This window comes from Sceloporus occidentalis, unplaced genomic scaffold, assembly GCF_023333645.1.
Source record: "Sceloporus occidentalis isolate IW3139 unplaced genomic scaffold, rSceOcc1.0.p SCAF_37, whole genome shotgun sequence".
Classification (NCBI taxonomy): Eukaryota; Metazoa; Chordata; class Lepidosauria; order Squamata; family Phrynosomatidae; genus Sceloporus; species Sceloporus occidentalis.
This window is the reverse complement of record NW_028317017.1, coordinates 2,179,915-2,252,003: the sequence shown is the minus strand read 5'-3', so window position 1 is coordinate 2,252,003 and position 72,089 is coordinate 2,179,915. Positions and strand designations below refer to the sequence as shown.

Genomic DNA, 72,089 nt, shown 5'->3' with positions numbered 1-72,089 from the left:
CCCTGCTTACCGCTCTTCAACTGGGCATTTGCTAATGTGTCTGTGTTTGTTGAACATGCCCACATCCGTAAAGCATATTTCTAAAATCATTTTGTTTTTATTTGAAAAATCCCCCATTTTGTAGATTTGAAAGCAGACCCCACATTCCCTCATTAATATAATTTACTTTTGTACACGGGTGATACCGGATAGTTCAAGTGCCTGGTTTCTGCAGATCCGCCAAACTTTTAAAAATAATTATATCTTATTTTACCTGATATTGTTTAAAAGGAAAAGGGGATGCAGAGGAAGAAAACAAGAATAAGTGCAATGTAAAATGAAGGGAGAATTTCAGCAGAAAGATACTGCTTACCGCAGTTTAGTATAGAGAGGTTCATTCAGTAATCTGTAGTTTATAGGGTTATGAGAGTGAGCTTGTATTGAAACATACTAGTTACACTTTGCATTGTAAATGGTTACTTTTAGTGGCTCTGTAGTTAATTCTATTCACTCTTTTTGCTGATTTTGCTAGATCAGGTTTGACAAAAAGTATACACCGGTATATGCTTACATACAGAAATGGCCACTTGGTGGAGGCAGAGAGAGAGGGATATATTTAAACTGTTGTAAGTATAAAATAGCTCAAACAGTACAAACTGTATTCAGGACCTACACTATATAATTACTAAGAAGCCACCACTAAACCTGCAAAGCTGTCAGAAATGCTGATCATATATATATATATATAGATAGATATACTGAAACCGACCCGCAGGACCCGCCTCCCAATGCAGTCCTCTAATGCGAATCGCCCGTTCCACCACATCCCAAAGGTGCTCTACTGGATTGAGATCTGGTGACTGTGGAGGCCACTGGAGTACGGTGAACTCATTGTCATGTTCAAGAAACCAGTTTAACCCCTTCGTGACAATTGCCGGTCCGGGCACGTCACTGAAAATCGTGACGATTATGACAATTGACGTGCCAGGACCGGCACGTCTTTAAACGGGTGAAAAAATCGATCCGTGATCGATTTTTTCACTCAAACGGTGTTGCTCTAATGCCTCGACATCGAGGCATTGAGCAACACCAAAAAAACCATTCCCGCCCCCCCCCCGATCGCTCCTAGGAGCAAAAAAAAAAACATGTTTGAAAGACTGCACGTCTTTCAAACATGGCGGCGCCCGCCGCCGAAAAACGGGTTTAGGAAGCGATCGCGAGTCGCTTCCTTTGCTTAGCTGGTGTTGCTAAGATGCCTCAGTATCGAGGCATCTTTGCAACACCTGTTTAGCAAAGGAAGCGACTCGCGATCGCTTCCTAAATGCTCAACTTACCTTCCCGGTGCCGGTGTCTTCGAAACACACGCGGTGTTTCAAGATGGCGGCGCCCATCAAGCCGGGGGGGCGGAGCCTGCTGACATCATCGGGGGGGTGTTGCTGGATGTCATGGACATCCAGTGAATAACACCCCTAGTGGTCAGATCACTCATAAGAGTGATCATGATTTGATAAATCAAAGGCAATGTTTTCTAAACATTGCCTTTGATCAGTATTGGATCTGCCCCCCTCCTTCACTTGCTTCTAGTGAGGGAGAGAGACAGATCGGTGTGTTCCCTAATAAAAATATATATATATTGATCCAAAGGCTCTTATAAGAGCCACCCATATAATATTAACCCCTTCATTGCCATTGATCACTGCATAAACAGTGATCTTGCATAGTGGCAATTGTTTTTGGGTTTTTTGTTTTTTTTACATGTTTTTTTACTTTTTTTAGTTTTTTTTACTTTTTTTTAGGTTTATTTTTTTTTTTATTATAGCCATTAACCCTTTCCTTCCCCACTATTTTTGCTGCAATTCTTACCATGCAGCGGTATACGGCTGAGGAGGCGTATGCCTTTTTGGCCACAGATTCTGAGGCCACTGATACAGCGTCAGATTTTGACGTTGGTCAGTTCACAGATACATCTAGTGATGTATCTGTGGCTGTTAGGACGCCTACCACACGTAGTCGTGGCAGTGCACCAGAGGCATGGGTAGCGCCTAATAGGTACAAGCCAGCTATCCCTCCTTTTTCTGGAATTCCTGGCATCAATATTGATGTTACAGGATTCACTCCACTGCAATTTGTGCAGGTTTTTTTGGGAGACGATGTCTTGGGAGACATTGTCACACAAACAAACATTTATGCCCAGCAGCACCGTGCTGCTAGCCCTAATTCTTTTTGGGCAAAACAGCCATGGACTCCCATTGACGTGCCAGAATTTCTTAAATTCTGGGCACTCACAATGTTAATGGGCATTATAAAAAAGCCCTCCATCCGCTCCTACTGGAGCACCAGCCCCATCTTTAGTACCCCCATTTTTGCCCAAACTATAACTAGGCAAAGGTATGAAATGATTCTTCGTTTCATGCATTTTAGCGACAACAGCCTGTGCCCCCCTAAGGAGGACCCCCAGTTTGATAGGCTGTACAAAATCCACCCCCTGATTACCCATCTCGCTGCCAGGTTTCCAGAGGTTTATACACCTGGAAAGAATATCTGCGTGGATGAATCCCTGATGAAATATAAAGGAAGGTTGGGATTCAAGCAGTATATTCCTTCCAAGCGCTCTAGGTATGGAGTGAAGGTGTATAAGCTCTGCGAGAGCGAGACAGGATATACTCATGCCTTCCGGGTATACGAGGGTAAGGATAGCTACCTTGACCCTCCAGGTTGCCCAGATCATCTGGGCACCAGTGCCAAGATTGTTTGGGACCTAATATTCCCCCTTATGAACAAAGGCTACCACTTGTATGTAGATAACTTCTATACAAGCGTCCCTTTGTTCAAGCTGCTGTATTGTTTCGATACGGTAGCTTGCGGTTCTATAAAAAAGAACCGCTTGGGTTTCCCACAACGCCTGGTACGAACCCGGCTAGGAAAGGGGGAGACCTCAGCTCTACGCCAAGAGGAGCTTTTGGCATTGAAGTTCAAGGACAGAAAAGAGGTGTGCATGCTGAGCACCATCCACGATGAGAGAACCGTGGAGGTTTCTGTCCGTGGCAGAGCTGGGGTCACTACAAAGCCAGTGTGCATCAGGGCCTATAACAAGCACATGGGTGGAGTTGATCTGTCAGATCAACTCCTACAGCCCTACCTCATTATGAGGAAGACAAAGGCCTGGTACAAGAAGGTTGCAATTTATCTAATGCAAATTGCAACCTATAACGCTTTTTTGCTGCACAAAAAAGCAGACACTGGGCTGAAGCTGTCTTTTTTGCAGTTTCAGCTCGAAGTAATTTCAGGTATCTTGTACCGTGATGCACCTGGTCCCCAAGTAGTGATGGGAACCAACAGAATTGGGGCTACCCATTTTATTTTTAAAATCCCCCCTACAGCAAAGAAGCAGAATCCCCAAAAGAGATGCAGGGTATGCTACAGCAGGGGGCAAAGAAAGGACACCACATTTTACTGTCCAGATTGCCCTGGAAAACCTGCACTCTGTGTCGGTGACTGCTTCAAGCTGTATCACACAGTTTCCCATTTTTAATTTTTTTTTTGTTCCTGCTCCATTTTTGTATTTTTTTTTTATTTTTTGTTACATTTACTGTTTTTTAGCTTTTATTTGCTCCACCATTTTTAAGCGTTTTTATTTGCACTGTCAAGTGACCCCTGTGTCCATTCCGTGGCATGAGGGACCACTTAAGGTGCTAGATCAAATCCCTTCTTGGAGATAGGCCAGGCTTTCTTGTAACCTGTCCCTACTGATAGTTGGGTACAAGCATTTTTCTTTACCCAGATGTAAAATTCCTACTGAATTTGAATTGCTCATGTTCCAAATGTGGCCCTTTTGCCCCCAAACAATCTGACAAACCCATGCATGTGGGGTATCAATGTACTCAGGAGATGTTGCTGAACACATATCGGGGTGTTGTGGGACAGTGACATATACCAGGAGCTGTAATTTCACACCTGAAGTACAAAGTATGTGAAAAAAACACCAAAAACAATTACTATCCCAAACTTTGACAAGGGTTGGTGGTAGGATTAGTGCATGGAAAGGGTTAAACTATCAGCATCTAAAATACCCTGGGGTGTCTAGTTTTCAAAAATATATGGTTTGGTGGGGTAAATTTAATTTGCTGGCTTCAAAGATGCCCCAAATACCACATAGAGACAGAATTACCAGATTCAGAGAAAAATGGTTTTGAATTAGCAAAACTCTACTTGTACTTATTGCCCCATAACGTGTAGAAGAAAGCAAAAAAACATAAAAACATTGGGTATTTCCAAACTCGGGACAAATAGTAGAATCTATTTAGCAGGTTTTTTCAGTAGTTTTTTATGATGAATAAAAGATTTTTCAAATAAAAGTGAGAAAATGTGTTTTTTTTTCAATTTTTCGTCATATTTTATTATTTTTATTATAGGAAATTACATCATATGAAAAAAATTTTGGTGTCTGAAGAAAGCCCTTCTTGTCCTGAAAAAAACAATATATAACTTGTGTGGGTTTAGTAAATGGGTTAAGAGAAAATTACAGCTAAACACAAACACCGCAGAAACGATAAAACAGCCATTGTCACGAAGGGTACAAAAAGTAAAATCAGCCTTTGTCACGAAGGGGTTAAGATGATGTGAGCTTTGTGACATGGTGCATTCTCCTGCTTGAAGTAGCCATCTGAAGATGGGTATACTGTGGTAATGAAGGGATGGACATGGTCAGCAATAATCCTCAGGTAGGCATTGAAACAATTCTCAATTGGTACTAAGGGGCCCAAAGTGTGCCAAGAAAATATCCCCCACAACAATACAGCACCACCACCAGCCTGAACCGTTGATACAAGGCAGGATGGATCCATGTTTTCATGTTGTTTATGCCAAAGTCTGACCCTGCCATCTGAATGTCGCAGCTGGAATCGATACTCATCAGACCAGGCAACATTCTTCCAGTCTTCCATTGTCCAATTTTGGTGAGCCTGTGTGAATTGTAGCCTCAGTTTCCTGTTCTTAGCTGACCCGAGTGGCACCCGGTGTGGTCTTCTGCTGCTGTAGAATATCTGCTTCAAGGTTCGACGTGTTGTGCATTCAGAGATGGTATTCTGCTTTTTTTCTTTTCAAATTTGGTCATCCAGACCCATGCCCTAGTTGGGAGATCTTTGAAGCTGATCAGTTTAATTTACCATATATTTTTGAAATCTAGACACCCCAGGGTATTTCAAATACTAGTATTTTAACTCTTTCCATGCATTAGTTCTACTAACAGTCTATCAAACTTTTTTTCACACAAATTGTAATTCAGTTTTGAAATTACAGCTCCTGTCACTGTCATGTACCCCAATATGTGTTCAGCGACATCTCCTGAGTACAGTGATACCCCCATGCATGGGTTTGTTGGGTTGTTTGTGGCTCAAAGAGCACATTTGGGAAGTGTGCATTTTTCAAATTGGAGTTTTGACATGCGGTCATCCATCCGCCGTGTATTATTTGGGACATCTTTGAAGCTGGCCAATTTGATTTACCCCGATCAAATGATAAATGATCAAATGAAATGCTGGTATTTCCATGTACTAATTCTACTGCCACCCTTTGCAGTTTTCTGTGTGTCTGGTTTCTTCACACACATAATACTTTACGTATGTATGTTGGGCCGCATAGACGTCTGCACGGCCCCCCGGTGATGCTCGGCCTTCCCCTGGACCAGTGAAATCTGTAAGAGAGGTAAAGGGTGTGCGGGAGAGAGAATGGATGAGTGCTTCAGGGGCAGCGGTGGCACAGTTAGGCTGCTAACTGGGCAGTGGTGGCACAGTTGCCCTTCATTGGTTGCTGCCAGAGGAGGCCCCTGTCAGCGACCAATAGAGTCACTCGTACGGCCTCCCCAGGCCAAGTTTCAGCATCAGGAGTTAAAGGTCTGTATGTGCAACTCTATTGGTCGCCAGCAATGAGCTCTTCTGGCATCAACCAATGAAGGGTAGCTGGCGCCAAAGCCATTGGTCTCCCCAGACAAAGCTGCTCTGATGTTTCCCTTGCCCTGCCCTTTGCCCAGGCCAAGTTGCTCAGAGCGGTTGTCTCAGACTCTATTGGTTGCCGGCAAGGGGCTCCTCTGGCATCAATCAATAAAGGACAGGTTTAATTTTTATATGTAGACAATTAAGCCAAGTAATTGATGCTGTACTACAGCAAGTTTTTAGACAGCATAACCAGAAGATGGTTACAAAAGTATATCTTTTACATGCCAACAGTGTGGAATACCTCCAGAAGGTAGCAGGGTGTCTAACAGTTGCTGTGGAGCTGAGAATGGTCTAATGAGCTAATTACTAGAAATTATTACAGAAACCAGGTATGCGATTTGCCCAAAATATTAGCCCCTTATTCAGTGTTCAAGACAGACTTTCTAGTTCGTTAGTTATAGTTGTGTATATGATCAAAGTAACCCAATCAAGCTGGTGTAACTGACTATTGTAGCTGGAAACGGCAGATTGTTAATGAGATATCTTCGTAGGCATACAGAGGCCCTTTATCACTCCCATCACTCCTGAGTTCCAATTGCACATTGTGTTTGTAGATTTAAGTTTACATTTAAAAGGCTAACTGATCATTAGAAACACTGTGTAATTATGTTATAGCCATAAATGTCCCTGTTTTCCATGAAAACAGCTGAGTGACCCCAAACTTTTGAATGGTAATCAAAATCCTTGCTAAAGCCCTTCCCCTTAATATGCCTGTTTTATATACTACATATGAGTAGAGATTAAGGCTAACCGCTAACGATGAGCCATGTTAATTTGGCTTGGCAATCGCAAGCTATTGGTCTTATGTGCAATGGCAAGAGGTTATGATGTAATAATGTTAATAGTACATTGTTACTGGTTGGCACGTCTGTGAGGTTAATAGCATAACACATCCATAGTCAAATGTATACATATAGGAGGGGTGTGGAGTCCATTGGAAGGCCCAATGATACTGATCTCAGCCCTGGAAATAAAAGATGCTAATGGATTAGTACTTGAAAATGATAAAAGACATACTAAGGAATCAAAGACCTACAGTGATAACAGTTGAACATCGAGTAGTGGATGTTATTTCAAAATCCATAATTTGCTAATTATGGAAAAATAGAAACCTTTAGAAATGATGAATTATAGGGTATGATATCACATTAATTAAGTTACATTGGGGCCATATAAAGTGGATCGCTTAAAATTCTGTTTTATTTGGGACATTTATGTCTCCATAAATTGCAATACACAATCTCTGTATAATGTCATAAATGTAGGAGCTCTATTGTGAGGTCATAGCCATGTAGAGTGATCTGTAAACAATGGTACCTGTAGTTATACAACACGAAGGAAACAATAACAAAAAATTTAGGCATTTCTCAAATTTATTATGATTTTATGATGTTACTTGGAAACAACCAATCTTAATACACGTGGCCAGGGCTCCGTCCATCTTTCAGGCCATCCAGTCTGGGGTGACAAAGGAAAAGCCAGACCCTGGCTGCCTGATGAAGAGTACGTGCAAGATGCAGCGGACATGTCACATGAAGAGTACATGTAAGATGAAGAGTCCTCTGTGGTGTCCAAAACTAATGGAATCTCCTGGAGTGTCTGCAAGTAGAGATTTGGTGTTGATGACTGGTACGGGGGAATTGAACGGTGGCTCTCTATATCCTCCCACTCAATTTTCTGAAAGAATGGATGCCGCCTAATACATCCTGTGATCCAGAGGCGATTCTGAGGATCTTTCCTCAAAAGATGCTTTAAGATATCATGAGCTTCTTCACCTGCTAACTCAGTGTAGTTGGGCACTTGTAAGCAGCTATTCATAGCGGACTTGAAGTGTTGTTACCCACAACATTAAATATTCTAATCCCATTCATCTGTCCAGATTGCCATGGAAACAAGAAATAAACATGTAGAGGTTGAAGTTATATGACAACTGTAGTGGGGAAAATACATGTTTCTTTAAATCCTTGAAACATCCAAGCTGCTGTAAAACTTATCCGCTCAGCTATTCACATGTAACAAAGTAACTGATCACATCACCATAAAGCAGCAGCCGGGAAATATGTATGTTTGTATAACGTGTTTAACAGAGAAATATTAATATTTCATTAATGAAACAAGTCCTTTAGGTGCAATTTATGGAGGTGCAATGTTGGCACTATATAAATAAAATATAATAATAATAAATAATAATAATAAGTCATTTTTTTTCATTATGGGTGCAGTGGAAATTTATGTGGGCCCATAAAACCCTGGTGGGTTTTACCCTGGCTGCACTTTAGCTTGTTTTTTTGGCAAAATGTGCATAATAGGAGGTTAAATGCTAACACAACAAATCACACCGTTTAGGACCCCACTGAGAGTCATCTGAAGACTGGATATTTATGGCACAAAACATCTTTCTCTTTTTTAGTTAAATCACTATAATATTTAATATTTTTTTCTTTAAAATAGCACCAAGCTTTAAGGGTGCAGCCTATAATCGGGCCAACACGTTGCATGTGTGTATATACAGCAAATAACATTGATGCACTCAGCGGGTCTTCTTTTTATAAAGTTTATTGACTTGGTGACGGTCCAATGTTTCGGCTCTCTATGAGCCCTTCTCAAGAACAATGAGTGATGCAATCTGTGGCAGATTTATAGCTAAATGAATTAAGTTAAGTGTACTAACCTGTGTAGGACGTGGTCGTGTAGCCAGGTTATGGTGTAATGTGTTCAGGTAACCAGCTGTATTGAGGGCGTGCTCTAATCAAAACTAACGTGGAGTGACCAAACGTGCTAAAAAAACAGCAGAAACAAATGTGCTCCAAAGTAAAAAGAGGGTGTAGTGGATAACTGGATATGAGTGCCAGAGTCAGTGGTATGAACTAAATAATAAAAGGACTGACAAAACGGATAGTTTGTGCGTAAAATGGGTCCAACACGGTCAGAGGCGTATCTACTGAAAATAGCGCCTATGGCAAGCACTGAAATTGCGCCCCTGTCCAAATATCTAAAACCTATTTACTAGCCCCTGCTGCCCATATATATAAATATTAGTCCCTGCTGTCGATAGCAGGTATAGATCAACACACAAAGCCAGATGAAATTCACTTGTGATCTCAGCACTGAAGATATATATCAAATAAACAGAATCAGACATACAAATCCTGTATTTGCAGGTATACAATAATAATATATGAAACCTAGCATCGCAGGTATAGATCAAATAAATACATGGAAATAGCGTTGCAGGTATTAATCAACTGAATAAGACATATTAACCCTGTATTTGCAGGTATACATAAACAATGTATGGAAACATAGCATAGCACATATGGATCTACAGAATAACACAAAAACCCAGCTTTGCAGGTAAAGATCAATTGAAATTCACATAAAAACAAGGCATTGAAGGTATATTTAAAACCCCCTAAATTACAGGCATAGATCACAGGTTGCACACCCCAAAGCAAGCCCTGGCGTCCACACTGCCCACATAGAACCTGACCAGCACCCAGATAACACACATACGATTTGCAATCTTTGTCCCCAAATTGCCCAGCACAAGTCAACTTTGTCCCCAAACAGTCCGACCTGTGCCATCTTTGTCCCATATACAACCTGCCTGTGCCATCTTGGTCCCCAACGCTCAAACCTCCTGCTAGTGCCATCTTTGCCCTTCCACAATTATACATCTATGATACACACAAACACTTTTAGAGTCACTCACTAATTCACACTTTAATTCAGACAACTCATCCACAGATTAACTCATGCTCTCCCTCATTCAGACAACTCATCCACACATTAACTCATGCTCTCCCTCATTCAAACAACTCATGCTCTCCCTCATTCAGACAACTCATGCTCTCCCTCATTCAGACAATACATTCACATATTAACTCATGCTCTCCCTCATTCACTCAATACATCCACACATTAAGTCACACTCTTTACTTATATCTACCCCCTCTACTTCCCTTATCACTTTCTAACCCCTCTCCTTCCCTTATCACATTCTAACCCCTCTCCTTCCCTTATCACTTTCTAATCCCTCTCCCTCCCTTATCACTTTCTAACCCCTCTCCCTCCCTTATCACTTTCTAACCCCTCTCCCTCCCTTATCACTTTCTAACCCCTCTCCCCCTTTGTAGTTCTCTCACCTTGAGGTCCAGCGACGGGAGCACGAGGCTTCTGTCTTCCTGCACTGCCCGCTGCTTCACTGTTGAGCGCCGTAATATGACGTCATATTTCGAGCGAGCAGCTTTTAAACACTGTCTTTTTTTTTTTTTTTGATGCAGGGGAGAACGAGGGGCGCCGAGCGGTTGCTAGGCGCCCCTCTCTCTCCTCCGCATCAAAAAAAAAAAAAAAGACGGCGTTTGAAAGCCGCTCACTGGCGCCCCCTTCAAATGGCGCCTATGGCAAGAGCGATAGGTGCCATACCCTAGATACGCCTCTGAACACGGTACATGTGTGTGTATATATATATATATATATATACACACACACATATACGTTTATTACATTTGGCATATTACATAGAACATCATGCTTTAATGGATCTGAACCTCTAGGTCTTTTCCACAGACATATTCACAGGCTTTGCATTATAATTGCCATTTCTGACCCCAGATGATGCTGATTTCTGTGCGGGCGAAAGGTGCATCAGGCATTTCCAAACGTTTCAAGATCTTCTGATACGCATTCTAAATGAAGACAAAACACAGTCGATTATCAAGAACACTAACTTCTACTTAAGGCTGCTACAAGACTGGGATCTAATGAACAGGCCAGTAAAAAGTATAGTTCATAGCCCAAAAATATAACTCTATGGAGGCATTGCTTTGGCTAGAACCCTTTTATCCAGAAAAAAGTGGCCTTTCAGCAGCATTGGAGATTTTTTTTTGGTATGGGATAGCTGAAGACCAAACTTGTTTCAATAATTATGAGGGTCTTTATGAAATCCTTGAGATGGGGTGATAGTGGTCATCTTCGATTGTTTTATATTCTTCTGTATAACCCTATGCCACAGTATCTGCCAAAGTTCACATGTAGGTAAGGAGAGGCTCTAAATTGCCATTCCGTTGAGGTCAGAGCTGATTGACGCTGTAGTTGGAGATGCGTTTGGGACCACATTGGTGCTTGACTCGCTTATGAATATTTTGAAGGCTGGTATTCCTAAAGCTTTACTGGCCACCTACAATGGCAAACCATTAGAGCTACCGTCACTGCTACAGACTGAAAATGCATTAAGAATAAGTATATAAACATAAAAAATATAGGCATTGGTCCCATTGTTTGGATCTTCAGTAAATGACCACACACATACACACATATACACACATGTATATCACCTGAGCCAGCAAAGGTAAGCAATAGGGAGGAGGTATTGGGGTGGGAGAGGAGAAAGGTGGGGAGCAGGGCCGGCCCTGCTATGGAGCAGAGTGATGCAATTGCCCCAGGCTGCACTTTTGAAGAGGCGGCACTTTGCTGCCCCAGGTGCCACTCATCAGGGGGTGATTGGGGGCAGAGGTGGCACAGGCAGGCTGATTAGGGGGGGCAGAGGTGGCACAGGCAGGCTGATTAGGTGGGAGAGGTGGCACAGGATTCTGATTAGGGGGGCAAAAGTGGCACAGACAGGCTGCTAAAGGGGCAGAGTTAGCACAGACAGGCTGTTTCAGGGGCAAAGTTGGCCTAGGCAGGCTGTTTCAGGGGAAGACTTGGCCCAGGCAGGCAGTTTCAGGGTCAGACTTGGCACAGACAGGCTGTTTTGGGGCAGAGGCCTACCACGTCAATGTCTGCCTTAGTGTATAATAATAGGGGTTATGCTGCACTACCGTCAATGTCTAGCTCGGTGTATAGTGGTGGGAATTACGCTGTACCATATCTGTCCATATATATTTAAATTAATAATTTAATTCATTATTTATTTTTCCAGATTTCTATTTTTTCCAGTTGACTTTTTTGAATTAAATTTTGCTGCCAACAGTAATTTCTTTGCGTGGGTGTGTGTAAGGGGGGTGCCACATACAGGATCCGCCGCAGGTGCCAAATACTCTAGGTATGCCCTTGTGGCATCGCCACACCGGACCTGTTGGCTGATAGGATGATGGAAATAGAATGGTCTGACTAATTCGTTCATTTACCAAACGATCTGTTGAATGCTACGAGAAAAAAATTCTGGCCAATAATAACTTGGACCCTTTAAAATGTTACAAGCCCCTCACAGCGGCTGATGCCATAATTATAATATTGGATTCAAAGAGCAGAAACAAGTTTAAGCAGCCTGACGCAGACTGCTACAGAAGTATAAGAAAGCCCTGCTCTTGTGCCTTTACAATGACATGTAGGCACTCACTGGCCCAGATAACACACCGCGGACTTCCCGACATAGATGGCAGCGGACGGGTTAACAATAAGGGGTGGAAGGCTCGGCCGAGTAACCGCCCCCCCGCCTCGTGACGTCACCGTGTTCCGTATACCTCCCAGGCGCTGTCCGCACACACGGAGTGCTGAGCCATGTCTGCCAGCCCGGGGTACGGCGATGATAAAGGGGGGAGCCTGGGAGAACCCGAATACGGGCAGGACCCGGCGAGCGGGGGCATCTTCAGCAGCGACTACAAGAGGTACGGTGTGTTCAGACACTCGCACTGTGTTTGCGGCTGTCACATATAGCGACGATGGCCGTCTCTTTACTAGAGGACGGATGAGCCCGTGTATGGATGCGTTATATGCTGCACTCTCGCGGGGAATCCCATCCCCCCTGGAGACTTGTGCGGGGCTATTGTTGGCTGGGGAGAGGGGGGGGGAGCAGAGGGGAGGTGAAAGGATGGGAGATCTCCATTCACATTCAACCTGGATGGGGGTCACCTGGTATTTGCATCCATCCAAAAAAAGGCCTTTGTCTGATGCACACCCTGCACCACCGCGCTTAGAAGAATGTCCTGGAGAAAGGCTTTATCTCCGCTTAATTCATGTCTGAGCTTGGTTGATGATATAAAAGAATGTACGCCTTGTGTTTTATTTTAGTTTATTTTTGACTGTGGCTGACAAAAGTAAGCTCTATGCCCCTGTGTAACGCTGGCTTAAACCACCAAAATTCTTTTTTACCGGTTGGACTATGGACTTCCAAGGGCCGGCTTAGCATTTCTTACAAGAGAAACTTACCATGAATGGCCCTTCATAATGCATAATAAGTTTATTGCATTAACACACATCTCCTGCCATTTCAGACATTAGTGAATACATTCCTTTCTCTCACTAAGTATTTTGCCCTTTGGTGCGCAGATTGATGAGTAAGACTCAGGCTTGTGCTGTGCAACTGGCCAGCTTGGCCACCTCCAGTCTATATAGGCTTCCACATGGACCATGCCATCCTGCACAGGGGTCGGCACCAGCATTGCTCATGGTGGACATTTACTGGGGTCTGTGGGGGACAACTTAATGATGTTCTATGGACCTTCACAAACCTTGCCACCGACACTGGTTTCCTTGCACGGACACTTTGTCTATCCCTGATCCTGTGTTAGTGTATGTACCCCCTTAATGCCCCGGTAGTAGCAAAGTACACAATCCACTCATACAAAAAAGAATCTCACTGCAGATAAGAGCCATTCGGCCCATTTAGTCTGCTCCAAGATGGTCTGATGCTCTACTAACTGTGCTGCCTGGGCACCAGAGAACATTGTGGTAACATGGATGCATGGCCCTCTAGACACAGAGTACCAACATTTAAGGAAGTATATTATTATTATTTATTGTTTTCTATAGCGCTGTACAGTGCTGTGTTTTTATAGATACATTTGATTTTTTACAATGTATATGTCAAATGTATAGCTTGATAGACACTTGATAGACACTATCACACAGACATTTGTGGATGACAGATCCACTTTAATTAACGGTGAAATGCATTATATACTCACACTACACAATTTTAATGAATTATTGACAGAAGGTTGGGCTGCTTTAAAGACCGAGCAAACTGCAGATTTAAGGTCATTCAAAGAAACTTTTCAAATAAAAATAAACCAAATGAATCTTCCAAAAATGCTTTAATAGTAATCTCCTTTGACCTTTAGCCAAGAGATGATCTTTGCCGAATCATACAGACTCTGTTTGTGATTATGTCAGGTTTCAGTGGGACCACAATCCAGTAAGCCCACAGTATTGAAATATGCATACAGAATCTATTACATGGAGTAGTGTATACTGACCTAGGCCAACAAGGCTCCACTGAATCCTGCTGCTCAATAGGCTGGGTACAATGGAGACCTGCCTTTTTACACTATAGAGTTCTGTGTATAGCCTTTACAGCCTCCATAGTGTATTGTACCCTGGGCCACACATCCTTCTGAAGTGCTGGGATATGAGATCATACCCCCCGGCTACGTTCAGGGGGATATGTCCGGGGTACGAGGCCCAGGGCAGGATAATTTATATAAACTATATAAATTTAAAGGAGAGATGTATACAAGGTATCCATGTCAAAATGTGAGGCTACTCTGTAATCTGTTTTTGTTACTGTGTTAATGTTTGCATCTTTAAACAACTACAAAATGTTTATATTACTAGAAACAAAAATAATGCGTAGATCCCCCTGTTTACCGTTACAAATGGCATGCTGTGCTCAGCGACATATTTATCTTCTGCGCTGTCCTAGGCCTGACCCAGGGCAGCACCCACAACCAACCACTCACAAGTACCATATGTACTGGTAAGCTCCAACATGATGTTGTTAAGGACATGCGATGTCTGGGAACGGTGTGCCATGGAGCATGTGCCAGCTAAGCCCAAACTTCTATAATGTAAACGGGCCATTTGGAGAGATCAGAAGTTATCAGATCGTGTTCATCCAAAAGTAATTACATTCTACCTGTTTCTGATACTCTACTACCTGATCTGGTACTCTACTTGATATGCTATTACAGTCTTCTGCTTGTATTCTGTTGTAGTATCGGCTATTGGAGATAAGCTGTATCCCCGATGGAACTTGGCAACTGCCTATATGATGTATTAGCATCGTCTTAACACACCATAGTCTAATTTCTAATGAAATGTTACAAAAGACTTATGGAATTTTAAATATTGTCCTGCGTTAAAGCCAAAGCTTTTATTACAGATCTCTTTAAAGATTTTACCAGCATGGCAGACTGTTTCTCATAAAACCACATTGCAGGGAACAAGGAGGTTACGGACTTTATTCATTTTATGAATACAGTAAAGGTATAATGTTGTAGCTGTGTGCCCCAAGTCAGCACTGTAGTGTGTATATATCACATGCACAGAACACACTGTTAGAACACATCTTTACCTCTGAAAATAGCTGATGGGGCAGCTATTGTTTACAGTAAAGTACATATCTTGGCCGGAGTGTACCTTGAAATTACAACTATCTATGTAACAAAAGAGTACATTTACTCTCTTAGTCAAAGTATATCACTGACAAATCAACCATGAACCGCTGCAAAGCCTCAAGCAGGGCCAGTCTTAGTGCAGTTTGAGTGAGAGTATTGTGTAGAGTAAGTATGGCATCCAATAGGGATACAATGGAAGCCTTCACAATGTGTATTTAGCATGCAAAATATATCTATGTTTAAGTTGGCATTCTATGTTGATGACATGCCAAGTGGATGCTATTTGGTCTAGGACTGTCCCTGGCCTCGAGACCATGGAAAGTAGCAGTAAATTTTACAACATGCATAAACACTGCTTTTTCACAGGTGATAGCATTAACGTGTCATGTCCACAAGAGGGTGCAATTGCACAGATAGCGTTCTTGTTGTGGATGAATCTTCGTTTTCAGATTTTATCAAAACTCGTAATGTCTTTATATTTTAGATCTTTACTCAAATAGGACCCCTGCTCACCTCAGCCAGTCAGTCAAGTAACAATCAGACAAAAGGGAGGGAATCTCATGCTGCCATGGATAGGCAGGAGATATAATTTATTTAAATAAAAAAGAAATAAGATTATGTTTTATTAAAATATTACAGTCATAAACGTGAAAATGTTAAACATTTGACAGTCTTTTTGCTAAGCAAAGAATTTGTGAGAATTTCAAGGGACATCCAACAGATTTGAAGCCACGAAAGTTGGAATAGCAGTTGAATTCATACACAAACACTAATATACTTCCTTCCAAACACACCCACCCCTACCTGTGTTGGTTCAGGAGGGGGCAGTTAACCAGTGGGTGACAGGTCTTTTATGGTTCTCACACAATGTCTCACTAAGTCCGAGAGTCTGGAAATTACATTGGTGAAAGGGGCCCCTCTCAATGCCTCTTTGATCTATGATCACCCCCACTAGGCGGGTGGGGTGCGGGTCCCAGTCCCTTGCACCGACTGTACCCCCTATTGTTCTGCCCCTGTTTTAGCCACATGGGCACTCATCATTAAGAACCAACAGTCAAGCAGGGTGGTGTAGATGAACAGTGATGGCAGCAATTCTTACAGGTTTGTAGATAAAAAGGAAATGTTTATGCACATCGCTCATTTCTAGGTTAGCTAATGGTCATACACTATTGCTTTCCGCATGTAGTATAAACATGCTTGTGAATTTTCCAGATTACACCCGGAGACTCCGAGTGAAGAGCCTTTTCTCTGGGTCACTAAGGGGCAACTCCAGGTCTTGGGAACAAAATACTTCACTCCCCACCCCACTTCCCCATTAAAAATAGCATGCGTCCTGCCACATTGGCACGACCGCCCACTGATGGGACCTCCTACCTGCATCCCGCAAGAGGGGCTCTGGGTGGCCAGAGCCAAAAGATTCCCGGGTATGAGCATGAAGAAACAATTGAATAATTATTTGTGTTGGTGAAGCATAGATGGAATGCTTCACTGTGACTAGACCTCCCTGGAAAAACCTTTCACTCAAGAAAAAGTAGGCCTTGAAGGAATGGGCTCAGAGAATTCAAATGGAGGGGGCATCAAAAGATCCATCAGTCCTGTATATGTGTATAAACAAAGCAATAACAAAAAGGACAGATGGTGCAGAATGTATACTGATATTTATAATTTAAAATCCATGCTATTTTTCAACGTGTGTTTTTACACGCGCCCAGTTGAAATTATAGGTGTATGTGGCATATTTGAATTAGAATGTTTTGTTTTGTACCCTTCAGTGGGCCAAAGTTAATAAAACCAGTGATCTGTGTATTGGAAAGAATACGTGTATTGATCATTTATATGGAGAAATGACACGTATTTGTATTCAGGTTGCAGATGTAAGGTAACAGATTGTTGCAGAATCTGATAATGGCTGATGTTTGAAAACAGGGGTTAAAACATCTGCTCTGTTGTTTAAACCCCTTTAAATCTGTGATAAAAATATCCACCCTTAATACCACCCACAATTAACTATAATGATATAACTAATATCATAACGCTGCCACCACCAAGACAATTTATAAATAAGACTAAGAACCCGCAGAATATACTTTAACACAATAATTATGTGATTTCAAATTACCAATAAAATGGTCTAATCAGGTAACGTGAGTCTTTACCAGACAAAGGCAGAACTTTAATATTTACTATGAACAAAAAATAGTCACAGTGCATACAAAAAAGATGATAAACAGAGTATTTACACCAAACAGATAAAATAAAAAGGAGAAATTACAGAAAACCTAACTACTCACTTGAATTGTAAAGTAACAGTTTTTATGTCCTTAGGGCTCCGGCAAGGAAAGATGGCAACTTACTCAAAATTAGATCTTGGCCCCTAGTAAGCACACTGACCAATTTCCTGACATTAACTTTATACCTTTTCTAGTTCATCTCGATTTTCCAAGCCGGCCCAGAGGTGGTGTAAGCGGAGGGAAGGTGTACCTATAGGAACCATAAGTGACCTCCCCCTTGTGTGTTGAAACCATGACAGTCAAAATAACTCATTTTCATTTTATTCTCCTTCTTGTGCTCACCACAGCAATAGTTCTTGCATTTATGATTTTTCTTGTAAATATGTCATACTTGCTACTTATGACTGAATACCACGGACGTCACAATTTCTTCCAAACAGCTTACGTTGTACTAGCCATATTTGTATTCTTTTTGTAGGCTGTGCTTTCCCCGTTCTAGGTATGCACAAAAGGAGGTATGATTATGAATCTATGGGTTATTATTGATGTATGTGTTGCATACGACCCTGGAAGAAATGGTTTCCTGACTGCTAGTGGTCACTTAGCATATCAAAATAATCCACTATCCATGAAGGGATACAGACATATGTTGGATTACTCAGCAAGTAGACGTAGAGCATACCTGGGAAGCACCGCTTCTCTGGGTCAAGACCCAAATCCTCTGGGTCGCGGGAGCGGAGTCTTGACACACCCCGCTCCCCGCCCATTTTCCCTTGAAATAGGGGTGTTTCCAGCAGACATCAACGAGAACGCCCCTGGCGTCAGGGGACCTACTCTTGATGTCAGGGGACCGCCCACCAACGTCAGTGGGTAGTCCTGGCCGCGTCCCGCAAGGGAAGTCTCCAGGTAGCCGGAGGCCAAAAGTTCCCAGGTATGGACTTAGAGGCACCTCCTCTGTAGCATTTCACACCTTGCAGAGGGCCCTGGTTGGAGTCCCAGCTTCAAAAGACAAATTCATACTATAAGACCTTTTGGTACCACATTCCTATACAATTGAATTAACCCCTCTCATGCTGAAATTTGGCTATACCATCTCTACCAGGTAGCAAGTCCATGTATGCACTACACAAGTTGGCGTGACAACAAGATTCTGCGACATTCTGTTGTCTTGCATCTACATTACTGGATTAATCCTAACTACGTATTCGGGTTGCAAGAATTGCATTGCTGTGTTTACTAGAAAAGGAATGAAAAATTTGTACTGGGTATAGGATTTTTGTGTGAGAATGTGAGTGTATACCCGGCAGAGAAGGAGGTGTGTACATGGGTAGGATAGAGAGAGAGATAAAGGAAGAGGATGCAGAATCTGTACCACATCATGAAGGCTGAGTCATGTTCACTGAGAGAGAAGTGTGTATGTGGGAGGGGTGCTAGAAGCCAGAGGAGGAGGGAGACCTGCAAACGTGGCTGATTAGGCAGTGTGCATACTGCATAGGGGCGAGAAAAAGAAGAAATTCATTAGAATGAAAAGGTAGACTAGGAAAGGAAAAGAGGATAAAAAATAACTGGAGGGTCAAAAATGAGAAAGAACTGAAGAGAGAAGGCAAACTGAAAAAAAGGGAGTGGGCAGAAGTGCAAAGAGAGGCTTTGAGTAAATAGAAGGCACCTTTAAATGGATGGGAGTGTTGAGGGAAAAGGAGATGAAAGGGTAAATAAGAGGTGAGGAATTCACAAGGCAGAAGTGGACAGTAGGGAGGAGAAAAGGAAATAAGATACAAGAAGGAGAAGAGATGTGGAAGGGAGGGATATGGAACATGAGCCTCAGTATAAAAGGTGCCTTTTTAGTACAGTTGCTCTGTATTCATGGACAGAGGCAGAGGAGGACCTTCACACCAGTAAATCATTAAACCTCCACATTGGCAAGGACTCCTTTATCAGAGAAGAGTTTGTCATGCCTCTGAAGTTTCCATCTGCTCTTTCCTCTGGGTGTACACCGTGATGTAGGTTAACAGAGAGACCCATAACTGAAAACCTATTGATCGGTCTGAATACCAGAGAACTTTATTGCCTGTTCCTCATATGTTCCTCACTCGGCAAGTCACCTTTTGCAGCAAAGGCCATCAGTAAGTGGAATTGTTTTTGAACTTTGGGGCGTTCTCTAAGACGTGTCTGTTACAACCGTAGACATCAGTTCCAGAGACTTCTAGAGACCAGATTGGCATTTGTATAGAATGTGCCGGTGAATACAAATATTACTTTAACGTTAACCTGTTATCGATCCCTTGTCGAGATCTTTCCCGCTGTGCAACTGATAGCAACAGGCATCAACCTGAAAACCTGAAAGTGCTGTCTGTCATAGTCATCTGATGACACTGATCACATCAGGTATCGTATAAGCATTACCCTCAAGTACCTTTCATTAGGCGCTGTGAACTGTATGCTTTCTTCAATACCTTTGATCGCATTGAGCATCACTAGGAGGAAGTACTGCTGACAATAAGAGGTAGCTGATCATTACCTGCCTCTGATCACACGGGAATTTTACTTTGGATATATTTACTGGATAAATTGTGAATTTGCTCAAGAATCTTTCGCTGAACACATTACTGTATCCCGTGCAAACCCTTCAGTCATGAAGCCCATGCAAAGACTTTTGCAGCTGCCAGTGACAGCAGTAAATATGGTGAAGAACCACAGATCTGAGGAGGCCAAGAGCCCTGTTCTTACACAGGATGGTGGAGTGCAAACCTTCTACAATGCCCTACAAGCAGATGAGTTGCGGCTGCTCAAATCTCCTGACATGGAACCCAGTGTGGAAAACAGCGGATCTATTTCCACCAGCCAGCCTGTGCGGTATGATGGGAGAGCACACACATTGTTGTATATCGGGTCAATCTGCATTAAGTAGAGGAACAGCATAGCTGTACATGCATACACAGGAGCAATAGGAAAAGATCATCCTGTATATGGGGTACAGTCATATACTGAGACAAGTGCATGTGGTAGGGAAGGCTGCGGTCATGGCCCATGTATATGAAAATGTATTATTATTATTATTTGTAAATGTTTATACTGTGGCTTGCTTCTAACCGGTCACTTTTGAATTTGTTCACTAAATAGGGCGTTTCTAGGTGAGTAGAACATTTAAAATTAACAACTTAACTATGGATTAGGAAGGGCTTCTATACTGTCTTTCATGCAAGTTGGACAGAACCGGTATAATGTATATTTTGATCAGAGATAATACTTTACACATAAACTTTGCACTTTGCAGGAGATCCTTGACAGAGATGTACCTAAATAGTATAAAACATGCTGACTTAATCCCCCCGTTTAGTGATTATACTCCTCCGCCTTGCATCCACCTCTGTGGAATTGTGTGAGCACAATATAACCCCAAAACAGGTATCATTTAAAGAATTCTTCCAACTCTTATTAATCGCATTATACATCTCTTTCTCTTGAGATTCTACATGTCTATGACAAGTCTTTTTGTCGCTTTTGGAAATAGAGTCCGTACGTGTACAGGACGTGAAGGCAGTTTTGGCATTGAATTGGAAAGTAAACAGGGATGATGATGACAAGGGTGGTGCACAAACAAAGCCCTCAACATCCGTCCTATGTGGAACTTCTTTCTGAGACAAAACAGCTCTGGACAGACATTCTGTCGAACAGGCAATGGGTACTGACTCATTGATTGTTTGGGAAACACTTTACCTTCTTCTTGGGCTGTCTCCCACATGGCGTTTTAGTAGGGGTCACTTAAAAATGTAACCAATGGTCAGTATTAATCTTATGGAAGTGGTAGGATGGCTAATAGTTTTCCCATACAAACGTGGCAGTCATATCGTTTGGGTGTTAGTTTCATGCATGGATTTGTTGCAGGTTAGTTCAGAGGGTTTCATCTCCCTGGCTTCTTTATGAAAGGCTCAACCAATTAAGCTTTTCTTACAAGAGCCCTTGTTGCAAAGTAAAGTCTGCAAGGTTTACGTCACAGATTTAATAATAAATTTGCGAACGCACCTGCAAATTCCTAGTTTAGTAAATAAACCTAGAGTAGGGCAAGTATCTCGGAGCTTTTGGTCTCACTCAGCTCTCCCTTTTTGGAGAACAATCATTGGGCCGTGTTCCCTTGGCCACTTTTAAGATCCGGGTCTGTTGCCTTGTTGTCAATTTTCACTGGTTTAATGTGGTTTTTTTACCTCTTATTCACATATTTAAATATATATTTTACATACTTTTATTTACTTAAAGTAACATTGCCAATAATGCATCTGTAGCACAGAGTGATCTGTTGTCTGGTTCTAGATTTTTCTAGTTTATATGTTTTTTTCCTGTGTTTTTTTATATTCACGGTAACCAGATTTTCATGTACCACGTTAGCAACACATGGTGTATTCATTCATAATATACCTTTATTTAACTGTTTGGGGCTTGGATCTTTGCTCACACTACATTTCTAAGTAAAGAGATACTTAGCATTATTATGCAGACCTGTGCAGTGGGTATTACTGATGTGTACACAGTGTGACTTGTGGGAAAATTAAAACGGGTTGCTGTGGTTACCAATTGAGGCCTTGCAATCAGAGACCAGTAATAAATATTTCACAGGCTAGTGTCAAGTTCTGAGGTAGCAGGAACATGACAACTAACACTATTGTTTATAGAATAAGGGTCATTGAGTGAGGACTTTAAACGAAGGACTTTAAAGGGACTTTTTAGCCATCAAATGCACTTTACTGTAATGCATGTGATATATATTTACCACCATCAGCTTCAGTCCGGGCTCGGCAAATGCTGCAGGCAAAGATCTATTGAGACTAATCAATAGGAGTGCTTTTCTGGCACTGGTTGGCACACTGATCATACTGTTGGCAGTGAGGTGTTTTAGCCAAGCATGGTGTTTTAGCCTAGCATGGACAAAAGTGCCGGGATATGAGATCATATCCCAGTGCTCCGCGATGAGGCTGGTGGCAATGGTGGTGACAGTCCGAGGAGCTGCTCTGGATCAGGCCATGGCCAGTGCTCCAGGTAAACATGTCCCTGGCTATTGGGACAGCAGAAAAATATTCAGTACAGTTCTGTTTTATGTGTTTTATGAAAACAAGATCCACAAATCGGCATTTACAATATTTAATCTGAAGTTAGGAAAAATTCTAAAACACAATCATATTAAATATATGGTTTTAGGGTGGCAGAAAACAAACAGACCTAAAATTAGGGACAGTGACTTTGACAGCTTTCAGTGGTGGAAGATTTATAACAGTGGTCCTTTAAGTCACTTCATTGTAAGAGATTGTCTTTCGAACATTCCAAAGAAAAAATGAAATGAACTAGTGGAAGTGAATGACTAGTGGAAGTGAATGATGATACATGTCAGGCACACAGGTACTAGAGGACAGACACCAACATCTAGATGTGGGGATTTAAGCAAGTGGTGTAGGGTATTCCTTCATTGGATTGAGAATGTTTTGGTTTATTTATTTAAAGAAAAAAATAATACAAACCTTTGAATAGGGTAGCAGAACTAGAGATAGTGCTGTTGTAGTGCTGAACAATATTATCAATTTTTAGCATGTTTTTTAATGACTATTTGTGTGTTTGCATTGTCTGTCTGCTTTCTTTAGGCACAGGAGAAAGCCATTTGTTTCCTTTTTGATTTTTTTTGTAGGCATGATGACTTGAAGGAGATGCTGGACAGTAATAAGGATTCCCTGAAGCTGGAAGCCATGAAAAGGATTGTAGCTGTATGATCTTCCTTCTTCCATTGTAGCTCCTTAGATCATGATGTTGTGATTGCCCTTTCTGTGACCTAACATAATGTAAACCATCTGTCTCTTTTGTTCTTCAATTAATAGATGATTGCTAGAGGAAAGAATACATCAGACCTTTTCCCAGCTGTTGTGAAGAATGTGGCGTGCAAGAATATCGAGGTGTGACAAAAATACATGGTCATCTTACAACCTTTTCCACATACAAAACCCCAGGTTACAATAGGGCGCAAAGACAAGTTACATGATGCATATTAAGAAATTAAGTTTGCGTTCCTTTCAACAACAAAAAAAAACATCAAGATTGTGGTGATATCATCAATTGGCACCAATGCTGAAACCCTGCTTGTGCCATAATGGTTTACAGTTGGTAGAGCAAACTCTGAATTCCTTGTAGATACTTCTTAAGCATTGTAAAATTGCACAGACTTACCTGTTTAAAACATATTACTTCTAACGTTCTGTTCTTCTTCTCCTCGCTCCATAGGTGAAGAAATTGGTTTATGTCTACTTGGTCCGATATGCTGAGGAGCAACAGGACCTAGCACTGTTGTCAATATCCACCTTTCAGCGAGGATTAAAGGTCAGATCACTCACCCATGTTACACTTGAAACTATATAAAACTATACTTATTTATCTATGTTATTATGTGCCTAAAGTGCTGCATACAATGGAAAGTCTCTGTCTAATCAGTTACATCCTGACAGGGGTAGATTAAAGCGTATATACAAAATGTGATACCGATGCATGGTCTGAGGAGGCCTTATTACCATAGCATCCAATGAGGTAGTCACTTTAGCCCAGGGGTTCTCAAACTGCGGCCCTCCAGCTGCTGCAGGACTACATCTCCCATACTCCTCAGCCAGCCCCTTAGCTGAAGGAGCATTATGGGAGATGTAGTCCTGCAGCAGCTGGAGGGCCGCAGTTTGAGAACCCCTGCTTTAGCCAAACATTCCCTTGGTTGCTTTATTGAGAAGTCCACTTTTCAAACTTTGCACCAGAATCACTTTTCATACATAATCGTAATGTGTATACAAATGGTCAATAATAACATAATATAAATGGATCTTATGTTCAATAAATTGATAGGTGTTCAAATAGGTATGTACAAGATATGAGACTTGACTGTTCTGGTGTGTATTTTTTCAAGACGTTGTGGAAGTAGCAGTAAATTAGAAGAGGAAAGAAATTAAATCAGCCCTGTTTGAAACATTTGGGTTTTCTTAATTTTCAGCCAGTAAAAAGAATGATTCAATTTTAAATCATGATTGTTGACTAGAAAAGCTGTAGTTGAGTGAAAACTAAATGGGGTAACATAAATTGAAACAGTAACTATTTGGATTACTATTCTACTCTTCTCTACATTTCATTTAATGGTGTACTGTAAATGCATATACATCATGCACATAATAACGCTCATGTGCCGCAGTATGCAGAGTTGATAGGGCCATATGTGTTTATCATCAACACACAGATAGACAGAAAAGGGCAGAAGAACATATACTGTATGAAGATAAAAAGAAAAAGAAAATAGTAAACAGAAGGAGTGATTGACAATTTTCACATATGTTTTGGCTATATGCATTTTCTCCTGGCAAATATGCAACCATTTATTTTCAATATATATAAAATACCAGACCACACCGATCACACTGTTTCAAGGTATGAAAAAACACACAGTGATTAATGTGTTTACTACATGGTGGTCTTACAAACAAACTTATATGTCAAGTACAAACATGAGCAAAACCCAAGCTCAGGCTTAAATATGGTGGTTTGTTGTTATAGCACACAGTAAAAAGCAGACTAATTTATTCAACTGCTTGACTCCCTTCATACCAAATAAATGGGTTGTTTTGGGAAATGACTCTTCAATAAATACCTCAAATATCCAGAGCACCTCCAACCATTATTATTATTATCTTTTATTTATATAGCGCCAACAGTTTACGCAGCACTTAATACAATACATAAATTCAAGGGGTATGACAAGACGAGAATTGACAGACTAAGACAAACCGATACATTAGATTGGCTTCCAAGCTTATAATCTTGAGGGAATGGAGTGACAAACATAAGGCACAGAGAAAGGGTGAGAGGTAGTGAGGTGGTTGTATCGATGACAAGGAAGTTCTAGCAGCTAAGATGGTATGCTTCTCTGAAGAAGTGGGTTTTGAGATGTCTCTTGAATGTTGGGAGGGAGGGTGAAAGCTGAAGGTTCCTTGGGAGTAGATTCCAGAGATATGGGGCAGCTCGAGTGAAATCTTGTAGACGGGAAAAGGAAGAGGTGATAAGTGAGGAGGAGAGCCTTAGCCCATGGGAAGAACATAGGGATCGAGAAGAACCAGAAGAAAATACAGATAGTTTTAACTAATCTCCAGATAGTAAGCTCAATTGAGAAGTTCCCTGTTTCTGTAAGTTGAATTGTTATGTTATATGCTACTTGATATGTTCTGTTCACCTGAAACTGCCTATGGCAGTTGGGATGTATGGGGTTAACTGTGAACAAAAGTTAACTTTTCAGGGCTGTTAAAAAAAGAGGTAAATTGTGTGGCCGAGATTTTACGGTTCTTAACCAATGTTATACATCCTAAAATGAATGCGAGCACTTTATAGATTGTGGTCAGCAAAATAAGGTGTATTCTGGAAAACATAGCCAATATGGGAACCTTAATGAAATGAGATGCTACTGATTCTCACACTCAAACATAAGTCTCACCATCAAGCTGTTTTTATCGGTTCACACCATAAATTCTCCTTTCTGCGTATTATATATATATTATAAACCCATTACCACTGTACCATGTTACAGGCTTGTTCTTTTATTATATGACTTTATAGGACCCCAACCAGCTGATTCGTGCCAGTGCCCTGCGTGTTCTTTCCAGTATTCGTGTACCAATTATTGTGCCAATCATGATGCTGGCAATAAAGGAGGCAGCTTCTGACATGTCGCCCTATGTCAGAAAGACAGCAGCACACGCTATACCTAAACTGTACAGGTAATATCTCTGCATGTACACTGTCTATGTTAAGGAGATATTTCCTTAAACCAGGATTGCTTACAAAAAATGTTGTCCTGCATATTGAATTGTTTTTATTCCTGGTTAAGGGGAGCGTCTGGTAAAGTCTGTGGATAAGTGTGCTTCAGAACCGAAACTCAGCATGGAGAATTAAACTGTGAATGTTATATCATAGTTGGTCATTTACATTATACAATTAGTCTTATACTCAGTTTATTGTTATTATTTTGTTTATGACATGCTGAAACAGCCTCCAGCACCTTACAAGAGGCCTTTTTCTGTCTCTCTCTCCGTCATTCTCTCTTAACATTCCTATCAACTTTAGTTGCCCCATCTTTCATATGTTTGTTTTCTCATTACAGCCTGGACTCAGACCAGAAGGACCAGCTCATTGAGGTGATAGAGAAACTTCTATCGGATAAAACTACAGTGAGTGCTGCCTGGGGTTTTTATATAAAATGCAATTTATTTTCATGTATTCATGGAAACATGGGTTATATATAAAAAGTATTCTTATCACCAAGCTACCAGCAAAATGTTCCTGCTTGTTGAACTGTCCCATTGGTCGTTGTGGCGATAAGATCATTTTCCAGGATTTGAGTTGTCTATGAGTATCTAGATTTACCCACAGTCATTATATGAAACCACTCTTTCTTTCTTGTAGCTTGTAGCAGGCAGTGTAGTGATGGCATTTGAGGAGGTCTGTCCTGAACGAATCGATCTGATCCATAAGAATTATCGCAAGCTGTGTAACCTGCTTATTGATGTGGAGGAGTGGGGACAGGTGGTGATTATTAACATGCTGACACGTTATGCTCGCACACAGTTCCTGAACCCCAACCAAAATGTGAGTGCTTCACAGCGTCTGATTAAGTGTATTATTAGGTATCCTCCTATATGTTTAACTTTTTTATTCTGTTAGTTTTATCATTTCTCTTTTGCGCTTTCTACTACACATCTTCCCTTTCAAGCCATAGTACATTCTTCACTCTCTTCTGATTCTTCCCTTTCTCTGTACATTTTCAGCCCAGACTTTATGCTGCTTATTTATTTATATTTATCCTCACTATTTTTATCTCCTTTCCTTCACACATCTTTTTGGTATAGCTTTCTCCTTAAAGATAACCTATGGGATTACTAATGTTGCTACAGTATTGTTTATACTCTCTTCCTTACAGTCCTTTCTTGTCTTGTCCGCACTGCCCATGATACCATTATTCAGGGCCATGGGGCAAGAGGGGCAGCTGCCTCAGGCACTGCAAGGTGCTTTGGAGACTCCAGCACCAATGCCCCCTTCATCCCCTTTCTCTTCCAGAAGCTGATGGGACATACGTCCCAAGATCCCTACCATCATGTGTTACATCTTCAATAACATAAGATTTTATGTTATTTATGGCAGGAGTCTCTCCTTGAGGAGAACCCAGAAAAAGCTTTCTATGGCTCTGACGATGATGAAGGAAGCAAAGAAGAAAAATCAGAGCCATCTGCCCTAGTGAAACGCAAACCATATGTCATGGATCCTGATCACCGTCTCCTTCTACGCAACACCAAGCCCCTCCTACAAAGTCGCAATGCTGCGGTAAGTTATTTCCATTCTCTGATCATCACAAGACTGGGGTCTTCAGAAACTGAGAGAGCACGACATGGGTCACCTTCTTGTGTTTTGGCTGCATGCCCTTAAGTAGCTGTTGGTTTGTGAATTCACTCCACAGAGAAAATTAAAAGGTTGTTTACCATGGCCAAGTTCATTGTGCTTAATCTTGTCTGCCTATAAAGGCACCTTCCTTATACTGAAAACTAACCTTATGCACACTGGCAAGTTTCCGTTTGCAGTAATGTCCACCACAGTAGATTTTGTCGTATGTTTATACAGAATGTGGTATTCTCCGTCATCTCTCCTCAGGTGGTTATGGCCGTGGCTCAATTATATTTCCACCTGGCACCAAAAGCTGAGGTTGGGGTAATAGCAAAGCCCTTGGTAAGATTGATGCGGAGTCACAGGTAGGAGAACTTGCACCAAGCATCATAATTGTGTTTGACTGCTGTTGTGTTGGTGTGGAATGAAAATGTGACAAAAAAAAACTTCACAGCTATGACACTATTTAATCCTACCAGTTTTTCTGGTTTATAAATGTTACTATCTTACCTTGTTTGTATCTCCTAAATCTATTTCCGTCTAGTGAGGTGCAGTATGTGGTCCTTCAGAATGTGGCTACTATGTCTATCAAGAGAAGGGTAAGTGTTTTATCACTAAAGCTGCAAATTTGCCACCTATTTTAAGAGATTCATGTGCACTATAACTCCTGATATGAGAGACTGTGCAACTATATATCAGTAGACTTTGGTGTGTGTGTATATATATATATATATATATATATATATATAACATATTGATTTTTGCAGGGGATGTTTGAACCATACTTAAAAAGTTTCTACATACGATCCACTGATCCAACACAGATTAAGATTCTAAAGGTAACAATATGTGCATATTTGCTATTTGTATTTTTGTATGTTAAAAAGTCTTCTGTGGTATGTACATATTATCAAATTGTTTGCCCATACAGGATTTCCTAGGGCAACACTTCATGTCTTTATTCGGACATGGAAAAAGCTTTACATGTGCGTTCATGTATGGTCCAAAGTTTATGGTGACATGTATACAATAATGTCCACCCTAGGATCATACCTCTCCAACAGCTGTGAGCAAACTGTTATTTTAACATTTAACAATGCTAAATGATTTTTGCTAACAATAATTTTGAAATGAATCAGTATGTTTGAAACATAGAAAGATTCATTTGATGACAGATAAGAACCAAACCTTAATCAGTCCCTGATCTCGTCTTAGATTCAGGATAGTCATGGCCTGTCCCTGTCCACAATAATTTTTAGCGCAACTTGAGATTCTGAACATTCAAAATCAACGCAGACTTTATATTATAAAAATACAGTGCATTTTGCAGAGGCATAACACAATGGTTCCAAAGGCTTCTTGGTGCATTAGTAGGACCTTTGATCTTTATCTTTATCTGCTGTTAAAGACGTACCATAATTGTGTTTGTTAACCACTGGCTCTTATTTTGAGCTCATATCTTGAGCTCTTTAATATAGCTGCACATAAGTGAGCACTAATATCGAACATTCAATAACACATTCAACGAAACAGCCATACATACATAAATGGTGAAGGTCTTGCAGGGGAGCAGAATTTTAGCAGAATTTAGCAGAATTTTAAATACAGCACCTGTATCCAATGAGGGTACTGATGCTTAGTTTTTCGGCTGTGGTCCTAGAAGGTTAGCTCTTCATTCTGACTACATAGACGTCTTGGATATTTAGAAATAAATATTAATCATCTGTCTAATGCCTTATTTCCTCCTCCTCTATAGTTGGAAGTCCTAACAAATCTGGCCAATGAAACCAACATTTCTACAATTCTGAGAGAGTTCCAGGTAATTGTTGTTGGGGGAAAAAATGTTACATGTGAAGTGTATTTTTTAAAATAACTTTCTCTCAAAGTATATTTTGCATGTATGTATTTACTTATTTACATATTTTATGTAACAAAATGGGGCATTTAAAATAAATCAGCATTTTGTATGGTCCATCATGAGATGCCGGATATGTAGATGTTAATAAAATCAGGAGGTTGTGTTATTTGAAAATGAATGTGTTGTGACAGTTAACAATGCTTCTGGCAAACTTGGTCTTTCCTCATGTAAAATTAACTAAATAAAGGAGGGAAATGAGGTGAAATGAAATATATTTTTAGTATTATCAGAAAATTGGTAAATTCATTGCTCACCCAATCTGAAACTCCAGCAGTTAAATGTTTGGACTATTGGTAGTCAACCTGGTCATCTCATGCAGGTTTTCATATGAACTTGAATTAAACTGCAGCTTTCCTGCGATGCAGTTGTTAGTGGTTTCTTGAGCAGTTCTATGTAAATGTAAAATTATTACATCCTTAGACTTACATCCGGAGCATGGATAAAGATTTTGTGGCTGCCACTATACAAGCTATTGGACGATGTGCTACCAACATTGGTAAAGTCCGAGATACCTGCCTTAATGGGCTCGTTCAGCTGCTTTCAAATCGAGATGGTAAGAAAGAAGGGATGGGCAACCAGATACATAGTGTCTAAGACAAGCTGCAGGCTGATGTTAACCAATAGTTACCCTCAAGTAGTTTCCTTGAGTTCTCTAGAAGTGCCCACCCTGCATAGTGTACATTTTACACTAAGATATGTCTTAGAATACACACGAGAGCTGCATGCATCTACTTGTCATGTCTTATGCTTTATTATATTCCTTTGCAGAACTTGTGGTTGCAGAGTCAGTGGTGGTAATCAAAAAGCTGTTACAAATGCAGCCGGCACAGCACAGCGAGATTATTAAACATATGGCCAAGCTAACTGACAACATTCAGGTACCTTGGGTTAGCTTAGCCTTAACTTATTTAACTAAAACTAATGTAGCTTTGGGAACTGTGATTTTGGGTTTCTTACGATGCATTGATTGACTCATGTCAGGACTGTCACTTACTTTGTGTTTCCAGAATCCTAAATAATGTCTGTGTCTTGTTTGGCTGCAGACATCATACTGATATTTCATAAAGTCTTTCTTCTCACTTGGTTGCATGTTAGGTGCCCATGGCTCGTGCCAGCATTCTGTGGTTGATTGGAGAGTACTGTGAACATGTTCCCAAAATTGCTCCTGATGTTCTGAGGAAGATGGCCAAGTCCTTTACCAATGAAGAAGACATTGTTAAACTCCAGACTATCAATCTGGCTGCTAAATTGTATCTGACCAACTCTAAGCAGGTTTGTAAACGTTGTGTATGGAGTGAAGATGTACATGGCCAGCCACTGTCATCACTGATTTAAAATCATTTTCTAACATGAGCACACCTACATATATACTGGTCATTACCCTATGCTGCTTTAGCCGCATAAAAGAAAAATGTAAAAAATTGATCCATACCAAATGTCATAGTGACATTATTGTGCACCCCATGGCCAGTCCAGCTGTAGATATCAGTGGCAGCCAACCTTATGAAGCAGGCTTTCATACTGCAACCGAAATTAACTCCCATAATACAAAACTTTAATAAATGTTTCATTCTCATTTTAGACAAAGCTCCTTACTCAATATGTTCTGAACTTGGCCAAGTATGATCAGAACTATGACATCAGAGATCGCACAAGATTCATTCGCCAGCTGATCGTACCTACAGAGAAGAGTGGAGCTCTGAGCAAGCATGCCAAGAAGCTGTTCCTGGCACAGAAACCGGCACCCATCCTTGAGTCCTCATTCAAAGGTAATATTGCAACACAGACATAAAGAATAAAAAAAAAATCAGTAAACCAATACAGGAAGAAATATTGAAAAAAAGTAAAGAAAGAACAGAAAAAGAAACAAGATATTAAGAATAAGTCTATAGAAATAGACTGTAGGGCTGAAACAACGAATCGATAAAATCGATAATAATCGATAACGGAAATCGTTGTCGACGATTTCCGTTATCGATTAATCGAGTGATCGATTCGTTGTTGGAGCACTCGGCTCCTTTTACTTACCCCCGCGAGCGTTCCCCGCTTCCGCTGCACTCTCCGCCTTCTTTTAGTTGCGTGTGGCTCCGTTCGCACAGAGCGGTTCGCGGGGGTGGGGGTGGGGTTTCAGGGGATGCAGGGCAGAGTGGGGGTGGGGGGGCAGGCCAGGGTAGGAGACTGAGTGCAGGGCAGAGTGGGGGTGGGGATGCAGGGCAGGGTGTGAGTGTGGGGGCAGGGCAGGAGACTGGGTGCAGGGCAGAGTGGGGGTGGGGGTGCAGGGCAGAGTTGGAGACTGGGTGCAGGGCAGAGTTGGAGACTGGGTGCAGGGCAGAGTGGGTGCAGGGTGTGAGTGTGGGTGCAGGGCAGAGTGGGTGCAGGGTGTGAGTGTGGGTGCAGGGCAGAGTGGGTGCAGGGTGTGAGTGTGGGGGCAGGGCTGGGTGCAGGGCAGAGTTGGAGACTGGGTGCAGGGGCACAGTGCAAAGTGCTGGGTGCAAAGTGCCAGGGCTGGGTGCAAAGTGCCAGGGTGCAAAGTTCTGGGTGCAAAGTGCCAGGGCTGGGGCAAAGTGCTGGGTGCAAAGTGCTGGGTGCAAAGTGCCAGGGCTGGGTGCAAAGTGCCAGGGCTGGGTGCAAAGTTCTGGGTGCAAAGTGCCAGTGCTGGGTGCAAAGTGCTGGGTGCAAAGTGCCAGGGCTGGGGCAAAGTGCTGGGTGCAAAGTGCCAGGGCTGGGTGCAAAGTGCCGGGTGCAAAGTGCTGGGTGCAAAGTGCCAGGGGTGGGGCAAAGTGCTGGGTGCAAAGTGCCAGGGCTGGGTGCAAAGTGCTGGGTGCAAAGTGCTGGGTGCAAAGTGCTGGGTGCAAAGTGCTGGGTGCAAAGTGCCAGGGCTGGGGCAAAGTTTCTTGAACAGTAATAGTCCACCTCTTTTCAGAATGTTTGGGGTTATTTTGTTTCATAAATATTGTGTTTGGGTTTTTGTACTTTGAACATATTGTTTTTTTATTACATCATAACAAAATAAGAATGTTAATGTAAATTTTAAGTTGTTTTTTAACATCCAGTTCATTAAATTTTAAATAAACAAAAAATTTGCATATTGTTTTTTTTTTATCCGATTAATCGATTAATCGAAAAAATAATCGGCCAACTAATCGATTATTAAAATAATCGTTAGTTGCAGCCCTAATAGACTGTTAACGTGACAACAAGGGAAAACGGTAGGAGATGTGCTCAGTTTTGCTCTTACCTCTACAGATCGTGATCACTTTCAACTGGGCTCCTTATCTCACCTGTTGAATGCCAAAGCTGTTGGGTACCAGGAGTTACCAGACTGGCCGGAGGAGGCTCCTGATCCATCCGTGCGGAACGTGGAGGTGAAGGAAGCTGTGCGTGCTGTAACATGAGTATATGGGGATGTGGGAAATACCCACAGCTGTTTCTGGCTGAACCTCCCCTGCTGTGCCAAGCTCTGCTTCTTTCTGAAAAATATACTAATTTGTTTCTTGCTTTGCTTCCTGCTCTTGGCCTCTGACTCTGCGAGAGATGGTGCTTCTGCTAACCCGTGGACCCCTCTGTGTCTGCCTGTCTGTGTTAAACTATGACAATTTATAACACACTTATTTTTTTAGAACTTAAATACTTGTGAATCATTGTTTTAATGATTTATCACAAGATATGAGCGCTCACAAATATAAAGTGTGCCAAGTCCCCGCAGTCATTAGAAGTGTGTGATAAATTTTTGTGGCCCATCATATTTCTATAACAAGATAGTAGCCACCAGTACTGACCTTAGTAAAAGTTATAAAGCAACTGTTTATCACCTTCAATGCAGGAAGAGGAAGACACTGCACCCAGGGAAGGTCACATCGGTCTCCTGGGAGAATGGAAAGAGGTGTCTGTGTGTGCAGTGCTCGCTCTGTGTGCAGTGCTATAGGCAAATTCTTTGTGTGTCCTATCAACCACTAGTATCTATAAAAATTTTATACTATGGGACTGGGAGTAAATATTTAAAAGTATACTACTTTCTTCTTACTACATCCATAAAACATTCTTTAATGCTCTAAACAATGCCTTCCCCTGTTGCTTCTGTGCCTTCTCTTATAGCACTTTCCATTACTCCTGCTGTAATATATGCCTGCAATTCACCAACCTGCTCTTACATTTTGATGTAAATTATGTATATTATATGAGAGCAGGGATATATATATATATATATATATATAAAACACTTTCAAAAAGATGGTCAGCACTCCAGGTCTTTAAATTGACAATTTCATTTTATTCAAAGTCCAGTCGACGTTTCAGTCATTACTGACTTTCATCAGGACATGTCCTGATGAAAGTCAGTAATGACTGAAACGTCGACTGGACTTTGAATAAAATGAAATTGTCAATTTAAAGACCTGGAGTGCTGACCATCTTTTTGAAAGTGTTTTATATGGAAACTGCTGGTTACTAGCACCGGGCTTGGAACATTTGGAATGGTGTGCAATGGACTCTGTGAGTAAATATATATATATATATATATACTTATATAGCCTTATACTACATGCTTAGAAGTGTAAAAAAATCATCACATCACAAATAAAACTGCAATGACGTAACAAGGTCGGTACACTTCTCACAGTACAGTATGTCATCCACTATTTCACGGAGCAGACTTTTAGTTATTGGTAAGTCATTTCTGTGAGTCAGGGTCAGTGACTAGGCAAGATGCTATTTCATTAATATCTGCGGGATCTAGACTTTCAATTTATCGTTACAGGTACCAGAATGGACAAAGTGTCCAAGCAGAGAAAAGAGGAAGGAGAGGGAGGAAAAACCGTTTTACTCTGATTCGGAAGGGGAATCAGGAGCAACAGAGTCTGCAGACAGTGGTAAGGGGCTCAACAAGTACTAAAGCTGACAAGGGCAGTAATACTGTATATTATACTCTAATGAGTGGGTGGTAGATAAGTGGACCAGCCTCCCAGCAGAAGTGGTAGAGAATAACACATTAAGGGAATTGATACATACATTGGATAAACATATGCCTATGCTTAATCTAATATAAGACCAAAGACTGGAGTCTTTACAGCAGGAAGGGACAGACCTAATGCTTCTTAATCCACCATCAAACAATCTGCCATTGAACATAACACTGGGCATTATTTTGCTTCAGATGAAACCTGCCCATGTACATGTACTGCAACATGCTGCCTTATGCATAATAGTAAGGATCAAATCTACAAGGTGTCCTAGATACAGAGACTGCTGCTGCACCTCTATCCCTTCAAATAAATAAATAAAACCATATTTGTGGGTGAATCATATAGAAGACTGGGTGATATATGCTGGAAAATGAATGCAATATGGCCAAATGAGTGAGCCTGGTTAGAAATGGATGGGTCTACTAAAAAGTGGGACTGTGGCCAACATGTAGTGTGCATGCACATCATGCTGCAGCAACGAATAAAAACATATGCACTATACTACACCTGTAAATGTGGCATGTTATGTGTTTAGTGCCCTTGGCCAGAATGCAAGTACAGTGCATGACACTGCCTGTAGTTTGATTGTAGAAATACACTGGTTCTTCCTCATCCATTATCTTTTCCATTTGCCACAGAGCCTGAATCGGTAAGCGAGTCTGGCAGTGGTGGAAGCAGCAGTGGTAGTGCATCGGGCTCAGACAGCGAAGAGGAAGAGGAGAGCGAGGAAGAGGAAGAGTCTGAGAAAGATGAGAAGAAAAGAGAGATTAAGAGGGCACCACGCAGTGAGGGCAGGTAAGCAAAAGTGTGAGTGGGGAACTTGAAGGAAATATAAAATCCAATGGAGCGGTAGCAAGGATGTAATCTTAAAAGAGCAAGTGTGGACTAATGATTGGCCTTAAGGGACAGCTTGGCATGTACCCCTGTTGTGTGTGTATGGGGAGGTATTTGCTAAAAGAAGTACGCTTGTGCTAGGAAACAAACTTCAAAATAAAACCACTGCATTAAATATTTAATTTTTTTTAAAAAGGAGGAAGAACTGAAAGGCAGTGGGGGAGAGCTGGGGGTTTATAGTGAATTTCGAACAAGTTAGTACCGATATGAAAAGTTAATAGAGAAAGAATTTAAATAACAGCGAGAGGACTGGTTCGCTCGACAGTGATGAAAGTGATCGGGAGCAGAAGGGAACCGGTAAGGGTAAGAAAACTACTGCCAAGGTGTCTCAGAAGTCAGCATCAGAGGAAGGGAGCAGCTCAGAAAGCAGTGACTCTGAGACCGAATCTTCTTCAGAGGAAGAAGATGATGAAGAAGAAGAGAAGGAGGAACCAAAGCCTGAGCCAAAGAAGAAGAAGAGTGTAAGTCTACCAGAGTGCATAGCGCCTGCTGTAAAATTTGGTGGAGGAGGGATCATGGTCTGGAGCTGCTTTTCAGAATTTGGGCTAGGCTCCTTAATTCCAGTGAAGTGTAATGTTAATGCTACAGCACACAAAACATTTAGACAATTGTACGCTTCCAACTTTGGGGAAGGCCCTTTCCTGTACCAATTTGACTGTGCACCTCTGCACAAGAAGGTCCATAAAGACATGGTTTGAAGAATTTGGTGTGAAGGAACTCGAGTGGCCTGCACAGAGCCCTGACCTTAACGCCACCCTTTGGGATGAATTGAAACGCCTTCTTATCCAACATCAGTGTCTGACTTCACAAATGTTGTTTTGGCACAAATTCCTACAGGCAATCTCCAAAATCTTGTAGAAAGCCCTTCAGGGAAGATTGGAGGCTGTTATAGCTGCAAATGAGGTCAACTCTATAAAATGTCCATAGTCTTAAAATGACATGTCCAACAAGCTCATATTGCTGTGATGGCCAGGTGTCCATATACTTTTGGCCACTTACCTACTTTTCTGCTGTAAAGTCAATCAAAAGCAAACATTGGCATGCAATGTAAAGGCCACATAAAAAGTGCCATAGTAGAGGCATATCTCCGTGTAGGAATTTACTTACAATGTTCCACATACTTCAGAGATATCTGCGTTATAAGGAAAACATGTCATCAAAGAGCCCAAGGCCAAGCAATTCCTCTATCTCTTCTACAATTATCTTAATGGAACAAATTCCATACCATTGAAAGCATTTTTTTTCTCTCTTTTGAATAGCCATCAGTTAGCAAACCTGCGGTGAAAATAGCCAAGGAGTCCAAGGAGATGTCATTACTGGATCTGGATGATTGTAAGTAAATAACTATATGCCCTCATTCACTTTCTGAATTTCTGTTCTAATAATCCAGCATGCTTTATTCCTCGTGGATGAGTTACAGGGAGATGTGATTAAAAGAATTCCAATCTAAGGGCTGCATTAGGTTTGGCACGTCTAGTTGTTAGGACATTTAGGTAATACTTGGGATGCATGTAAAACTGATGGTCTATATGCAATTCCCAATAGGACAGTGTTTATTATGTTGTAGTTAAGGGTTCAGGAGTACTCTAGAAAATAATATTAGGGCCTCATCCTGCTAGCAATTCTTTGCCTTGTACCCCCAAATGTTCTGTTAAATTTCCGTCCTGCTTCATAGGATTGTTTGCTTACTTCTAATTGTGTGAATAAGTATTAATAACATAGTAACACTAGGGGCATGGCCCTCTTACTATGCTCTCTTAATGTAAGAAACTGAAAATTCTTAATAATGGTATTTTATAATATTTATATTTAGTATTTATTGGAATTTGAGAGCCTTAACTTGCTACATTTTGCTTTTGAATTCTGCAGAATTGAAAACTATTGCTTTCAATTTAACTTAAGTTTGAAAATAGACTAGTAATAACTATTCTCCCATAGATGTAGGGTAAAGCGCTGTAGAGTTCAGATTCCACAAGGATCCTGTCATGTCCTCGGTTAAAATGACCATTCACGTAACATTTAATCTGTTCTGTTCTTGGAATGATCAAATTGTCACAGCAGCAGCTGAATGACCTGCCACGCACCTGTTTTTCAGTTTCTGTACCTTCTGCCCCTCTGGTGACTTCAGGGAACATGGTGTCAGCCAGTCTGGTGACTGATCTGGAAGGACTCTCACTGACAGACACGTCTCTGACCCCCTCGGTGAGACAAGAGAAGCTAATTGAGGCATAAAAGGGGCATGTCTCAAAGGGATTTGCATATATGTACATTGGAGGGGCTGTCTATGTTCACTGTGTTAAGGGAAGAAATACAAAAACAGCATGGTTGTGAACAATGGATAATGTAATACATTTTATGACTACTCCCCAGATTACTGATTTTAGGGTACGGCAGGATATTGTTACAGATGAGTTAAGCAATACTTTCATGGAAATCAAGTCAAGAAATCCTATAAAACTACATTATGGGACACAATGTGTTTCCTGCACCATATATTGGGTATATGGGCTTTGTTCCTGCTGCATCACTGGAATTCTGTTAGCGTTAAGTTATGACGTAAAACATTGGCAAAATTAATTATAGTCAAAAAGTTGACTTGTCTTATTTTGTCATTTTTGAACTAGGCAACCAGTCCAATTTTCTCCTCTGGCCGAACATTTGAGCTGCTGCATCGCATGACAGGGGAGGGTCTGTCTGTGGAATATATGTTCGCCCGTCAACCCTTTGCACCAGATAACCGTATGGTGGCAGTGCAAATTCAGATTTCCAACAACACAGAAAGTGAAGTGAAAAATATCCATATCAAAGAGCCCAAATTACTCTCAGGCATGAGAATACAAGAGTTTCCTGAGATAGGTAAAAGCATGATGATCTACAATACATATTTTAATGAATCTTACTGTTGCACAATCTGCCGCTTTACTCTTGTGCGGTTTCCTTGCTTTGAACTGCTCTCTTCATTGATCTCTAAAAACCCATCTTCCTTAGAGAGCCTACCTGCTGGAGAAAGTACTACAGTAATAATGGGCATTGACTTCTGTGATTCTACACAGGCTGCCAACTTCCAGCTCTGGTAAGTAACAATCTTTCTAGCTCAAGCAATGAGTGGGCACATTTTCAAATTAGACAGGTTTCAGGCACAGGCCTTTTAAACATATACCTTTAATACCCAGCTGAAGGGTTGCATGAATACTACTGAGTATATGTTATTTTGCAGCACTCATACCCGACAGTTCTACGTGACCATCCAGCCACCTGTGGGAGAGCTAATGGAGCCAGTCTTCATGAGTGAGAACGAGTTCAGGCGAGAGCAGGGTAAGTGACTGGGTTTGCTGAACTAGGATTTGGTATAAAATGATGTGCGGGGGTACAGTGATGAAGTAAAGCAAAGGTAGAGATCATACACGCTAACACATTATTCATTGTGTAATTGATTAATATCTTTGACTATGGACAGTAAAAATGGGTTCTTGCATACATTTATGATGCATATACAAGATATAAAGATGGAATAATCATGGCTTTCTGTAACTCAGGTAAACTTACGGGTATGAATGAGATCACAGAGAAGTTGTCACTGTCTGGAAAATGTCATAGTGACCATGTCATTGTCCAGCGAGTCATGTCTACTGCTAATATGAACCGTGTGCCATGTGGAGCGGATAAAGAATTCAGGTAAAGTGCCTTGTGTTGACTTCAAAACATTTTTAACTCTGGTTTGCATCGTTTGTTTCTTTTTAACACATATATAATAATTGACAACACGTTTATTTTGAAAACACTGAATCATTGGAGAAGCGCCTACCCATCAATTCTACTGGCAATTGCTTACCACAAATAGCAACAAAATATATTTTTTATATATCACTGCTCTCCTTACACTGCTGAATACTTATGTTATCAGACCTGTCTGTTTTACTAAGAACACTATGGTAGTGAAAGCAGCTAGAGCTATTAACCAATTCGAAGGAGTATTATTATTGTATAGCCAACATAGCATTATTGCCAAAAATGGTTTAATATTAAAGTTAGGATTTAATGTTCTGGGTCACAATCTACTTTTGTAAACGTGTTTGTAAATGTTATAACAAATCATATGCATATACCTCTTCATTGAATGGCTCACTTGTTAATTTGCTGTTAAACAGTGACACAGACTTTCCAGTGGCAAAACCAGTCTGTCTAAGGAAGCATAAGCATGGTGTGTTTTAGAGTGATCTTCATCAATGTTCAACTGTGTTACATACAACTGACTTTCTCTCTGAACGATGTGTGCTCTTTTTTTTAATATTTGTTTTGCTCATAATGTGTACCCCGTGTCCATAAATAGATACAGGATAACAAAATAGACTTGTAAGATACAAGTTTACTTGGAACAAAAACTATATGAATCTAATGAGAGCACCTAATCCAACTGAGCTGAAACATAAAAACATATTCAAAGACAGTAATGGAGGTCCCACCCTTACCTTAAACTAGGTTTAAACTGTATTGCACTGTCCCCCAGTGCTTGTTTAAGAGATATGGGATATGGAGCTAATGTTGCCACCTACTGGGCAACTACTGATAAGCCTCCAGCATGCCAAATACCGTATTGGCTCGGATATAGGCCGCCCCCGTATATAGGCCGCACCCTAAAAGTTTGGTGCTTTTTTAAAGAAAAAGTTTTTTTCTTTAAAAAAGCACCAAAAAAACATGCTGCCACTCTGTCGTCCCCCCCGAGATATGCTGCCACTCTGTCTCCCCCCCCCGAGATATGCTGCCACTGTCCTCCCCCCCGAGATATGCTGCCACTGTCCTCCTCCTCCCCCCCGAGATATGCTGCCGCTCTGCCCCCCCGACTTACCAGAGGAGACTCCCGGGTGTCTTGCGGGGCCGGCAGGGGACATCTACGCAATACGCGTACAAAACTTCCGGTGCCGGCACTCAGCTGATGTGCCGGCACCGGAAGTTGTATACGCATATTGCGTAGATGTCCCCCGCCGGCCCCGCAAGACACCCGGGAGTCTCCTCTGGTAAGTCTTGGGGGCAGAGGTAAAACGTATCGTGCGGACGGTCACCGGCTGCGGGTAAACAACCTCCGCAGCCGATGACCATCCGCACGATGCGCTTACACAACCTCCCGTGCCGGCACCCCCCGTGGAAAGTGCTGGCAGGGGAGGCTGTCTAAGCGTATCGGGGAGTAGGATGCAGGTCCCCTGTACCGCTGCGGGCGCTAGACCCCGAATATAGGCCGCACCCCCACTTTAAAGACTTAAGTGGGGGGGAAAAGTGCGGCCTTTATTCGAGCCAATACGGTATATGGTATGGAGCTGTCGTTTTGACACTCAAACACCATGGTGGTTTTAGTAAGTTAATTATTTTTCAATATTGACAGTGTTATTGTCATCTTATGCCCCTGACATCCCCTCTAAGAAAAGAATGCATATTAAAGTTAAAGCATTTTCCATACATGCATAGTACATCCAAGCTGGCGCTGGAGCTGACTGGAGGTGAGGATATCACGTGAATGGCTGAACGCATCACCTGCATCGCATTTATATGGGGGGGGCAGGGAAAATGCCAAATGCATATAGAGAATTCTGCAGAATCCTTCTCTGCATTTGCAAAATGAACACAAACATTTAAAGGGACCGCTTTAATGCAATGATATGCATTAAAGTGGCCCTTTAGTAACCAATAAGGTGATCAACTCCAAATGTATTAATTTAAAGCTACTCTCCATCCTTCACATGCACTTTAATGCATATATGATAGGTGTGGGGTTTTAGCAGAGGCAGGTATTTACTAAGTAGTTTAATATACATTTTTTGGGGGGGAGGATGTTTGGGGCAGTAGTTTGTCCACTTAACATAATACCATACTCAACATGTGATAACTTATTTTCTTTCTGTAGGTTTGCTGCCAAGACAGTGACTACTGGAACCCTTGTGCTTGTCACCTTGACTTTGAAGGACAACAGTTTAGCTACATTGATCATCAACAGTGAGAAGATGGTAATAGGGACCATGTTAGCTAAAGATATTGTTCAGTCATTGACACCATGATGTTGAAAACACTACACACAGTAATACAAGGTACTTTAACACTGGGACACAGGGGCTTGTAGTAGGCTATATAATTGATAAACCATGATTAGATGAACCCTCTTATAGGCAATAACTGATTTTAAGGTAAATATCACTAATACAAGCTTCCTCTCCATTGTAAGTGGGATTGATTTGTGAGGTCTGTAAACACATTATACATACTGGATAACATGGCCTTATATCACTAGGCACAGAATCTACCACCCTTCAGTTATTATTGAATATTTCTTAGTGTTTGTGGCAGATTTTTGCTATTTAAACATCTATAATTGGTACAGGCTTCTATGTCCTTGGCTTGTCTCCTTAAAAATGTTGTTGGCAGTGGCTTTTAAATAGCAAAAATTCTACTAGAGGAGCGTGTCACTATCATGTAATAGTTTCCCCTACGCATTTTGAGCCATGAGACAGAAAGTACAGTCTTCCTATTAAAAAGGGCTGGTGATCCAACAGTCTTTTCCTCTGATAATAAGTTCATGGCCACGGTTGTGAAGGTTGAATACAAATGTCCCAAATGGTTCAGAATTTTGAAGCCAGGTTTTCTGTAGTATGCAAACATGTCCTTTTGTTTTCCCTTGTGTCAAATACTTTGTACCTAACCACTATATTAAATACAGATATGTCCTATGTCTGCATCAATCTGGACAACTCTGGAGTGAAGTGTTAATGCCTACTCACATCTGCCCAGTGTCTTGTGCTGTTTATCATTGTAACTATATAGCTATATTTATTATAATTAGATCTGTCAATTAAACTGGACGTGAACACATATCTTTGGCCTTTGTGTTTCTTGTATAGAAATTTGTGACATTGTGTGAGATGTAAGCAAACACTTAAGATGACATAACATGTGAAATCAGTATTTTGTCAAATTTCTGAACAAAATAAACAAGCATAATATTTTATCATATCTCCAAACATTTCAATTGGCCAAAGAGGGCACTTTAGTTTTAGGGGGTTTGTTTACAGGCAGGGTTTTATCAAGACTTTTATGATCTATTGATGTCTAATTCTAAAACCTTCTAAGAACAATAATGTGTTTTATTTATACATTTTTTTTTAATATAATATCCTTTCCCTTCAAAACCCATGACATGCCATATTTTTGTTTTTTGTAATTTCTTACCTCCTACCTCAAAACCTAACCCTATTTAACAGCTTACGATGGCAGCCTACAGGTCTAAAGGTAATGAAAGTTTCGTAAAACAGAATTTAAAAATAAATAAATAAAAGCATCAACTATGTGACTGTATATAGTAGTTTATTTAACACTGAGAGAGAATACTTATTTTATTGTGGGATTCCCACAATAAAAATGCTGCAAGCACAAATAGTACAAGACTGTGAACATGTATATAGGTGTCCTTGTGTGGCTTGTGTGGCGAACCTACCCCTGTGATGCTGCATAAATAACGGGAGCAGAAATCCGTAGGTTTGCCGTAAGGGGTTAACCTGGCCGGCAGAGACCACTGGTCTCCCTGCTCCAACAGTTAAAAGTCCATACGAACGACCAATAAAGTCGCCTGTACAGACCTCTGTTGTAGCAGGGAGACCAGTGGTCTCTGCCGGCCAAGTAGCTGGGCCAGGGTTTTAGAAGTCTGTACGAGCGACTCTATTGGTCGCCAGCAGGGGGCTCGTTTGCCATCAACCAAAAACCTAAAAAAAAAATAGAAAACTTAAAATACCGTATTGGCCCGAATATAGGCCGCACTTTAAGTCTTTAAAGTGGGGGTGCGGCCTATATTCGGGGTCTAGCGCCCGACGCCCGGGACATGCAGTTCCGGGCGCCGGGCAGTCAGCAGGGTTAGGATACAGATCCCCCGCAGCGGTGCAGGGGACTTGCATCCTACTCTCTGATACGCTCAGACAGCCTCCCCTGCCGGCACTTTCCAGGGGGGGTTGCCGGCACGGGAGATTGTCTAAGCACATTGCGCAGACGTTCACCAGCTGCAGCAATGCACGCGTAAACAGCCTCCGCTGCCGGCACGTCTGCTCGATGTGCTTTAACAATCTCCCTTGCCGGGAATTCCCACGAGGGGAGTCCCGGCAAGGGAGATTGTTAAAGCACATCTTGCAGACAAATGCCGGCTGCGGAGGTTGTTTACGCGCATCGCCGCAGCCGGTGAACGTCCGCACAATGCATTTTACCTCTGCCCCCAAGACTTACCAGAGCAGACTCCCGAGTGTCTTGCGGGGCCGGCGGGGGACATCTTGTATACGTGTATTGCGTAGATGTCCCCCGCCGGCCCCGCAAGACACCCGGGAGTCTGCTCTGGTAAGTTGGGGGACCGAGTGGCAGCATATCTCCAGGGGGGGAGGACAGAGTGGCAGCATATCTCGGGGGATGGCAGAGTGGCAGCATATCGGGGGGTGGACAGAGTGGCAGCATATCTCGGGGGGTGGCAGCATATCTCGGGGGGTGGCAGAGTGGCAGCATATCGGGGGGGTGGACAGAGTGGCAGCATATCTCGGGGGGTGGCAGAGTGGTAGCATTTCGGGGGGGTGGACAGAGTGGCAGCATATCTCGGGGGTGGCAGAGTGGTAGCATTTCGGGGGGGTGGACAGAGTGGCAGCATATCGGGGGTGGACAGAGTGGCAGCATATCTCGGGGGGTGGCAGAGTGGTAGCATATCGGGGGGGGTGGACAGAGTGGCAGCATATCTCGGGGGGACAGAGTGGCAGCATATCTCCGGGGTGGGGGGACAGAGTGGCAGCATATATGGGGGGAGGGCAGAGTGGCAGCATATCTCAGGGGTGGGGGGACAGAGTGGCAGCATATCTATTAGGCTAGGTTTCCACTTGGGTTTTTGTCCTGCGTTTTTTTCTTGATGAAAAACGCCAGGAAAAACGCCAAGAAAACTGCCGCTGCATTTACCTGCGTTTTGGCGTTTTTTCTGGAGTTTTTTCTGGCGTTTTAGCCTTTCTGTGGAAATTGCTTTTTTTGACCTTAGGCAGTTTTTCCAGCCTTTACAAGTTAGAAGTTTCACCCAGCTAAAAGGGATTAGGATAAATGGCAAGTATCTGCCCCCTGATGTCATTTACTTGGTAGAGTTCTACTTAAACACGCCCCGGCGGACCCTTTTGTCTCTTTTCTGTGGTTTGTAAGGCCTGCTTTATTCCGAATGTCTGCTCCTCTAGGAAGATTGGCCCCAAATGATGGTGCAAATTGTTTGCTGTTGCTTTTGGCACGCAGGATCCAGTTGATGCGTCGCGTATGTTTGTTTGTAATGGTGTAGAATTCAATATGAACTTTGTTTTGTGTGAAACTGTTTGTTTCCAGCCTATTTCTCGTAGGACACACAGATACTGGGTCCATCCTCTGCATTGTAACTGTGGAAAAAAACGCCATAAAAAATGCCAAGGCAGTAAACCCACATGGCTTTTTCAGGCTAGGTTTCCACTTGGTTTTTTTTTAGCTAAAAACGCCCATAAAAACGCCAATAGCGCCACCTGGAGTTTTTTTAGTGAAAAAACGCAGCAGCCAGATGTTAGCTGTTCTGCAATAGGAAATCGCAGAATGCCATATCCACTTGGCGTTTTTTTGTTTGGCGTTTTTTCAGTCCTCTTTGGCGTTTTTCTGCTTTTTGGGGCTCTGTGGCAGTTTTTCAAAATCGCAGCATGTTTTGCAAGGAAATCTTGGCGTTTTTCTCCAATAGAAGTCTATGGGAGAGAAAAAACGCCATGAAAAAGCCATGTGGGTTTATTGCCTTGGCGTTTTTTATGGCGTTTTTTCCACAGTTACAATGCAGAGGATGGACCCAGTATCTGTGTGTCCTACGAGAAATAGGCTGGAAACAAACAGTTTCACACAAAACAAAGTTCATATTGAATTTTACACCATTTGGAACAAACATGCCATTACAAACAAACCAACTGGATCCTGCCTGCCAAAAGCAACCGCAAACAATTTGCACCATCATTTGGGGCCATTCTTCCTAGAGGAGCAGACATTCGGAATAAAGCATGCCTTACAAACCACAGAAAAGAGACAAAAGGGTCCGCCGGGGCGTTTAAGTAGAACTCTACCAAGTAAATGACATCAGGGGGCAGATACTTGCCATTTATCCTAATCCCTTTTAGCTGGGTGAAACTTCAAACTTGTAAAGGCTGGAAAAACTGCCTAAGGTCAAAAAAAGCAATTTCCACAGAAAGGCTAAAACGCCAGAAAAAACTCCAGAAAAAAACGCCAAAACGCAGGAAAATGCAGTGGCAGTTTTCTTGGCGTTTTTCATCAAGAAAAAAAACGCAGGACAAAAACCCAAGTGGAAACCTAGCCTCATGGCGTTTTTTCTCTCCCATAGACTTCTATTGGAGAAAAACGCCAAGATTTCCTTGCAAAAAACGCCAGAGTGTCAACATGCTGCGATTTTGAAAAACTGCCACAGAGCCCAAAAAGCAGAAAAACGCCAAAGAGGACTGAAAAACTCCAAACAGAAAAACGCCAAGTGGATATGGCATTCTGCGATTTCCTATTGAAGAACAGCTAACATCTGGCTGCAGCGTTTTTTCACTAAAAAAACGCCAGGTGGCGCTATTGGCGTTTTTATGGGCGTTTTTAGCAAAAAAAAAACCAAGTGGAAACCTAGCCTCACAAAACTTTTTCTTTAAAAAAGCACCAAACTTTTAGGGTGCGGCCTATATTCGGGTGCGGCCTATATCCGAGCCAATACGGTAAGTGAAAATTCTATAAGAATATAGGATGTTTTTCAAATTGGGGCAAGTTTACAAATATATCTTTGGCATTTTCTTCCCATTTATACTAGCTGTGGATAATTTATATACCTGAAAAACTGTTTTTCTTTTTAATTATATGGTGGTTCCTGTACTAGGTTTCGCCCAGGGCAGCACCCCCCCCCCACACACCTACCATGTACTTGCAATCACATGCCCAACGCCAAATGCTTACTCTGGTGTGCCAAAAGAAGACCAGTTACCAGGTAAGTTACTGTGGATTGTTACTAGGCGAAACGCTGCATGGATGGCAGCGCCACTCCTGACTGTTTTTTTTTATTGGGGCAAAGGCCTGAGTTTGCAAGAGGTTTTCATGTTACAAAAACGAATGAAAGCCTTATGGAATAAATGCAAATGTAGCAATCTTTATTAATAATCTGCAAATAAAATTTAACACCACAAACTATCATTACTGAACACAAACTACGAGAAAGATAAAATATTTATTAATACTGAAAACAAGAAGCAACTCTATCTCCATTCAACCCACACAAATCTAACTTTGTGGCGATCAAGGGGCATATGATAATTCATAACATTCTATGGATTTTCTTCAGGAAGGGAATTACATAAACATATCTCAAAAAAGATAAACAGATTTTAAGCAGAATGATGTCTGTTTAAAATCCAAAGAAGGACATCTGTTCCCTTCAGCACTGCTGGCGATTGATGAGTTGTCCTCAGCCTCCACCAGGCCTTAGTGCACACAGACTGGAGACCGCCTATAGAACGCTGAGTGATGGCTCAAAATCTCATCAGCTCATCTGGTACCTTTTGTATTATTGTTATCACTTATGGATATGGCGTTAGCAATGTATGTAGTGTTGTTTACCATATAGGACATGATAAACTCAAATCAACTGAAGCAAATTTAAATGTGAGAAACACAAGCTTATAATACAAAGCAAAAACAATATGTTAGGTAACAGATCATTTCAAGCTGCATTCATGTAGGCGGATGCTCTGTAATGTTGACTATACTGCTATAGTTAATTAAGACTGTATACTATCTGCATTAAGTTGTATGTCCATCCTAAATCTAATTTATATGTATCAGTTTAGGGACAAGGAATCCCTCTGTTATCAACAATCTAATATGTTTTCAGGAACACAGGGTACATTGCTCTAGGCGGATTACCCAACGGGCAATTTAGGATATGGCATTGGTTGTGGCGAGACCCTAGTAGGGGCCACAGCAAACTTCCACTATTTTTATGGCTAGTTTCATGTTAAAAATTAGTTCCAAAAAATGTGTTTTGTTCTTTTGTAAACATTTCTAGATTTTACATATGTTTTCAGAGAGCTGTGCATATGTTCTAAATTACCTTCACCCAACCCACAAGACAAACACCCTGCTCTATATCATACGGGCTTGTGGTAAAGAATGTCTTCTTCACAAGGTAAGGGATTTCATTGGACAAAAAGGCCTTCTTTAGGATTCTCATTTGGTTGTAAACGATATATAAAGAACCATAAAACAATTAATAAAATCAAAACCCATGACACCAAACCGGATGAAACTAAGCTGTGGTCTTTTACTTAGTTTACAAAACAACAATTCAAACAACTTTGACTTAAAGCACAAAGAAACAAACAATCTAGAAAGCTTGTGGCCCATACCCAGAGCTTCAACAAAATTTTAACTTAAACTCAACTATCTGCTCTGTAAGCCATGAGCCCAAACTTAAATAATAACCAGTTCAACCCTTTACTTGGAAGTAACCTTAATAAAAGCCACGGACAGGTGGCCGTCTGTTAGCAGCTCCTCCATGATGCCACCGCATGTCTCCTTCTTCACTGCTGTTCACCAGATGCTTTGTAGGCACCCCTATTTATATTTAATATACCCATCTCTCTTTCTCTCCCCTTCCCTCTCCACACTTAAAAAAAGAAATGAGTACTGCAACATAAAATAATACCTTATTATTGGACTAACATTCTATTTTAAGGACAAGCTTTTGAGAGTATAAACAATACTAACCACTTCAACTACCACTCCATTGAGGACCTCAGGATAAAAGTAGTGAAGGGGAAGTTTAAAAACACACAAGCCAGAAAAACATTTAAAATAAGTATGATTAACCATTTCAGCACTAAAGAAACCGGATTAAACATAGATATAGGATTCCTGTCACATTACCACAATTTCATGACACTTTCTGGGATTTTACTCTAATTGATGCATTCTCCTCATGTTACAGGCCTAACTTGGGTTATTTTTCTATAGCGATCTGTATGAGTTTTTTTAACAATGCTGTTATGCCAAACTCATTTACAGCCACCTTAAACGAGAGAGAGATAGCAAGAGAGAGACATAGAGAGTTAAAGACATGGAGAGAGACAGAGAGAGAGAGAGACAGCTTTTGCCCCTGCCCTAACCTAGACTATAGACCTCACCTTGACCTATCTATCCCCACAACTACATGCAGCCCCCATACAATGGTATCAGGGGTTTTCTTAAACAGCTCATAGCCCAAATATCATGTTTGCCTACAATGGCAGCCTATAGGTCTGCAGATAATAGAAGTTTATTAAAACAAAATGTAAAAACAAATAAAAGTGTGAACTTTATGACTGTATACAGCAGTTTATTTAACACTGAGAGAGAATACTTCTATTACTGTGGGATGCCCCTCCAAGTGTAAGACTTTAAACACAAAGGGCTCCTAATTTAATATCCTGACACAACCAAGTTGCACCTTTAGTGGCTATTGTAACCCTAAGGAATCTGTGGACGCTCTGGAAATGTAATGTAGCATCCTCTTTGTAATGTTATTATGATGGCAATCAGTCACAGGACAGCGGTGCCACTAGAGAGGAAGCATGCAGAATGTAAACATGCATCTGATTATAAATTAAGATATGTTACATAGCAAATGGATTGTTTCCAAGGGAACCTTGTTGATACCAAACAAACAGACATAGCCCAATATTATCGTCTTTGTAATAAATTCTAGCCCTGTCCACTAGTCGTTGACAACTTTCTTATTTACCATCTGTTATTTTCAACTTCTATTATACTTTTTATTATAAGTGCATTATATTTTTTCAGATTAAAAAGATATATATATATATATATATATATATATACATACACATAGACAAACAGATGACGTCAATACGCTATTACTCATAGAACATTTGCACTCTTCATGCAACCTGCATTTCTTCTCCTCACATAGTAGCCCGCCCCCTGCTGGTCGCGCCGGGTGTTGATGGCGGGATGCACTCCCTGGAATTGCACCGTGCACACAGGTGCCGTCAATTACCCCCCCCCCCCCCGGTGTCCGGAGCGCCACAGATAAGGGGCAGTAGCTATAAATAGGCCCCTCCTGGAATCGAAGGCCGTTGCAAAACATTAAAGACAAACAATTGTCTGCAAACCGACGCAGAAAAAAAAAACAACCCAAATATCGACTTTAACGATTTTTTAAATTAGGTTCTCCATCTCGGGCGCAGTAAAATGGCTTTTCCGCTGGTAAGAGTAATAAAGTGACTCGGCTTGAGCACGGAGTCTCAGGCAACCTCTAAGTAATGGACCGAGAAGGGCGCTGTTCGAAACCCAGCGAGAGCGATTTGGGGAGTACCTGGAGTTCCGTGTCATGTGGGGTGACGGGTGTTGCAAACGCTTGCGTTATTAGCATTAGAAGAAAGGGGCGATGTTACCGCCGGTGCTGATGGTGGTTACATAACCTGTGCATGCGTGTATGGGATACGGGCTCTCACTGGGCATCATTTGGGTGCAGCATGCACATGTATGCGCTCAGTCGGTGCTTGTTGGCTGGGCTGCGGGAAATCTGTTCTGGAGGCCGCCTTCCCACTCGCTAATTTGTGCCTAACGTTAATGTGTACGGTTCTGGGTGCTTTGCGAGCCGAGCATGTGTGCATTGTGTATGCCTTTAAGAACTAGCTCTTGCAAAGACGAATTTCAAGGTAACATAATTGTGTCCGGCACCGGAAACCTGTCGTTTGTGGGTCTCGGTGTTTCTGTGACGGTATCACGGAGTGCAGTTGTAACTTGTTGGTTACGTTACAGGATAATTTAAGGTTTCTGTTCCCGTTAGACCGTTGGGTAACTTAAGGTGTCGCTTACGGATTTGGGGGTTTTAGCGCAATCATTCGTCTACATTGTTTTTGCGTGACTGTCTCCGTCAGTGAACGGTTTACCGTTCTTTCCCGCTTTGAGTAGGCGTACATTACTTTATTTGTAGCTCTAATACTCTGCAAAGCAGTTTTGGCGGCATATTCCTCCCGGTTCACCGAGCTGTTTCCGTCAAATAGCTGAAGTTCAAATTAGAATCTGACGGCTTCATAAATCCCTTTGACGCGCCGGGGAGGCCTCTGTTCTGGAACTACTCTTATTGCTACAGGTTTCATGTTCTTCAGCACACGTCAAGTGTTCTAGATCTGGGAATACTTTAAAGCGCTTTAATGATCACTGACGGCAAGCTTGTGTGCTCCTATTTTGTTTAAACGTGTTTAAGGCGTGTTCGGTATAGGATTATGATAACGGTTTACAGCATAGTCTTTGGTATAATATAAAACGGGAAAATCGTGGCTAATGCCCATTGGAACACCGTTTGAGGGACCCTTCTGATTTTGAGTGTATTTCTATTACACTACCGGAGCAGTGCATACGTTACTCGCTGAGGCGATTTGCATAGTATTTGCGTACTTGGCATTGATATTCACGGCGCCCTGTCAGTCAATGAAGTGCCGGCCCGGTCGGGGCACGTGCTGGGCAGCGGCCGGTAGGTTGGGCTGAGCGTGTATCTCGTGCAAAGGCACGTGCTGTCTACGGCCAAGGAGTCTATCAGACGTGCCTTCAGCGCGAGCACACGGCAGAAGGAAGCGGGAAGCGAGCGGTGGACAGCAGCATGTGGGTTGCAGACACAGCGGCGTACGTGGTATATGCTGTGGACTGGCGAGGCGGCATAATGGTAACCCGACTGCAGGAGCGGAGCTGGCCGGACCTGTGCGGAGCCCGCGCGTTCCAACAGCGTGTAGAACGTATTAAGTGCGCTCGGCGCTGTTATGTTGGTAGCGGCTAAACTTGTAGCATTTATCCCAGCATGTAATAATGGTAGGGGGTGTCCGGTGGAGCGGGGAACTTGGAATTTAAGAGCTGGATTTATATTCCATCTGGGCTATCCATAGGAAAGCTGTATTGTCAGTCGGTCTGTAGGGTTTACGCTATAACGCGATACAGGAGCAGTCGCCATCTGTACCCTGAGGAAGCTCACCTATTCCAACTCCCTGCAGGTTATCATTGTTGAGTAATAGCGTTTGGGCTGTCCGGTTAAAAAGGCCGAGCCGGGTGGCGGACGGCGTTATCTATCCGGTCTCTGGCAGCCCCCAGCATTTAGAATGTTGTGTAACCAATTAACCAGTAGTATAACAACGTTATGACACCCTGAGAAGGGAGGAAGGTACCCTGAGCCTTCCCGTGGTGCGCATGTGAATAAATCTTATCAGCACAGAAGAGTAGTGGTGTTCGATATAGAAGGAAGGAATACTAAGATCCTGTCTAAGGCGTTGGTACTGATACATTTTAAGTCCTCCCCTCCCCCTTTGTGGCCCCTGGCTGCACGCCGCTTCATACTTGTTTGTAGCCAAACTACCTGTAAACTCACAGATGTTGTATAAAAGACCAGGATTGTTTTAATTCAGTTAAAGTAATCCAGTTTGGAAATCGGATGTCTCAACTCAGATTTTCAGACTTCACGTTTTTAGTATTTTACGTAACCGTAATTTACTCTTTTGACGCCCATGACAGTAACGGATCTTGGCTTTTGCAGAATGTCATCTCCCCCGCCCATGTTAGTCTGTTATATTGTCTCCTTGCTGCATCTGTCTTTATTCCCTCCTATTCCCCATTTCGATGTTCACCCCATCCTTTTGGGCAGTCTGTGGCATTGAGACTGTTGTGGACTGCTTGAAATGCCCTGTCATGGGTAATGCTGGCTACACGATCTGTGTGAAACCCTAGCCCTACCACAGAATGCATGTGAAGCACAAACCCCCTGCCAGTGTGCAGACAGCAGGTACCATTAAACTAAAGTGAGAAGCGTTTCTATTATATGGGGCGCCCATCATAAAGGGCTGTCTGTATTTAACTGTATTTGGTTGACAGAATATATCACTCAAGTATTGTGTGGAAATGTGTTATGTACAGAATACCCATATTGAGCAATTATAAATTCAAATTTGAAATAAAACTGCAATTTATAGTAGTCTACTGGTTTGTAAGCTCAACCATGAGCTAAAACAACAATCCAAAAGCCTATATTTATGCAAAGCAGAACTCTATGTATTTAGAAGCATTTAGGCATGTCATGTTGCCTTTGGACATATTCTGTTTTTGAATAACACTTCTACATTAGTTTGCATTTTTGTGAAACTTACAATATACTGAAACATTCAACTGGATCTCGTGATCATGGAAATTGCCCATGTATTTAGGTTGTATGTCTTATGCAAACCACAAGGCGCACTGTATAGCACTATCTCTGTATACAACAAATAGTCACACAAGGTAATTAAAAGCCATTATATACCAAGACCATTTACAAAAGACACTTTCAGGTTTGCCAACCTTTGTATTTTGTGGAGCACCTCGTTTTGTTGGCTACATCAGAACAAGGAAATCCCCCTTTTTTGTCAGAGGGGGGTGGCGGTATCTGAACCTTATCAATTGTATTTCCCTTTAGTTTTTTTATTTTCTTGCTGATAGTCAGCCGATTAAATGCAAGTTCTTGTATCTAGTTCACCAGTTCCATCACTGGATGTCTGAGATGTTGTCTGTGCTGTTGTGATTCAGAGGGTGTTCCTATTCCAAGCTAGGATTGTTGGTGAAGTCATTGTTCTCTGACAAATCTACATTCAACTAAGGCTACATATTTTAAATGTGACTGCACCTAGCAGATCTAAAATATCTAGATATTGTGTATGTAGAGGGAATACATATCTCAGGGATAATGGCATCTGTTAAAAAAAAACCAGCCTCTTGAGCAGACCTGGGCAAAGCACGGCCCGCGGGCCACATCCGGCCCGCTGAATAGCTCGGACCGGCCCGCAGAGAGTGTCCTGGTGACTCACCAATGAGTCCGGTGTCCCCCCCCCCCCCCGCCCCGGTCACTTACCTTAAACTCCTGTGTTGGAAGCGTTTGTCTCGGGTGCCGGCGCTTTACGCTGGGCGCCGGCATATGACGTCAGACGCCGGCGATCAGCAGTGAAGCGCCGGCACCCGAGACAAACGCCTCACGCTTCCAACACAGGAGTTTAAGGTAAGTGACCGGGGCGGGGGGGGAGATCCTGAGAAGGGGGGGTTAGAGGGGAGATACTGAGAAGGGGGGTTAGGGAGGGAGGTCTTACTGTGTGTGTGTGTGTGTGTGTATCTTACTGTGTCTGTGTGTGTCTCACTGTCTGTGTGTGTCTTACTGTCTGTGTGTGTCTTACTGTCTGTGTGTGTCTTACTGTCTGTGTGTGTCTTACTGTGTCTGTGTGTGTCTTACTGTGTCTGTGTGTGTCTTACTGTGTCTGTGTGTGTCTTACTGTGTCTGTGTGTGTCTTACTGTGTCTGTGTGTCTCACTGTGTCTGTGTGTGTCTTACTGCGTGTGTCTTACTGTGTTCATAGCTTATTCAGTTATTGTAATATTTTAGCCCATTTTTTAGCTCAAAATATTTTTTCCTTTTTTTTTCTCCTCTAAAATCTAGGTGCGTCTTATCAGCAGGTGCGTCTTATAGAGCGAAAAATACGGTATGCACTCCGAAGCCTTGTTCATTTTGTTCACTTCTGTGCTGTGCTAATAGTTATTCAGGCCTTACTTATTCAAGCACCTCTACCAATGACGTAGGCTTGAATAACTTTATTAAACAGCACATAAGTTAACAAAATGGACAAGGCTTCGGAGTTTGTAGTTTGTAGAGGTCTGGCCCTCTAAAACCATTCCAATTTCTCATGTGGCCCCATGGGAAAATTAATTGCCCACCCCTGCTCTTGAGTATTAGAGTTCTCAATGTCTTCCTGCAAGTGTAAAGCTCAGACAAGACTTTTATATTTAAAAAAAATCCCATTCCTAAATCCTTTCATTAACATATTGGTTTTCTGAGCATTTTCTCAGTCTAAGCTGCGTATTAAATACTTTAGTTGAATTTACAAATCTTGTAATGAGTTTTACCTGGAAAGGTAAAGCGATCTCCTGTCCTAGCACTGAAGCCTACATAATAGGGGCTGGCTGCTCATGAATCTTATTGCACAGAGCATTAGACATCAGACTACACGTGGTGCTAATTACCATTGTTTGCAGGGGTTTTAGGTAGAGTATTGCATGCAGTCACCGTGTCTACTTGCACGGCATTATTTGCTTGCCGCATTAGGTTTGTGACAGAGGGTGGTGCTGTTGACAGTCCCTGTCTAGCCTCTTCCATGCAGCTGTTTTAAGATCTCCTCTCTCCACACCCAGTCCTGGGGGAGGCGTCTGCAGGCTCTGCTGCCACTTGTTGCTCCTCAGCCTGGCACATTATGTGCATCTGGAGGGGTTAGCAGGTCAGTCATGTTCCAGAGGTGAGTCTGCTATGATCATGATACTGGTGTGTAAATGCTCTCATTACAGAGCACAACTGTCTCTAAGGTTTTTTCGGTAGAATTGCTAATGTTTCCTAGACAACTCATTTGTCTGGCTAAATTAGCTTATGTAAGCTGCTTGCCGTGCACAGTATTTTTTCCTTTCAGATTGCTTTGTTGGACAGTTGGTAGAGATTGGTCATGTTGTCTTAAATGATGTGGTTCCCTTATGAAAAAACAAATGGATACAAACAGCTTGAGTAGATGTAGTGTAGTAATGTGGCCATAATGTAATTGGGAAATTCAACTTATAGCTCTGGCTATAAATTGTCTAGTGGACACAGGGGCTGTGGCCAAATCATAATTTTGTTGGGTCCCTGCTAGGCTGAATTATGGGTGTAATTTGCACAGCTGTAGTCTCTCCCCTCTGGCACTACAGGACTATGAATGTCACAGCTACAGCTAACTAGGTAAAGCTGATGGTATTTGGTCTTAATGGGACCCAGATAAAGGGTCCACAAACGTGAATTCCTAAATGTTATGGTACGTGAATAGATTGAGTTATGCATGAGGGTTAACAGAGGGCTTCTAAGACGGTGACTGATTTGCAGGCTAAATATTACAGGAAAAACTAAACATGGCTGGAATGAGATGTAAAGGGTGCATCTAAAATGCATAAGGGAGTTTACCAAGATGCAGGGAGGGAGATTTATCTCATGGGGGGGGAAATGTTTGACAATCTAGATTATGCTGTCTTGTTCTAACACTTCCCCATGAAATAGTTTAGTTGTAGATGTTTTACTTGACTAAAGGGTGATGAGTGGTGCAGCCTCCCCCCGGAAGTATGAGAGGCTGAATTTAAACATGCATAGGATACACATAACACTACCTGAGTCTAAAATGAAACGGGACAGATTAATGTTTTTCTCTTGTATTCAGAAAATACCGTCTGTAGTAGATAAGACAAAGCTTTATTATGTAGGGATTTGTAGATTTTCCTAATGTCTATGTACACCATGTATTCCAAATTGGATTTCAAAAACCTGGATTTTGTTTGACTCTTATGGTTTGCTGCCTGCCAATTATGTCAATCTTCTTTACCATGAGTTGGGAATTCCCAAAAGGCTTTGCAACCAGTCAACATACCAGCTAGTCTTGTCACATGTGCACATGTTCTATGCTTTGCAGCAGCTTTCATAACACATGTTAAAAGCACAGTTGGTTGCAGAAAATGAACACTAACTTTTCCTAGAGTCCAGTCAATAAATTGGTTCATCTGTTCCACCCCTGAAACACTCAGATCTAGGTTACAGGTTTGTTTCAGCACATAGATTTGTCAGGTTATTTACTAGGGACACATGTTGGATTCTTTAAGCAGGTATTTCCACACACAGTTCTCAGAAGTTAGAGATCAGTTTCAAGATGGTAGTGCTAATTGGCAAACTAAAGCAAAATGCATAATTTTGAAGTGGACTACGCAAAGTAAGCAGGTACACTAGTTTTGGAGAAGCAATGAATGTAACCCTGAAACAATTTTCTTTAGTTGTTGCTAACCCCTTGTTAAACTCGGCTTTAGAAGCCCCATTCTTGGTACTGCTGCCTACCCAAGTTAAGTACTTTAATCCTGTAAAATTTTATTAACACTTAAATGTTGCAACTTGCAAGCATCTGCTTATAGAATGTTGTCATAGAAACTGTAAGATCAAGGTTCTGATTAATTGAACTCTTGTATGTTAAATAAGCATGACAATTATGCTTTTATTTAAAGTACATTTTTTTGTTGTCTTTAATATCTGTTCTCCTGCCACTTAGATCTCCAGAGACTGAGGTAATGTGTTTTTGTTCTCAGAAAGATGATTTAGGAAGAGCTAAAGACTGCTGGGGTTGCCCCTCTGACACCCCAGCTCTTTCCACCTGCAGCAATGCTGACATATTCCGCAGGATAAACGCCATGCTGGACAACTCTCTGGACTTCACTGGGGTTTGCACTACCCCAAATGCCAAGGGCAAATGTGACCACCTGCAAGGTAATTTTTTTTGTGTAGCTCACATAGTGACAAAGGTATTTGTTAGGTGTACAAGTTATGTATATATGTGCAGTTGACATTATTGGGAATAATTAAAGGAAATTAGACATATTTCCATAGTCCTTTGCCAGTCACAAGTTTGACACTTTAGGTGTTGGTAGCCGGATAAAACCACCAAAACTGTAGTTTTTCAGGACAGAATAGTTCAGCAAATTAAACACTCCCATATATTGGAGAGCTTGAAGGTCTTGCTGTCTGTAGTGAAAAAATTACACTTCTGAGGACTATCTGTTATGGGTGGTGATCTGCAATTATAAGTGGATGGTTAAATGGTCTTTACTTCTAATGCAAGATGAGCTGCAGCTGATAAAAGTAACTTGCTACCAATTTCTAGTAACTAGTTTATTATGCATACAGTTCTGCAAACATTAAGCTGTCTTTGGCTGCATTTTGAGTAAGGGTAATCAAATGGATACTACATAATGAGGTACCTTAAAACATTCTAGTTTATCTCTTACCTCTAATGGTAAGTGGTGTATAAGTTATTAATGCACACTAGATTCATATGTATAAAGCTAGTGATCTGCAGCTGTTGGGTCAGATTAAATGGAACATATGCAACTACTGAAACTGCTGTAAAAGTTCACATGGGCAGTTTGTAAAGAAATACGCTCCATTGTGATTTGTCACAAACACAAATTGTTCCTCGCAGCAGTAGAAGTTTTAGTTGTGATCTAATGTACACGTTTGGCTTTTATTTTGGCACTGGGTCAAACTGCATCAAGTGTATGGGATTTCATAGCTGTGTGAATAGGGGTGTGCACACAGTGCTATGGAATCAGTTGGCACTATAAAATCTAGTGTATATAAATTACATACCCTAAAATGGGTCTTGATTGCAGTGTTCACCAGTCTAGAGAACACGTGCTCCAATGTACTATTTAATTTAGAGCGCATGACTTAACAAATAAGTGATAAGCTAACCTGGCAAGGTGTAATAGTGTAGATTTTTTTTTAACCACCCATGGCTGCTTCTATCACTCTTCAAAGGGGAAAACAAAGTTTTTAAAATGTCAAAACTCTATGAAAGTACCAATACAATATGCCAACATTTCAAATGTCCACATCCGAGCACAATGTTGTGGCATGGCTTGGGGTAAGTAGGTTGGACCCGATCCACGGACAGTTTACTTGAAGCTGTATTGGAAGTCCAGATTGGCCCTCCATTGATTTTACAGTTCCCTGGGCTGATTCAGAGAGCAACATATCTCAAATGGCCTGTGACCTCTACTATTGGAATGGGTCAACTACACAGGACAGTACTTATGTGAAGTCACTAAGAATGAGATGTCATTATGAAGGCAGTAGAAAGACTGAGTTGCAATAAACTCTAGAATGCACTGTTCCTGTCCCATGTTTGTATAACACGCCACAAGAACCATTGCCTCTGAAACGGTTACCCAGGCGGAGGTTGCATCCTCTGAAGTGATCCCAGTTACTCACTGGTAAACAATGCTTTGCTTGGGGGTATAGATAAGAGCTTGACTGGCAAACAGATTATGCTAGCACAATTGTGAAGCTCTGCATTACTGCTGCTGATTCAGGCTTGGAGTCTGTCCAGGACTGTGTGGGAGGAGGGGTGGGAATGGGATGAAGGCAGGGCCGCTTGAAGCAAAGTGTCTGCATTTGTGTGCGCAGGAGAATCTGCTTACATCTTAACTGACAGCAGCAGATATTCTTATTTTTTTTACATAGTTTCTCTAAATCTGTAGCTTGTTGCTACACTCTGTGCGCAGTCAAGTAGTTTGACAAGGTGTAGGCTACAGATAGATGGCAGCAGCTGTGCCTCGACTTGCTGCAGGTGCAATTTACTTGATGGTAAGTTGAGGGCAAATCATCTCGGCATTCTAACATTGTTCCCGTTTCCGAGCAGACTTCCCAGACACAGAGGGAGCTGCTACAAGCAGGATGCTGTTCCCGACGTCACACGACCCACCTTCTCGAGGCCTTCCCGACACCAATGACTTGTGCCTTGGTCTGCAGTCTCTTAGCCTGACTGGCTGGGACAGACCCTGGAGCACTCAGGACACAGAGGCTGCTGGACAGTCGAGCACTCCATCCCCTGCTCAGTCAGGTAAGAACTACCATAGCTGCATGATGTGAATGTGCTGCAGTTTACCCAATTTACCATGTGATGCCAAGAGAATTTACCTTTTTAAAAAGGGGCAGAGATCTGATTAAACAACCCTCAGTGGCCATTACGCAGAAATGTGAGTTGGGTATAACTACCACATCATAAGATGCCTAACAAATATATCCTGTACGTCTTTGGTTCACCTATAGCTGGGACAAGAAAACAGGATCCAGCGTCTGGTTGGAATTTGGTTTCTTGATTGCGCAGCAGTGGTATGTTCTGCAGGTGTGCACTGTAAAGCCTGGGTACTTTCTCATCTATGGGTCAGCTTGTGTAGGCAAGTATAGCATTTGTGTAGAACCCATGTGGTACCTAGCCATCGTCAGCAGGTCTAAGATAACTGGTTGCAAAAAATACCTTCTATTGGGCCGTACTAGCTAATCCAGTCTGGGCCTTAATTCATTGGAGCAGTCACTGAATCTATGTAGGCCAGAAAGTGTCGGCATAAAACTTGTACTAACAGGGCGCTATATGTTTAAGCTTTTTGGTCTTATAATTTTTATATAGCGCCATCAAATTCCATAGCGCTAATGAATGCCAGTTGCAGGTGTGGTGAATTGTATGGCATTTAAAGTAGCTGGAGTATATTGTTACGTTGCCATTAGCACTTATGTGATTGGTGCACTTTAACCTGGTTTGTTCTTGAAAGTTGTCACATTAACTTAATGTATTTAAACAGACCAAATGTACCTTTAAATGGTAACACCTGAGAATTTCACCCATGTTTTGCCTAGATTGATAAATTCTTAGTGTAAAATTTTTTTCTGGGATGGCCAGTCTGGCAATCAAACTAATGAAGTTTTTTACCTTGGTGTAAAATGTTGAGACAATAGATGGATTAAACGTATGAAGGCTTCTTAGTGGATTTCTAGAAAGCACAACTTGAAACTCAGATGTTTAACAAACTTGGTACTGTAAAGGTTAGACTTCTAGAACTATCTAAAGATTTCATGGTCTATCAACTTGGTAAAGACAAATAGAATATATTTTGTGTAATTTGACAGTATGTAATAACCATTTGCCCCATCTAGTATCCCCACTTTCCTTGTAGTAAATATTCAGATATAATCGGTCCATAGTCTAGATTTAGATCCGTAACATACATAGGATAATCATATGTGTGTTTTAAATCCCTCAAATCCCTTCTGTTGCTGAAAGTACAATGCCAGATGCATATTTTGCCTTTGTTTTTAAGTAAGAGAATTAGTTCTAAACATTAAACTTGGTACAGTTCTAATTTACCTCAATGTATACCCTTATACCCTGTTGCTAAAAACCAAGGCTAAATCATATGTAACCCCCCCTTAGGTAGTGGCAGCCAGTTGTGTTTTTTGTAGCGACTGTTAGGATGGCGGCTGGATATTTATGAAGGGACCAGGCAATAATGTCTTTAATCCCTGCAGTGTTATGGCTTCAAGCAGTGATTCAGCAGAAAGCACCCACTGCCCTGCTGCGGCCCTCACAGTGCCAAGTCTGTCCTAAAATAGATCTTGCAGAGGAACAAATACTGCATTTCCAGAGTTCAGACAAATAGCAACTTTCTTCAAATCCAGCACTGGTTCTACTAGCGACACAGCACCTGTCATAACTTCAAACTTCACTGAAGGTTCACATTATCATGCAGTTTCAAGAGCTAAAATAACCACTACTAGCTTTGCAGAATGACTGGAGATACACCCCATAAGCTATACACTCAGACTTCACAATGCATGATACAATACCACTGCAGTACTTATAAAGAAAGTTGTGCATTTAGAATGCACATGAGCTTGTTTCAAGAGCTTTTTACAGCTGTTTAGCGGTTAAATGACAGCCTTGCACCATTCCTGGTCCTGCGTTGTTTCCTCATTTCATATTGAGGTACTTTGGCTTGATTTCCCATATTTAAGAAACAGGTGTTAAAAATCAACATACAAAACTCTGCAGCCCATGTTTGTAAAATCACTGCAAAGATCCTGGACTATTCCACACAATATTGACCATTTTCAGCAGTAAGGTGCAAGAAAACATGGAAACCATTTCTGAATTCATGTAATTATAGGGATAGTTCAAATGATTGGTATGAAAGGACCCCACCCTAAATAAATGGCAGAATTACTTTGCATCCACCAAAGAAGGTCTTGTATGTGTTGCTGACTATACTTAAATGTATTACTGTTTAAGATGTGTAATCAAGTCAAACGAGATTAGGGTTAACACAAGATGTTTGTTTTTTGTTTACTATAGCTACTCATGTTCATTGAAATGGGCCAACAATGGCAAATTTCTCCTTTAAGGTGAAACTGGCCCTGTATAAATAGTCAATCGGTGAGGCAACTGAAGGAATCTTTGATTTAACAATGTTATACAGGACCAGAAAAACATCTTCTGGTACCAGATGCTCACTGGGATTGGGCTTTCATGGTGAATCAAATTCAGGGAGTGAAACGACTCTCCTGTCAACTTCCTTTTAGTGACCAAACCTCGAAGGTGTTCTGTGGTGTGTGTATAAAAGCTTGGCCTGCAGATGCCGTTGAATGTGTTTAGTGTATTGAATTGTAAAACATTCTAAAACATGTGGTGGTTTAACGCAGCAAGGTCTTCCCAAATTTGAATTGGTTACTAAATGTTGTAGTAAACTGTGCATCGGTGTTCACCCCTTTACGCTTTCCACGAAGTGCGGAATATGCATTTAAAGAAAAAATCTCTTTAGTTTTCAGCATGCTGAACAGCCCTTTGGGAAAGCCCCCTCTAGGCTTTTTGCCGTTGGATCCTATTGGCTCAGACCTCATGGAGAAGTACCCCACACCGCTGCTGCGTAGCTCACGCTTGGATAGCCGGTCCATTTTAGACTCTCGTTCCAGCAGCCCCTCGGACTCTGACACAAGCGGCTTCAGCTCTGGCTCGGACCACCTTTCGGACTTGATAGTAAGCCTTATGTATGGTCTCTGGTGTTCTGTCTTTGCTGCATCTGTCTATTTCTGCATAAATGCGAGAAGTGAGGAAAGTACCTTTTCTATAGCCTGACATTGGCAGTCACAGAACTTTCACTGTTAACTGTTCAGATGGCTTATCTCAAAGCCCAGTGTTTGAAGGTCACGTCTGGCTGTTGCGAATTACTGCATGGGTTTCCGATATATCCTCCAAACATGTAATATTGCCATGCTTTGAGGACTGGCTTAACAAGCAAATTGTTTTTCTTCCTGTTGCAATACTGACTAGACTAGAGCTACTGCTATATCTAAACAATGTGAGAAGTATTATAGGTTAAACTCCTATGTGACTTATAACCCTCCTTGTTCACTGCAGTCCAGTCTCCGCATTTCACCCCCTCTGCCATTCTTCTCAATGGGAAGTGGAGTGTCCAGAGACCCGTTGAAGCTTGGCTTTGGCTCAAGGTTTGACCAGGAGCATGCTGCCTTAGCAGCCGCAACAGCCTCTCCTGTGGGAATGTCAAAAAGGTGGCCAGGAACATCTGTCTGGCCGTCCTGGGATCTTCTGGATTCTGCTGAAGACCCATTCAGCATTGAAAGAGAAGCACGTCTGCACAGACAAGCGGCAGGTAGAGATAATCAAAACTGTATTGGCTTCTATATATTGTGCTTCTTTTCACTTTGGCAAGCAGTAGAACTTCTGTGAGCTTAGTTTTTTCCATCAGATTTTTGTGAAATCTCAGTACAGCAGCCACCCAATAGTGATTGCATGCTACTCTTGCCCTATTTGACTATCGGCTAGCTGTATTTAATAATTTTTGGTTGTGGGAAGGCTTAGACATTAAGTCAGAATTCAAGATACCTGCCGATGTAATCTAAGACTCCTCCTTTTTGTTCTGTGCTCATGTATCTTCCCCCTTACTCTGCTCAGCTGTCAATGAGGCAACCTGCACATGGAGTGGCCAACTTCCCCCTCGTAACTACAAAAATCCTGTTTATTCTTGCAAAGTGTTCCTTGGTGGCGTCCCCTGGGACATTACAGAAAGTAAGTGCACTGTTCAGCTGCAGGTGAAAAACTCATTCTGTGTATTTGCGGTTTGTGGTCACTAAACATTGAGAATTTTTAGTATCTGGCAAAAGTTATTGGGAACCATTTATGTAAACTAGTTTAAAAAGGGTCACATGACTATACTTTAAGTCTCACTACATCTGGCTATTGAAGCAATGGATTCTCACACCCAGTCTTTGTAGATCTGCTTTACTGAGCAGTCTTAACTATTTTAGATGACAAGCAGCAGTGGGAAATGTTTCAGCTTCAAAGGAAAACAAAGGTTTTAAAGCTTAAGCTCATAGCTTGTTGCCTCATCGGGTTTGGGGGGTTTTGTACTCTGGCTTGTTATGCAGTTATTTAGATGCAAATGGTGTCAGTTTGTTAGTCTCATCATGGTAACTGGTGGCACACATTGATATGACAATTCCAGTGGCTGCCACGGCTAATATGACCATTTCTGGTTATTCATAATTCTGGTGCTTATGTGCAATGCTGTTGGTACCATCTTAAAATGGTTAATTGTTCTGTTACTAGGAGCTGTACAAGGGCCATGCATTATAGCTGTTTGTAATGTAAAGTGTTCAGTCATTAAACATGCAAATATTGACTAGCTGTTTAATGTTACTTTTGCAGCTGGGCTGATAAACACTTTCCGTGTATTTGGAGCTTTGAGTGTTGAGTGGCCTGGTAAGGATGGCAAGCACCCTCGCTGCCCTCCCAAAGGTAATATGCCCAAAGGTAATGCAGATATGGTAGGAATTTTTTATTTGACCACTTATTGGTGATGGACTGGGGACATCTGCTAATGGTGCACATCTCATGGTGACACGGTGAAGGTACTATTGGAATCTAAAGCCTGTCTCAAAATGAACGGCTAACTCCTAGGCAGAACTTCTCTTCACTCCTAGCTAAGCTATTCTGTTTTCTGGGCTATGGAGACAGAGCTTATTAATAAAATAAAACAAACAAAAAAAAAACAAACTTCTCGTTTATCCGGTGTTGTGTAATTGTCGATTCGGGTCTCCTCAGTGTGACTGTCTTCCTTATTTGTTGCTGTAGGGTATGTTTACTTGGTGTTTGAATCAGAAAAATCTGTTCGTGCGTTGCTCCAAGCCTGCACTCAGGACCTGTTGAGCCAAGATGGGCTTAGTGAGCACTACTTCAAAATGTCTAGCCGCAGGATGCGCTGCAAGGAGGCAAGTCAAATTTAGATTCTCAAGACATTGGCTGAACCCCATCCCAAGATGTTTACCAAGAAGACATACCATTGTGAAAGCATTGGTATTGTCTCTGCATTCACACAAGTCATGGATTGGTCATTTTCACAGCAGTTGTAGTGTTCACGAACGCCTTAAGTAGGTGTTCCCATGCTATTAAAAGGCTTAATTCTGTGGCAAGCCGTACAATGTTTGGCTTCTGATGGTGTAATATATCTTTAGCAACACTAATAAAGAGTAACATGTTCTACAGATTGGAGCACTGTATTAATGACTGCTATTAGAAGCAGGGATAGGAATCAATAGCGTTTTGGTGGATACGTCTGTGGGCCTAGTCACATATGCTGGTGTCCTTGTGCAGACACTTAGATGGTACTTCTGGGGCAGTAATTCAATTTCCATAATACTAGAGGCAGAAGCTTAAAACTTACTAAAAGCAGCCAGTTATTGCTGCTGTATAAACATGGTCAGATTCTGCAGTGCTATTACAGCAGGTAACATAACTGTGTACAATATATAAATTTGACTGACATAATATAGTAGAAGCAAATGTTTGAAGTCTAACTTGACGTTTTTACTTCGAGGAATAAAATGTCTTCCTAAATATTGACTGGAATGTTTCACCCATACTGCTGTAATTAAAAAAAAATTAAATCTCTTTAATACAGTATCCTTTTAGGGAGAGATTAATTTGAATTGATTGTGAGCACAATTGGGGAATTTTGGCACCAGGAGATGCTACAGAAGGGTATGTTTAAAGCAGGAGCTTAATGTTTTCTCAAACACTGTAGGTGCAGGTCATTCCTTGGGTCCTGGCAGACAGCAACTATGTGCGCAGCCCATCTCAGAGACTAGACCCCAGTAAAACGGTGTTTGTGGGGGCCCTCCATGGCATGCTAAATGCTGAAGCACTCGCATCTATCATGAATGACCTGTTTGGTGGTGTGGTCTATGCCGGTATCGATACAGATAAGCACAAGTATCCAATTGGTAAGATGCTTATTACATTTATAGAACACCAGCAGATTCTGTGGCACTGTTAAACATTCACCTGTCCCCTTTGTAAATTAAAATTGACAATGTACTAGTACATAAATAAGGACCCTCTTAATAGATTTTTATAATAGTCTAGTTACTGTAAGTTTGACTATAATTCAGAGGAGGTTGAATTTCTCATCGCAGGCTCCGGACGTGTGACTTTCAACAATCAACGTAGCTATCTAAAAGCTGTGAGTGCTGCATTTGTGGAAATAAAAACTGCTAAGTTTACCAAAAAGGTGAGTGCGTATTTGAATTTTACTGCATCGTTCAGATAACTTTATAGATCTTTTTCTAAAAATAAGATGCCTATGGCTGCTCCACTGTAATTGTTAAACCTGTAGACTATCCTCTTAACAGTCTTCATTATATTATGCAAGAACATAACATGTAAAACATCTGTCCATTCCCAGTTAAATGTGGCTGCATGGAATATTAGTACTGCCCATAGAACACACAGTACTCCTAAAAGCACGCTGATAAGCCCAAAAGTGGCACTTTCCAAACAATGTATATCCTATGTTTTGAATAGGCCTCCAGGCACTAAAACACCCCTTAACATGCTTAAAGTACAGTATCCACTTGTTACCATTCATGTTTGCACCCTAGGAGTGGTAATTCCGAGAAGTCCCAAAAAACTCCAATAAAATGTTCTTGCTCCCACAAGTGACAAGCGTTGAACAGTGTTCACAGCACATTGTTACAGCCCTCGTGCACATTTTAACAGTTGGTCTGTTTGTGACAGGTTCAAATAGATCCTTATCTGGAAGATTCTGTTTGCCAGGTCTGCAACTCTCAGCCAGGTCCTTTCTTCTGTAGAGATCAGGTATGTGAAGTATAGTTTTCAATAAACGGGCATTATGAATGGGAGTAGGTGTATGTAATGCTGCCAAGGGAGGAAAAATGTAATTTTTCTAACTAACTGGATTTGTGTGCTGGAGTCCATGCAAATTGACAGTTGGCATGACAATATGGAGTGCATCTAATGTATATCATGTGATCAAGTGCATTTGCCCTGTCTATAAAAAGCAACTACAGCAGTTCTACGACCAAGGTCAGCAGTTTACACACAGTGGCAACTGACCTAGTATTTTCCACTATCCTCCATAAGTTAGTCTACAAATGTTCTTGACGCTGTACCGAAGTGTAATGTATTACTTTCTCTTCACACAGGTTTGCTTCAAATATTTCTGCCGTGCATGCTGGCACTGGCAGCACTCCATGGAGATCCTGCGTCACCACCGCCCGTTAATGCGTAACCAGAAGAGCCGTGACTCCAGCTAAAGACACAGCCATCTCAGAATCTGCGCTCAAGATTAGCTACCACCGCTGAGTGATCGGAAGTGGTAGAAATGTCCAGTTTCCCTCCCAGCACTGGGAGCACTTTTTTTTTTCCAGTCAGTGATTTTTGTGGGGGAAAGTCACTTTTTTGCACTTACTGTTCCTTGTGGAAGTTTTCTGCACTAGTGCACAGTGAATTTTTGCCAGAATTTTTTTAAAAGGTTTGTGGAGGGAATTTCCTCCTCCAGGAGTGTTTTGCAGTTCCCAGATAGGGTCCAATGTAACACTTGCTGAAAGTAAGCAATGTGTATGGACCTTTGTTTTCTGAAGGTTATGGCTACTAATGCCACTCTGCCTTGAGTCATTTTTTTTTTTATTACAGGCGCTTCTTTTACATTCCTTGCAATACTGCTGGTGAAAATGCAAAATTCAATTTATCCTGTATCCAATCCATAGCTAGCCGTTGCCATACAGTGCCTTGCAATTTATTTAATATCCCACCTGAACATAAACTGGTTCAGCTGGCATTTTTACTGAAACAACAATAGCAGAGATGCTCTTTATTTAAACCAATCATATTTCATATTTTTACCCACTGTGGGATTTTTACCAGTTCCTTTTTACACTCTTAAGAATACAGGTTTTTAGTCCTTTTTGTTCTTTCCGTTCCTTTTTCTGGCAGCTTTTAACATTACTGCAACTTTTTGTTTCTGGGAGCTGCTGGTTTAAAAAGTAAATACAGCCTAAATAAAATTTGTACAACAGAATTAGAAACCAAAAGGACAGACTTGGGGCCTTGACTGAACCAGGTGATTATCTTTGTGTGTGTGTGTATATAGTTTTAAGGATGTTGCACTTTTTTTAATTTGCACTTCAGGGGATGGTAGTTTTTAATCACTTTCTGTTTGTATTCTGCTGGACAAAAAGGGCTGAGATAAATATTTTTGTCTTTGAGAATGGGGTAGAGGCAAGAGGTGGAAATAACTTTCTCCTGGAGGGAATAAGCGTCCATGCTTTGTCAGCTTTTAGGAACCAGCTGACATGCGAGCAGTTGGCCTTTAAAGTGTGTATTTTTGTACCCCACCACCCCATCTGTTTGGATGATCTGTGCCAAAGATCCCTACTGTCTGTATCCTTCCTTTGTTCCAGTACATGCTGAGCTGTCTGCACTCTAACTACCCTTATCGGGTATATCTGTGAAGCTGTGTAAAGTCTCTACCTCATTGTAGTTATGCAAGCAGAAGATGCACTTAACCTACAGATGTGGTGTAGTTTTTATTTTGTTTTGTTTTTTGGCACATAATAAACACGTTGAAGCAGTAAGTGTGGTAGTCTTGTATAACATGCAAAACAAACTGGAGGTGTGTTGAAGTATTTGACAGTATGCATATCCCAGCTTTGTACCCCAAAAAGCAATAGGATTTCAATTGCTTGCAAAGAAATATTTAAGATGGGAGATTGACCCATAGGTGATATAATAGCCACATGCTATCTTAACCACTTGACAACCACTTGAAGGATTGCCTTCACCCAAACAATGTTGCTGTAATGCTTTGACATCAAGTTATTAAACACTGAATTCTGAGCATGAACCCCATCTGATTGCTCCACAGAGCATCAATGTGTGCCATATACAATATGGTGCTGGCCGCTTGTTAAGGTTAATTGAGGTATTTAGTGACACCAAAAACCACCCAAAAGAATCTGACCACTCCACAGAGCTGTCACAAGCACCATAGCGGCAGACTTTGCTTCTTGCAAGATGGTGGCGCCACTAAAGTTAAAATTGTCTCTCCGGACTCATGAGAACTCTGGAGAATACTGATGCTGTGTTCAATGATGCAAGTGAATGGAGCTCAGCTTACTAATCACATTTGATTATTCATGTGACTAGTAAAATTAAAATTTAATATGTAGTAAATGTAAATTCTCCACTGTCACCATCAGGGGAACATCCACTTCCAATAAAATGTAAGTCGGTTTATGTATATACAGCATGAGTATTTTTGAGCAACTCTTCAAATTTGTGCTGTATCTATGCCCAATGGTGCTATCTAGTTTTCAAACATATGGTTTGGTGGGTAATTTGAATTGCCCAGGTTCAAAGATGTTCCAAAAAGGACTTGGGCACAGACTGACCAGGTGGCAAAATTCCAAAAAATGTACACTACCCAAATGTGGCCTATCCCCCAAACAACTTGTTAAACCCATGCATGGGGATGTCTCTGTACTAAGGAGATTTTGCTGGGTACCTATTGGTGTTTTTGACGGCAACTTATACCAGGAGCCGTGAAATAAAAAAAAAAAAAATTGACAAATTAGAATTAGTATTTACAATAGTTGCGTTTGAAATTCGATATTTTGGGAGTAAATCGAACTGATCAACTTCAAAGGTACCAAAAATAGGACGTGAGCAGTATGACCTGATTTGAAAAAAAAAAAAGTTTTAAATGGCAAAATGCTATTATATGATAACATTGGTTATTTCTAAACTCGGGACAAATTAGTCTAGCCTTTTTTCATAAGCTTTTGTAAAGGCCTAAGTCTAAAGTACTTTCACCTATATATTTATAGTAAGTTTAGATATGAATAATGGTATCTAAAGAGTCCTTGTAAAACAAAAACAAAACTTGTGGGTACAAATAAAGAAACTGGAGCTAAACATGAGCACCACAGGAATGAGAAAACAGCTCTCTCATTAACTGCTTAATGACAATTGATGTCACCCGAAAACAAAGGGCTAACTATGATTGACTTGCCCGGACCGTTATGACGTCAAACGGGTGCAGAAAGCAATCTACGTTCGCTTTCTGCACCCAAACTGTGTTGCTGTAATGCCTTGATGTCGAGGAATTGAACACCGCAATCGGGATCAGGGGCAGTGTCTGGCATCCCCGGTTCGTCAAAATCCGCCATACACTATATGGCAGCGGACGACAGTTCTTAAACTTCAAAGGTGTCGCTGAAAGGCTTCGATCACAAGGCATTCAGCGACATCGAATTTCGATCCCAGGACATGCTGTGAACGCTCTGGAGACCTGTCACAACTGCCACTGCAAGTGATTTTTGCCACTCGCAAGATGGTGGCATCCTTTAAGGAAAAAATTAAATTGAAGTTCTTGGGTCTCTCCAGACCCTCCTGGGAATCTGGCTCCACTTGCAGGTTGAATACATGTACTGTATTTAACCGTGCAAGTCAATGGAGCCCAGCTTTCTAATCACAATGTGATTAGTAAAAAAAAATTTACAAAAATAACCATCGGGGAAACCTTAAAGTTCCAAAAAATAAAAATATATATATCATTCTTGTGAGCAAGTCCTAAAATTAGCACTTTAGCTTAAAACAAATCTCCCATGGAAAAAGTTAAAATACTGGCATGTTAAATGCCCATGGGGTGTCTACTTTTAAGGGTTAATTGAATTGGCTGGGTTCAACAATGTCGAAATTAACACAGGGGAAGCATGACCTTTGGCCAGCTTCAAAGGTACCCGAAATAGCACATGGAGGAAGAATTACCAGATTTGAAAGAAATGGTTTTTAAATAGCATAAATTTATGCTACCTGTGGTTTTTGCCCCATAACATGCAGAAAAAAAGCAAAAAAAAAATTTGGTATTTCTAAACTCAGGATGAGTTTACCTTTTATAGATGAGTAAAAGGTTTTTCAACTAAGTTATGTTAAAACCGCCATTGTCATGAAGGGTACAAAAAATAAAATCAGCCTTTGACACAAAGGGGTTAATACCTTGTTTTGCTTTTATGTACCCTAGCTTCAATATACTGTAAAATCTCTGGTATACACAACTAACTTTTTTCACTCGAGTCCTGAAAGGGGAGTGCATATTAAAATGTCATTATGCTACATGATTGCTCCGTGAGAGCGGTTGTGCATTGTGGAAACTTTCCATGCCACAACAGTCATGATAGGGTGGTTTTTGCCTTTGGTTACCAAGTCAAAATCAACACTGTCCTGTAATGGATTGCTAAGCTTAAGGTGCTTACAGGCCAGTTGCAACTCAGCAGCAGATGACCCTCCCATCAGGCAGAGGGGTCATCGGGTCCCAAGGTAAACACATTCAATTTTATTCCATTACTATTGGATGACTGATTAGTGACAGTGTATTCATAGATCAATGTCAGTGGCCTAAATTTGTCAAAATGTAAAAATAAATGACTTCCAATTGAATTATCTGACTATAGTTCTATTAAAAAAAAAAAAAAAAATTGTTTGGAGTGAGTCCTTTATGGTCTAATTTCAGATGACCATCCTAACCCCATTTTAATTCTCATTCTTTAAAGGACATTTAAGGGATTAAGGTATTTAACCTTGTGTGTGGGCAAGATGGGCCCAGTCAGTCTAAACACTAAGGTTAAAACTAAACGTAACACCCCCCCCCCCCAAGTATATCGAAATATATATATTTTTAGTGCCAGTCTTTTGTAGGGGGGAAATATATAGCTTTTGCCCAGCCTGTCTCCTGATCTGGTATTGAGGGTGCTGTGCTCCCAGCAGTCCATTCAACCGAAGGATTTGGAAAAACTGTAAATTATTTAGCATACTTCCTTGTCTTGGAGTATGGGCTCCATCAAGTGGTAGTTTTTATTACACAAAAAATAGACTACGAAAAATACAATATTCCTTGTGTTATTTGGTGGGTACAGCACCAGTTTCTCATGGAACAATCTGAAATCTTCATAGTAGCTTTTTTGTTCCTGCGTGTATTAGAATGTGAGCTTAATCAAGGCTGCCACAGCAAACGATGGTTAATGGGCACAGCGCAAGTGAGCTGGCAGATCCAACTGGCATGGATATGAAGACCCCCGAACCTGCTGTTCTGGTAAGATCTGAAGATGTATTTCTAGCACATAACATTGCAAGCATAAGATTGCAGGAATTGCCTAAACCTTAGATCACAGATAAAGCAATAGTGTGCAGCAGGCTCCTACAGTTTTCTTTTACCACACTCATTGTGTTAAGCCCTCCTGTGCAGGCAGTTTTCCTGCAGACTGTTCTGATGCAAAGATGCCCCCCAGTTGAAACAGAAGTTGGACAAACCCTGCAGCTGCTGGCCTAAATCCTCAGTCTCCTTTAAAAAAAAGAAAGAAAATATGCAAAGGACAAATGTCTCTTCCGGCTATCACTAGCCCCAGGGGGTTAGCAGCTACTATACAGTTATGCTTTCTATTACCTCATTTCACAGTATGATCATCTGATCTGGGAAGTGCTTGGCTGGCCCACA

General features: G+C 41.5%; 2 protein-coding genes and 1 non-coding gene across 7 annotated transcripts; all 3 read left to right on the top strand.

Annotated features, from left to right (window-relative positions):
* The first annotated feature begins 3,614 nt into the window (after positions 1 to 3,614).
* LOC149297712 (small nucleolar RNA SNORA35) lies at positions 3,615 to 3,744 on the top strand. The gene has a single exon (XR_016272486.1). It is a non-coding gene; the product is annotated as a small nucleolar RNA SNORA35 (small nucleolar RNA).
* A 16,438-nt stretch (positions 3,745 to 20,182) lies between these two features.
* Positions 20,183 to 41,792, top strand: LOC149297711 (AP-3 complex subunit beta-2-like). Its single transcript, XM_089488176.1, has 28 exons — positions 20,183 to 20,394; positions 23,213 to 23,288; positions 23,400 to 23,474; positions 23,800 to 23,895; positions 26,155 to 26,315; positions 26,699 to 26,765; positions 27,001 to 27,183; positions 27,736 to 27,915; positions 28,240 to 28,337; positions 28,517 to 28,571; positions 28,740 to 28,811; positions 29,729 to 29,791; positions 30,311 to 30,443; positions 30,659 to 30,768; positions 30,986 to 31,162; positions 31,473 to 31,659; positions 33,137 to 33,255; positions 33,714 to 33,773; positions 34,647 to 34,758; positions 35,490 to 35,646; positions 35,993 to 36,206; positions 37,005 to 37,077; positions 37,841 to 37,947; positions 38,370 to 38,601; positions 38,734 to 38,818; positions 38,963 to 39,060; positions 39,282 to 39,420; positions 41,642 to 41,792. Exons 1-28 carry the CDS (start codon positions 20,183 to 20,185, stop codon positions 41,790 to 41,792), a joined length of 3,492 nt encoding a protein of 1,163 aa, XP_089344302.1.
* An 8,233-nt stretch (positions 41,793 to 50,025) lies between these two features.
* LOC149297710 (cytoplasmic polyadenylation element-binding protein 1-B) lies at positions 50,026 to 66,852 on the top strand. 5 transcript variants are annotated; one of them, XM_089488279.1, is made up of 12 exons: positions 50,026 to 50,040; positions 56,979 to 57,156; positions 59,090 to 59,290; positions 62,043 to 62,257; positions 62,639 to 62,891; positions 63,194 to 63,307; positions 63,947 to 64,036; positions 64,373 to 64,509; positions 65,322 to 65,520; positions 65,713 to 65,807; positions 66,314 to 66,394; positions 66,742 to 66,852. In XM_089488279.1, the coding sequence occupies exons 1-12, from the start codon at positions 50,026 to 50,028 to the stop codon at positions 66,850 to 66,852; spliced, it is 1,689 nt and encodes a 562-aa protein (XP_089344405.1). The 5 variants fall into 5 exon arrangements, with proteins under 5 accessions (XP_089344405.1, XP_089344404.1, XP_089344403.1 ...); XM_089488278.1 differs by having other exon boundaries at positions 63,947 to 64,051; XM_089488277.1 differs by lacking the exon at positions 50,026 to 50,040 and having other exon boundaries at positions 56,961 to 57,156; positions 63,947 to 64,051.
* Positions 66,853 to 72,089: the final 5,237 nt, after the last annotated feature.

What these genes read in the sequence shown, in the direction of transcription:
- LOC149297711 (XM_089488176.1), top strand. Translation starts at nt 20,183, where the DNA reads ATGCAAAGACTTTTGCAGCTGCCAGTGACAGCAGTAAATATGGTGAAG. An exon ending in AGATTGATGCGGAGTCACAG is followed by an intron (nt 28,338 to 28,516) that starts GTAGGAGAACTT and finishes ATTTCCGTCTAG; the next exon opens with TGAGGTGCAGTATGTGGTCC. An exon ending in ATTACTGGATCTGGATGATT is followed by an intron (nt 37,078 to 37,840) that starts GTAAGTAAATAA and finishes CCTGTTTTTCAG; the next exon opens with TTTCTGTACCTTCTGCCCCT.
- LOC149297710 (XM_089488277.1), top strand. Translation starts at nt 56,961, where the DNA reads ATGTGTTTTTGTTCTCAGAAAGATGATTTAGGAAGAGCTAAAGACTGC. An exon ending in TCTGCACAGACAAGCGGCAG is followed by an intron (nt 62,892 to 63,193) that starts GTAGAGATAATC and finishes TACTCTGCTCAG; the next exon opens with CTGTCAATGAGGCAACCTGC. An exon ending in TAAGCACAAGTATCCAATTG is followed by an intron (nt 65,521 to 65,712) that starts GTAAGATGCTTA and finishes TTCTCATCGCAG; the next exon opens with GCTCCGGACGTGTGACTTTC.